Raw genomic sequence first — 70,683 nt, forward strand, 5'->3', positions numbered from 1 at the left:
TGAGCTTAAACGCACTGAGCATGGGTAAGTGGCAGGAGGAATCCCATTCAGGGACCTCACTGTGACGTCAGGAAAGGGGCGGGGTCTCCCGAGGGAACGTGTGCCCTGAGTACTACAACTCCCAGCAGGCCACCACTGAACTACAATAACCAGCATGCCCAGGGCGTCCACTTTAACTTCTTCCCTTTGCGTCGTTCTCGTGGGAATTTGCATGATCACTTTTGCTTGCAAAATGTGTCTGCTGGCAGAGGATTTGTGAGCGTAGGGGATAGAAGGCTGTTTTAGCCGTCACTCCAGCAACTGGCTCTGAGTACCCGTTTTCTCATCTTTCTTTTTCTCTCTTTTCTGAGACAGGATTTTTTCTGTCGTCCTGGAGGGCTGGCTTGAAACTTCCTATCGGATCCTTATTTTAGAAGATTTTTTTTACTGCTTTTGTTTATGAATATTTGCTGCATGTATGTATATGCACCACATGCATGCCTGATGCCTAAGAGGCCAGAAGAGGGCTCGGAGTTTCTGACAGTTGGGAGCTGCTGTGTGGGTGCTAGTCATGGAACCCTGGTCCTCTGTAAGAGCAGCAAATGCATTTAACAGCTGAACCACCTCTCCAGCCTCGTCTTTAAAATGGGACTATTCTTAAGAGTGCCTGGGATTTGTACGTGACTTAATGCCAGCCTTCCCGGTGTGCCTTCATCCTCTCATCTGCAAGGGCTTCGTCAAAGCATGAGGGATGACTCTAGTCCCCCTTTGAGACAGGGTCTCAACTATGTAGCCCAAGCAGGCCCTACCTCTCTATCCTCCTGCCTCAGCCTCCCTACTGCTGGGACTACAGAGGTGTACCATGTCCAGCTGTCTTTACAAACCTCTTAGCAGAAGCCACCCAAAAAGGTAAACAATGCAGTATTGAAGTGAGTCAACCCTGGGAGCTAAATGCTCACTTTTGGTCCCAACGCTTTTCAGCGACCCAAAGACCAGAACAAATACTGCCTGTGCTTCCACAGATTTGTGTCACGTGATATGTAAAGCAAAGGCGAATTGCATGGCATGTGGCTGGAATACTTGGCATTCTGAGAACCATTATAGCTAAAGTGCTCCGGCTGGAGAAGTCTGGAAAGTCTTCCCAAAGAGATTGACTGGCGGAAGCAACAGGAGGGCTAGACTGAAGAGACAAGAGAGACTCCAGCAGCCTTGAAAAGTGTTTGGGTGGAAGCTTTACTCCAGCCCCTGGCATCCATATACCCAGAGTCTGGAAGGTTCAGGTGAAAGTTCCATCCCAAACCCGCTTCCCTGGAGTGGCCTCAGTCTAGACTCTGCCCCTGAAAAAGCCATTGGTCATTCCACCCCTGGGAGGCATTAAAAAACCCCCACTTCATGGATTTTCCTCATGTTTTTTTTTTTAAGCTTTTCCTGTGACCACCCAAGAATGTTTTGCTCAGAATAAACCTGGATTTACATCAGCGGCAGCAGATTCCCAGTAACCAGGGGTTCAAAGTAACAAAAAGAGCCAATGCCACACTGTGGAGGTGATGCATGTGTTCAGCATATGTAAGGACAAGACTAGAGAGAGGCTAGTATGATATTGTGGATGCAAACCTGGAGCCACATCTCAGTAAGCAAGTACAGCATTGGGACAGAGGGACACAGAAGGACAGCCTCCTCTATAAAAACAATGCCACCGACACCTCATGAGCATAGGCCCAATTCCAGAGCAAAGCTTTGTGCATTGTGTAGTCATCCATCCGAATTTGTCTCGAGACTTGGTTCGCTCTGTGTTCTGGAGAAATGGGAACAAACTCCTTTTCACCTGGTGTGCCTCTGTCTTCTGCATGGATATTAACCCTGAGCAAACTGGTGACTACTGTGAGTTTCCAGCACCTGGAGCCGCTACTTCACCTTTCTCAGTCTTGGTTTCTACATCCACTTAGGTGCTTCCCAGCAAGGGTGGCCTGGGGATGCAGATATGTGTCTCTAAGACCTTTGCATATGTAAGTCTGTTGAAATGGGATCGCCAAAGAGGCCTTTCCTGATTGTTTCCTACTGCTCCTTCTATCCTATTATAGGTAAAATGTTTATTTATATTCATTAACTTGTTCTCTGTCCAACTAGAACGCAAGCAAGCCCCTGAGAACAGAATCTTGGCTCTTTGGGGATGTTGCCATCTCCAACACCTTCCATCATTTTCCTACATAATAGGTGCTTAGTAAGCATCTGAATGAATGAGTTTATTAAGAGTGAAAAAACACAGAACTAGGGATGCGGCTCCCTCAGTAGACAGTTTGCACAAAGCCCCAAGTTCCACCCCTCAACACTTCTAACACCAGGTGTAACACAGGTCTGCAACACGGGCATTTGGAGGTGGAAGCCGTAGAATCAGAAATTCAAGGTCATCCTCCTCTATAAAGTAAGCTCCAGGTCAGCCGGGCTACCTGAGATCCTGTAGCAAGCAAACAAAACCCCCTAAAAAAAGGCTGAGTGCATGCCTCTGGAAGGTTCTCAAGCCCCGAGCAGCGTCCAGTCTCATCAAACCTCAGGTCCCTTGTAGCAGCAGCGACGCCGGAAACAAGATTGTAGCGGCCCACAATTTGACCTATTGAGGGCTCTCGGGTGTTTTTAATTCTTAATTCAGGTACCCCATAACAAAGATCATCTGATTCATATTCTGACTCAGCAGCTGAATTGAACTTCATCTCTGGGCTTCTTAATTTTCACATTAATGACCTGCTCGCTACGTGGTGAGGACGCAGAGAGAGGGGAAGCCATCGAAGAAAGGCGCCGGGCTCCGCAGCCCTTCCCCCTCTTTGCTCTCCCAGCTCAGCGTGGTCACCCCGTGCCCCGGCGCCGAACACCAGCACACCTCCCCGGTGCCCGGCTGGGAGGTACTCGCAGGTTGTCCCGCCCTCGTGCTCGCTCACTGAAGACCGGGGCAAAACCCTTCCCGCCCGGCTGGTGTGAACCCGAGCGGGCGTCAGCGGCATCGTCTGCGCCTGCGCTTGCGCCTGCGCACCAGCGCTCGGCAGAGCTCAAGGGGGGGTGAAGAAGGGGCCGGCCTTCGAGCGACAGCGACGCAAGATGGCAGCCACCACAGGCTCGGGTGAGCGGAGGCGCCGGGCGTGCTAGCGGAAGGGGTGCGGGCTGGCTGGGCCGGGCCCGGGGCTTGCGGAGGCCATGATGAACCGGCCGGGGCTCCGCGCTCTCCCTACGGCTGCTCTTGGCGGCGCGGCCCGGCCTGGGACGAGCAGGCGGCGGCCGGAAGCCCGGGCGGGGGCAGTGGGGCCGTGGGCGGTGCGGCCAAACCGGAGGTTCCTTGGGCGCCTCCGGGGGGGTGGGGGTGGGGGAGGCCGGCCGAGGGGCCGAGCGAGCCCGGGAACGCCCGGACGAGGCCCGGCTGAGCCGGCCCGAGCTACGGGGATCCGCAGATGCTTGGTGGGGGACGCGGGCGCAACCCTAGGGAGCACAGGAGGAGACGGAGCCTCGCGGGCCGCAGGCGAGGCCACCTCAGGGCCCCGCGCCTATTTGGGGTCGGGGCTTCGAGATGGAGAGCTCATGGTGGTCGCTTCCTGGGGAAACCGGGACATCTGCACAGGCAGAGGCAGGGCGTCCGCAGCGGGAGTAGGCCTGGGTGGTGGAGACCAGGGTCTGCCCAGATAGGTTTCAGAGGGCGCGCTGGGAGCCGTGTGCAGTATGGGGTGGGCACGAGCAGGTGCCTCAGGAGCTCTGACGGGAGAGGGGGGGTCTGTTGGGGCGTGTCATCGGTGGGAAGCCTCCTGCAGTGGGGAGCATGGGATGGGTGCAGTCCGGCAGATGTTTCTTTTAAAGAAGAAAAACCTCTTCCTGCACTGGGCGGATGGAGGAAATGCCTGTTTGGTGGAAGCGCTCACTTAGATAATTGGAGAAAAAAAAAACATATGGGTTCAACTCAGAACCTCCCCACAATCTGGATGGGTGGGAGAGGAACACTGAAATGGGAACCTTTGGATGACACGGAAGGACTAGCAGGGCGGGGGGAAGGGTGGTTTTTTAGGGGAGAAGCTCTGCCAATCTCTGGTGGGCTAAGAGAAGCCTGCAGGGTCTGCCTCAGTGCTGAGAACTTACACTTGGATATTGGAGCCTGAGCTCTGTCGGTCTGGGGGTGGGGTAGGCATTTGCAAAGGAGATCCCCTGGGGTCTGGGCAGACAGGAGAGCCTGGCTTTTCCAAGTGAGGGATTCAGGAGAGACTGGGTGCCCCATTTTTGATGAGGAGCTTCACCTTCAGGAGTCTGGCGGTGGAAGTGGGCAAGGGGTAAGGATGGGCCACCATCCTAGACACTGGTTGGCTTCTTGGAGCTGTGGGCAACCCCAGCAGCAACAGAATTAGGGGTGGGTTGGTTAGAGGGAAGTTTGTAAGGGAGCCATCTTTCCAGGGTCCTTGCAATTGTATTCCAAGGAGCCCTCCTTGTGTGTGTGGGGGGGGGGGGGGGGGGGGGCAGGTAAAGGAATGCAAAGCAGACAGCCTCTGCCTGGGGTCTCCTGGAGAAAGCTGTGCCCAGTGCTAAATCAGTTCATTCATCACATGGCAGTGGACACTCCAGGAAGACCAAGGCTGAGGCAGGCTGGACTGGGTTGAGGCAGGAGCAGTGTCCCTGCCAGGCCTGGGAGTGCAGTGCCTGGCAGCCAGTATTGGGGTGGCACTGGCACTCGGCTTGTAGCTACTTGAGACCATCTCACAATCTGATTTGACAGCTACTTCTGACTTCTGAGACCCTGCCAGTGCTTCATAAGCACAGGGGAGGGAAGACACAGACAGCAGCAGCTGCGGTTGACTGGAATCCGAGCGCCTGGGCTGGAATGTGGCTCATGGTAGCGTGTTCATCTAGCATGGTGGCGGCCCTGAATTCCATCCCTAGCATGGCAATGAAACAGAGTGCCTAGCTGCTTAGACACCATAGGGTAGGCTTTGAGGTGCAGCTCTCCTCTCTTCCACAGATAGCTGCTGGGCCCTGTTGTGTCCTGTTGTGGGCAGCAAACGAGATAGAGGCAGTGCTATTCTTGAGTTTCTTTTATTTTTTTAATAAATATTTATCATTTTATGTATGTTGGTGTTTTGCCTACTGGTACGTCTGTGTGAGGGCATCAGATCCCCTGGAACGGGAGTTATAAACAGCTGTGAGCTGCCGTGTGGGTGTTGGGACTTGAATCCAGGACCTCTTAACCACTGAGCCATCTCTCCAGCCTGCTATCCTCGAGTTTCATTCAAACCAGACAGAAGGCCATTCAGGGTGTAAATAAAGTGACTCCAAAAAGCAGGAAGTGCTGTGAAGAAAATTGTGTGCTGTGATAATCGGGCAGGCTTCTGGGGCAACATTTGAATAGACCAGTGGTGGGGAAGGACTGGTGCAGTGGCCGTAGTGAGGACAACTTGTAGAGGTGAAAGATCAAATTAAAAGGCATGGAACCAATAAGATGGTTCGGCAGTAAAGGTCCTTGCTGAGCCTTGGGCCACGAGCTTGATCCCCAGGACCCACATTGTTTGAGGAAAGAACCAGCTTCCACAAGTTGTACTCTGATCTCCATAGGTGCTCCTTCCCCCTGTAAGTAAATGTCAGGGGAGAAGATTTAAATGCCTTAGTGATGAGCTGGAGAGAGATGACATGACTTTGGGTTTTACTAAGTGCAGGGGGAAGCCATGTAATGGAACAAGTGTCTGGTATGAAGCAGGCGCTCAGTGTATGTTGAGTGAATGCTTGCCTCGAAGAGAAGGAATGATGGGGTCTGACCTGTACCCCAAGGCAACAGGAGGCTGAGTATGGAGTGTTAGAGTGGAAGCAGGACCTTAGTTGGTTAAACTGGAGCTTAGCCTGTGCTCCCCTCTACATCCTTCAGGTACGCTCAGGCCTGTCCACCTTTAGACTGAGCGTTTTCATTAGTCTGTGCTCTGGTTGCCAGGAAACCACTGTGTAGCCTTGGAGTTCCTGTAGGGGTTGAGCTCGGGTTTTGTGGTCACTGCTACTGGCACCTTCCCACATGGTTTGCTGCCGTGATCTTGGCCTCGGTCTCAGAGAGAGGCAGAGACAAGCACACTGCAACAAACCATCAAGATGTCTGCAGTGGTAGGTAACTTCTCTCCTGTGGTTCCAGGACTGCAGGATATCGCACAGTGGCCCTTGGCTGCCAGGCTCTTCCTCTCATCCAGCAGCCCACATACTGTGCTGCCCTGCCCTGCCCTGACAGATAACCAGATACCAAATGCCAGAGTGACAAGCCTTGGCAGGGTGCCACTGTAAATATGCATGCAGGGGCGTGGCCTCATGCTCACATCCAGCTTCTAGAAATGCCACCATCTGGGCAGTAGAGATTGTAGTCTTTCCTTCCATTCACGGGTGTCCCCAGGCAGCTGAAGTTGGGAAAGGAGCCCCAGTTCCCTTGTGTCTCACTGTGAGCCATTTCAGGTCCCTCCCAGCCAACACCTTTTTTCCTCCATGGCCTGCCCTCAGGATAGCTGCTTCCTAATATGTTCAGCCTGAGAAGCAGAAGCCTGCCCCAAAGTGGGATCTGCTTGATGAGCCAGTCCAAGGGGGATTTCTTTTCTTTTTTGATGTTATTTTATCCTTTTATTTTAAGACAGGATCTCATGTAGCCCAGGTTGGTCTTCAACCCCTGTGGAGTTGAGGATGACTTTGACACACCCCTGATCCTCCTGCCTCCATCTCCTGAGTGCTGGGGTCACAGATGTGTGCTACCCGCTACTATTGCATCAAGACTTACCACTTGAGGGCTGGCGGGGTTGCTCCGTGATTGGAGCACTTGCTGTTCTTCCAGAGGACCAGAGCTCTGCTATCAGCACCCACTTAGGGCAGCTCACAACTGCCTGACTCCAGCTTCAGGGGATCCACTGCCTCTCTTTTGGCCTGTGGGCACTTTGTACATATGTGTCATATACACAGACATATACATATAAATAAAAAAGGCCAGGATAGAGCTTCAGAAGAGAATTGCCAAGTGAGTTTTCATGGAGCTTTTGTTCTTCGTGTTAACTTACGGGGCTGAGAATTTAGCTCATGTAGCATACCTGCCTAGCACAGCCTTCGGTTTGGTTCCTCACATCAACAGAACGACAAAATCATATTTACCTTCCTCTGCCTCTACCTTCTCCCTCTCTTACTCTGTGTCCCAAGTTGAAACTGCAGAAGTTTGATGACAGTGGAATAAATACAAGCTAGGAGTCCTCAGCGTAATCATGAAAAGGCCACAACACCTAGAGATCCCTCCTCCCCAGAGGGTCTCACTATGTAGCCTCCTGGCTGTCCTGGAACTCACTCTGTAGACCAGGCTACCCTCAAACTCATAGATCCACCCTGCCTCTGCCTCCCCAGTGGTGGGACTTATAGGTGTGCACCTTCTCTGAGTAATCTGCGCCTGCTGAGCTAGGGGCAGCTGTGTGCCCACATAGAGAAGTAGGTCCTTGTCCTCATGTGTGCGCAAGCCTTCAGGCTTCTTGATTTTGTTGGGGTTTGAGTGTAGTATTTTTGTTACTGTTGTTTTGCCTCATGATCTCACTGTGTAGCCTAGACTGCTCTCAAACTCAGGCGTTCCTTCCTGAGCCTGGGATTACAGGTGAAGCACTGCATGCCTCACTCTAAGACTTGAACTTGCGCTTAGAGGGCTTACTGGGTGCCGGGTACTGGCTTGAGCACATCTTTTCATTTTGCCAAACCTGTTGAGGCAGAAACCTCTTGGGATGGTGAGGGAACTGAGGCCTGGGTGACATAGCAGGTATTCAGTAAACACCATGGGCTGTCGTAATGAGTTCTCTGACCAGACGCTTGCAAGGGAAACTGACAGGGTGGTGAGTGAGGAGGTGTGGAACCCCGGTGTGGGACTGTCCCTGAAGAAAGGGACAGAATTCAGTGCTCCTTTTGAACTGGACTTCTGGCTCCTTCTACCCCATCAGAGAAAATCTGATCTTTACTTGGTCACTGAGCTACCAGCAATCTTCTGTCCTGTCACACTAAGCTGTAAAGATTGGTAGACATGGGGACTGAAGAGATGGGCTCAGTGGTGAAGAACCTCTGACTGCTCTTGGAAACCACCCGCGTTGGACTCCCAGCACCCACAACCATTAGTGAATTCAGTTCCAGCAGATGCAATGCCCTCTCACTTCTTAGGGCACCAGGCACACACATGGTTCACTTACATGCAGGCAAAACATAAATAAGTCTTAAAAAAAAAATAACAGGCTGCCATGGAATCTTCCATAGAAGACTCTCTATCTTCGGACAGTCTAGAGGCCTGTCCTAGACATTGCTGGACCACGCTATGAAGCTCTCCTCCTGGATTCCCGGAGGACATCCCAGGCCAGCTCTCAGGAAGACTGGCTATCAGAACAAAAGCCATCATTTGGCCGCTGTCCAGCTTCAGTAATACTGCCTTACAGGGCACCTTCCAGGCCTTGTCACTTCTGAGGCTAGAGCAGCATTCTAGTCCTGGTCCCTGAACAAGCACCTAAACCATAGCCAACAACTGGTCTCTCAGGACCCAGAAGTCCACCCTCATAAACTGGGGCCTGAGCCAGGCAGTGATGGCACACTCGTTTAACTCCAGCACTTGGGAAGCATAGGCAGACAGATCTCTGAATTTGGAGCCAGACTGGTATACAAACTTAGTTCCAGAACAGCCAGAGCTGTTACACAGAGAAATCCTGTCTCAAAAAAAAAAAAAAAAAGAAGAAAGAAAGAAAGAGGGCTGGAGAGATGGCTCAGAGGTTAAGAACACTGACTGTTCTTCCAGAGGTCCTGAGTTCAATTCCCAGCAACTACATGGTGACTCATAACCATCTGTAATGAGATCTGATGCCCTCTTCTGGCCTGTAGGCAGACATGGAAACTAACACTGTATACATAATAAATAAATAAATATTTTTTAAAAAGAAGAAAGAAAAGCTAAAAAAGTTAAATTGAAAAACAAAAAAAAAGGGAGGGGCTTGGGTAGGACACACAGTCTGCCAGAACTAAGAACCATGGCTATATGATCACCAGTTCTCCAAAGACATTTGTATTGTAACTATTTATTTATTAGACAAAGTCTTACTCTTTAGTTCAGGCTGGCCTGGAACTTGTGATAATCCTCCTGCTTCAGCCTCTTTAGTGCTGCAGTTACATATATGAGCCACTGCATGAGGTTCCCAAAAGATATTTTTATTTTTTAGACAGTTTCACTGTACAGTTGTAGCCGACCTCAGACTCAGATACTGCCTCTGCCTCTTGGGTGCTGGGGTTAAATCCATGTGCGTCCTTGTCTGTATAAACCGGGCTGACTTCAACTCACTGCATAGTCCAGGCTGGCCTCCAACTCAGAGATCTGCCTGGCTCACCTGGATTTTTTGTGCATTTGTTTTTGAGGCTGTATTTCATGATATCAGACTGATCTGTGCTTTCACCTCCTAGATGCTGATGTTACAGGCGCACACGCTACGCCTGGCTTTTGTTGGTGCAGACTCGGAACTTGCGTCCTCAGACTTGCATGCTAAGCTCTTCACCAGCTGGGCCTGCTCCCCTCTGCCTTTTTAACCTTCAGTTTGTTTTAGAGACAGGATCGTGCTGTGTAGCCCTGGCTGGTCTCAGTCTCCCTGCCTCAGCTTCCTGAGGGCTGAGATTGTAGATGTGTAGGCACACCCCAGAATCCTTTTCCCAAGATATAAAAATGTTTCTTTTTCCAAAGCCACAGCGAAACCCTGTCTCGAAAAACCAAAAAAAAAAAAAAATGTTTCTTTTTATTTTCCTTTTATTTATTTTTTTAAATAAATCTTTATTTAAATCTATTTATTATGTACAGTCTTCTGTCTGCATGTATGCTTGGATGCCAGAAGAGGGCACCAGATCTCATTACAGATGGTTGTGAGCCACCAACTGATTACTGGGAATTGAACTCAGGACCTCTGGAAGAGCAGCCAATGCTCTTAACCTCTGAGCCGTCTCTCCAGCTCAATTTAATATATTTCTGTGCTTTGAATTACTGTGTTCGGTGTTACCCTAGGATACCGTGCAAAACATTCAGTGCTTTTTCAACCTGCATGTCATATTTTTTTTTTCTTAGGAGATAGTATATGTTGTGGTATACTTTTGGAGGTCAGAGAACAACTTAGTGGTAATTGGTTCTCTTCTTCCACCATATCAGTTTCAGGGATTGAACCTCGAGTCAGGCTTGGTGACAGCTTCTTCACCTTCTGAGCTATATTTCGAGCACCTAGGTTATCACTGCCTTTTGTTTTTAGCTACTTTGATTTGCTTTGTGTGGTTACATGTACCTCATTGCAGGGTTGGAGGTCAGAATCCGCATGGACTAACTCTTCTGCTATGTGGGATCCAGGCTAGAACTCGAGGAGTCAGACTTGGCAGCCGGGCCTTGACCCTTGGTTTCACTTCTTGATGTAGCTGCACATCTCATTTTGACTCAGTCAGTGCTTGATTGTGCCCTGGGGTCCCAGGACTGAGGTGCCCTCAGGCCATATGGTTCTCAGCACTTTGTAGACTGCTGCAGCATTAGCTGCATTCGCTTCCTGTGCCTTTCTAAGGTGTGGGACACCAGTGACACACTCATGGTTTTGCCCCGAGGAACCCTTTCTAGGTACCGTGCTTTGGAGAGGCTCAGGCCCAGCACAGAAAAGAGCTCTTTTCTTGTGAGGTTTGGTGAGGAACCAAAGCAAGACCTAGTGACACAGACTGGTAAACCAGTCCGGCTGCCGGAAACGCAAAGGCAGGAAGATCAGAAGTTGAAAGCTCACTTCAACTGTAGAGGCAGTTCAAGATCAGCCTGCAAACCAGTGGGATGCTGCCTCAAAAGAGGTGATATGATAATATAGTTCCACCGTAGAATACTTGACTGGTCAATCTCCAGCACTTCCGCTCCATCCCCCCCAAAATAAGTTTCACTCGGATTGCTAATTTTTTTTTTTTAATGGAGAAGGCTTTTGGAACCATCTATAGTGTCGCACACCTTTAATTCTAGCACTGCTGCTGCAGAGGCAGGTGGATCTCTTGAGTTTGAGGCCAGCCTGTTCTACAGAGGAAGTTTGAGACAACCAGAGCTATATAGAGACCCTCTCTCAAAAAAACTAAATATAAATTTTAAAAAGCTGGGCAAGTTGTGACATATGCCTTTAATCCCAGTGCCAGGGAGGCAGGAGTAGGTAAATCTCTTAAGTTCAAAGCCAGCCTAGTCTACATAGCAAGTTTCAGGCCAACCAGGACTATAAGCTAGGCTGGGGACTGGGAATGAATTGCAGAGGAAGGGCTCTTGCGGCCAAGACTGACCACCTGAATTCGTTCCCAGGACCACATGGTAGAACTGACTCCTGGGTGCTACCACATGGCCAGCTGTGGCACCAGCACATCCAAACACAATATGCATACAAAATAAAATGTAGTCATTTAAAAAGCTACCAGATTTTATGATAAAACCCTCTGAGATGACTCCGTGGATAGAGGTTCCTGCCACAAAGTCTGGTGACCTGAATTTACTCCTTGGAATCTACATGGTGGAAGAAGAGAGAGCTGGCTCCTGAAAGTTGTCCTCTGACCGCCTCAAGTGCATCATGGTACACACAAAATAAGTAAAATGTAACTGAGGACAAAACCCTGAGATGGAGCCAGCGAGATGGCTCTGTGGATAAAAGCATTTGCTGGCTAAACCTGGAGACTTGAGTTTGATCTCCGAAACCATGTAAAAGGAAGGAGAGAATTCTGTTGACAAAGTTGTTCTCTGACCACACACACACAGTAAATTGAAGACACTCAGATACCTCAGTTGTATGATGTCGTCATCTAGTGTTATGGTCTCGTATGTCCATCCCGGATGCATTTATTGAGCATCATCGCTTGCCAGGGGAGGGGCAGGTTGAATGAGTCACCAGGCGCAAAGATGGTGTGAGACAGATAAAGAGCAAAGTGGGGGAAACAGAAAGAGAAAGTGCTGTGTTGTAAGGAGCCACTCAGTCCCAAAATAATCACACAGAAACTGGTTCATAAATCACTGCTTGGCCCATTTGCTCTAACTTATTATTGGCTAGCTTTTATATCTTAATTTAACCCATTTCCATTAATCTGTGTATTGCCACGTGGTTGTGGCTTACAGGCAAGGTTCTACACATGGCTACCTGGCTTCTCTCTGACTCTGCCCTCTTTCTCCCAGCATTCCGTTTAGTTTTCCCCACCTAGCTCTGTTCCCCTATAGCTCTACTATAGGCCCAAAGCAGTTCCTTTATTAATCAATAATATTCACAGCATACAGCGGGGGATCCCACATCAGTACTGGTGTGTGGGACAGAGCTGGTAGGGCAAGGTGCATGGCTACAAGCTCCTGTTGGCCTCTGCAGTCAGAAGATTGACAGCTACAATGCATGTTCTGTATGCATGTGGTATGGAATTTTGCTTAACTTAAAATCCATACTTAACCCTTTGATAAGATTCTTAAGGCAAGCACGATGGATGCACATGTAATGCTAGTAGGACTTGGGAGCGGAGGCAGGTGGGTCAGGGCAGCCTGGGCTGTGTAAAACCCTGTCTTCTCCCCTCAAATTAAGAATTAGGCTCCTCTTTAATGGTTCTATAAATATTTCCTGTATGTGTTTTCCAGAATCTGTTAGAATTTTGTGAGTCTGAGGGCTTGTCAGCATACGTCACATACCTGTTGGAGAAGACAGCAAACAGACTGACCTGAGCTCTCATGAGCAAGTGTGCTCAGATGGGAGGCGAGACGGATGTGTTCAGAGTGTCCGATTGGCTTACGTTTGCTGAACAAGAGACGAGGGAATGCACGTTGAGGATGAACTAGTAACTAGCAGTCCTCTGGCCTGGGAGCAACCACAGTGAGCACAAAGGCTGGAAGAAGACAAGCCTTCTGCAAAAGCCTGAGGAGCTGCTGCTGTAGCGGCAGTGGGGCAGAGCCCAGCTGTACGGGGCAGTCGGTGGTGGCTTCATATAAGGAAATGACAGTGTCCTGTCCATGGAGAACAGGCAGGACCCCCGCAGTCATGAATGAGGTGATGAGCATGACAAGAAGACCAGCCTGAGATGGAAGGAGCCTGGGGATGACAGAGACTGGGGTGGGAAGTGTCTAGTGCCTGAGGCCTGTTGGCAGGTGTCTAGGAAGGCCGTTGGCATCAGTTTATTGGGGGCCATGGCTCCTCTGGAAGCACTTGAGCAGTGGGGCCTATCAAGAGCTCAAGGAATGGATTCACGGGCCAGATTGAGTTTGGAGGCAGGAGTTGAAGGGGCAGGGGCATGGAACTGACTATCTCATCTGATGGTCAGGGACTTAGGTACAGCCTGTCCTGATGTGGATGACCCGGTGGAAGGTACAAATAGAGCTCCTGCATGAATGACCTTTTAGGATTGTAACTGCTGAGCGGGAGAGGGTATGGTCAGGAGGGGCTTGTTTTGGTATTTGGAAGATGCTACATTGTACTGAGGGACGGGGTACCATAGCAAGGTGGCCGTGTACCAGGCATCATCTCCACAGAACTCTCAGGGCTCACTCCTTCTGTAGAGTATTGTGCCCCCTGCCATCCTGGACTGAGGGAAAGTGCTCAGCTCACAGCAAAACTGTTGTGGAATGAACAGACTGCACACACATGCGCACTCACACACTGACCTCTTGGTTCTCATTGGTGACAGCATGGGTGCACTCTGATCTGTGCCTGGTGGCTGCAGTGGAGCTCAGTAGAGAAGTGTTTTCCTGGCACGTGCAGCTGTCATACATGCTCTGCACGCTTTACTTTTCAGTCTTGGGTGTGTGGCAGGGGGCAAGTCTCCCTTTGTAGCCCATGCAAGTGCCACCAAGCCTGTCTTCTCCTTTTTGGTGCTGAGTGGAACCCGGAGTTTCACACAGGCTGTATGACACTGTGTTCTGAACTCTTTGTGCCCTCACTCCACTTTGCACTTTCTAAATATTTTGAGATGGGCTAAGTTGCCCAGCCAACCCTTGAACTTGCCAAGCCTTCAGCCTCAGCCTCCCGAGCACATGGGTTGCAGCCCTGTATTGTCACACCAGCTTCGGTTTTATCAAGTGCGTATCTGAAGCCTGTCAAGTCCAGAATGAGGGCGTGGAAGTATTGCCCCTTTGGTAACCTGGGAGTGACGCCTTGCACAGCGCTGTGCACAGCACATGCCTCCCACCACCTCCCCACCATGATGTACACAACCTGCTGACTCAGTTTAGATTCCTCCTTAATACCTGCCAGGCCTGCAGGGAGTCAGTGGCAGGTGATTGTCACTTCCTCTTCTGGCAGACACCATCCTGAGCCATGGTAGAAGCAGTCCAAAGCTGGGCCATGCCTGCTGGCTCATCCTGACACTGGCCAGAGACTTGGTTTCCCTTTTCTCTGCTTCTGCTCAGAGCCACGTGCAGCTCCCCACATATCCTTAAGGGGTGGCCCAGTCATTGGAGCTTCCATACCTGTCACTTCAGAGCCTGCCAGCATCCATGGTTAGGAAGGCTGCTCAGTGGTAGATCCTGTTTCTCACTGTTTCCTCCCATTGGCTGCAGTTGAATGTTGGTTTTTGTACTGAGATTCTATGTTCTTTCCTGCTTCCCATGTTGTCTGGCATGGTGCTAGACACAGGGCTGCCACACTGAATGAGAGTGGATACCCATTGTGTTGTTGATTGTTTTTGAGACCAAGTCTTATTAATTAGCCATGGCTGACTGGAACTTGCTATATAGACCAGACTGACCTTACACTCACAGTGATCCTCCTGCCTCTGCCTCCAGAGTGCTTGACTAAAGGTGTGTGCCACTACATCCATCCAACATGTTGATAATTTACGTAAAAGGGTCCTGTTGTTTATAGACAGGGTCTTGAGTAGTCTAGGGTAGCTTCAACTCCCTTATATGCTAAGGATGACTTGGTCTTCTGGTCCTACTACACCAGCCTCCAGAGTACTCGGATACAGGCATTAACTACTTCTCGGCTGTTCAGAGGTGAAGAGCCTAGACAGCTTTCCCCTGCAGCCCATGAGGGGTTGGCACAGGAGTTCAGTGCATCCTCAGGCTAAATGGCTGTCCTGTGACCCTCACTCCTGATTTCAGCCAGCTGTCACTATTCTCCCAAAACTTTTAATCAAAATTTTAATGAGAATTAAAACTTGTTTAAAAAACAAATAAGTTGTAGCAAGGCATGATGACACACACTGTTAATCCCAACAGAGGCAGACAGATCTTTGTGAGTTCCAAGTCCAGCTTGGTCTACATAGTTCCTGGACAGCCAGGACTATGTAGGGAGACCCTGCTGCACAAAAGAAGTGGGGGAGGGGAATGAATTGGAAAGTAACATACTAGCCAGAGACAATGGTGCAGACCTGTCATCCCAGCTGCTCCAACTGCTGAGGCTGGAGGATCAAAATCATCGGTGAGTTTGAGATCAGCCTGAGTTACAGGAGACTGTCTCAACAGATACTTTGGACCCGGTGGGGGGGGGGGGGGGTGTGTCAAGGTCTGGTGGAGTACTTGGAGTATATGTGTATGGGCATGTGTGCCATGGCATGAGTGCAGAGGTCAGAGGACAACTTGTGGGAGTCGGTTCCCTCCTTCCACCATGTGGCTTCCAGGGGTAGGTCAGATGGTCAGGCTTGGTGGCAGCCACCTTTACATGCTGAGCCAGCTCACTGGTCCCCAGCCCGACAGAAGAAAACAGATTACTAAGATCAAGTGTTCTAGATCTGAGTCCCCGGAGAAGGTGAAGGAGTCTGTCTTAGGGCTGTCAGAAGGACGTCGTCTATAGGGACTAAGAAGTGCAAAGGCTGGGTGGTGGGACCTTGCTAGGAGTGCCGTGGATGCACACGCTTGCACGTGAGCTCACACACACCATATTTTCAGCTAAGGAGGCTGAGACAAGAAGGTAATGTAGATCTGGGCCAAGGCGCCGAAGGAAGGAGGGAATCACTGCAGCCATTGTGTCCACAGATGCCTCTGCTAACATTATCCCAGTCTGTATCCTTTCCGGCTTTCTTGAGTTATCGCCTACCATCTGAACTGCTGTAACCAGATACCCAAACACACATACACACACACACACACTCTCTCTCTCTCTCTCTCTCTCTCTCTCTCTCTCTCTCTCTCTAAGAAGTCCAGAGTCAAGCCCTCTGATGTCTTCTGAGACCCCTCCCTTTTGCTTGCAGGTTGATTCCTGTGTCCCTATGACCTTTCTGTATCCTAATGTCCTCTTAAGGAGTCTGTAATTTGGTTTAGGGTCCCAAGCTGCCTCCTTTTTAGTTCAGGAGGAACAAGAGTTAGTCCATGGATCCATGACTGTCTTACCTTTACCTTGGTAGGGTTGAAACCCAGGGCCTCATGCCCACTAGGCAGGAACTGTTGCTGAGTTGGGCCTGGCCCATAGACTGTCCACTAGTAAAGCCCTTCAGATAGGGTGATCATGGCGGTCTAGCAGTGTAACTGGTGCTCTTTGGTCCTTCGTTTCTGCTCTTGTGGACTATAGTGACAGCCAGGAGTGATATGCAGTCATTTGTACAGCCACGTTTGTATTATTATTAAACATTTAAGTTTAGGGCTGATTTAAATTTAATTTTGGAGGCTCACGACCAGCTATAACTCCAGCTCCAGGGGATCTCTCTTCTGGCTTCTGTGGGTACTGTTCATCCTGGGTCGGAGCTTGATCGCGTGTGCCTCAGAGAGCAGAGCTATGTGTCTGCCCTGGAGAGGGGAGCATGGCGTCTCTGAGCTCACTTCCTCTTCCTCCCAGCATTCTGTTCTATTTACTCCTCCCACCTATGTTTTAAACTATCAGGGCCAAGCAGTTTCTTTATTGCTTAACCAATGAAATCAGCAGATTGATATATGACACTCCCACATCAGGGTACCACACTCAGCATGCACAAATACACTTTATCTATGTGGTTTTGTTTTATTTTTTTGTTTGTTTTTTGTTTTTAATTTGGCTTGGTTTTGTCTTTGTTTTTTGGTTTGGTTTGGTTTTTCAAGACAGGGTATCTCTGTATATCCTTGACTGTCCTGGAACGTGATCTGTATGTCAGGCTGGCCTCGCAAACTCAGAGATCTGCCTGCTTCTGCCTCCCCAGTGCTGGAATTAAAGGTGTGCACCACCACCACCCGGCTATATGTGATTATTAAAAAAGAAATTAAGACCGGGCGATGGTGGCACATGTCTTTAATTCTAGCACGGGGAGGCAGGTGGTTCTCTGTGAGTTCAAGGCCAGCCTGGTGTACAGAGTGAGTTCCAGGGCTGGCTCCATAGATACTGAGAAACCCTGGAGAGAGAGAGAGAGAGAGAGAGAGAGAGAGAGAGAGAGAGAGAAATGTGGTACATGCCTTTAATCCTAGCACTTGGGAAACAGAGGCAGAAGGATCTCTTTTGAGTTTGAGGCCAGCCTAGGCTACATATGAAGACCCTGTTTCTAATAGCAGTAGTAGTTAGATTTAACTCTGAGGCGTGCAAGCACATGAGAATGCAGGCACGCACACCTGTCCACACAGTACAGGACACAGTTTCACAGTCAGAAGCTCACCTGACACCATCCAAGTGATGGGGTCACAGGCACATAGGCTTGTTCACCCATGCCCCAATGTCTACATGGATGTTGGGATTTGAACTCAGGTCCTCGTGCTTGCAGTGCAAGTGCTCTTGCCATTGAGCTGTCTCCCAATCCTCCCCTCTAAACAGAATAATTGTGTTGTTTTTGTTTTGCCTCTGATATCCAAATCTCTTTTAGCTTCATGTGTGCTGTAGAATGTCACCAGCCAGACCATGCAGTTGGCTCTCCTGAGTGTGGCAAATGCGGGTGGTTCCCAAGCCCGTGAGTCAAGTATGCTTTTACATTTTTGCTCTGCCGTTTGTCGTCACCTGGCCCCAGGACCACGTGTGCTGTTGTGTAGTGTTCTCAGTCAGATGGCTCTTTTGCTTGCACACTTGTCCTGAGGATGGCTCAGGTAATACTGCCTTGTAAGACTGCTGACTTGGTTTTGAGCCTCAACACTCAAATAGAAAGCCAGGCAGACAGGCATGGTCTATGATCTCAGTGTTTGGAGGTGGGGGCAGGATCCCTGGGGTTCAGTGGCCAGCCTTTGTAGTCTGTCGTGAATGTCAGGCCACTGAGAGACCCTTCAAAATAAAAAATAAAAGCGAGGTGGCCAGCTCCTGTGGAATGACACTGAGATACATGCATGTGCACAGTTCTTTGAGACAGGGTGTCTCTGTACAACCCTGGCTGCCCTGGAACTCACTCTGTAGTCCAGACTGGCCTCTGTCTCCCGAGTGCTGGGATTAAAGACATGCACCAGCATTCCCAGGTTCAAGCATGATTTTTTAAAAAAGGACCTTTACTGTTCCTGTAAATGAGAGGTAAGATAATGTTATTTGCCTTAAATAAATTCTGTAGTGCTGGAGATAGAAGCGGGAGCTGCATGCTGGGCCATGCTCTGCCTCTGAGCTACTGCATCCCAGCAGTAAGAAGTCACTCTCGCCAGGAGGTGGTGGCGCACTCCTTTAATCCCAGCACTCAGGAGGCAGAGGCAGGTGGATCTCTGTGAGTTCGAGGCCAACCAAGGCTACACAGAGAAACTCTGCAAAAAAAAAATAAAGTCACTCTGATTTTAGTGAGAATGGAATCCAGGTCCTTTCAACTGGTAGGCCCTGTACTGCTCCTAGCCCAGTAAGTCACAATAATTGTGGCTCTGGAGGATGAAGCACTCCATCACTGCCAAAATCGTCTCATGGTCCATGAGCAAGTTTGTTCCAGATACTCACACCAAACCTTTGGATGCTAGAGTTGACCTCTCTTAAACACCACAGGCCACTTGACAGAAATCCTGTCTGCTTGAACCATGCACTCCTTGCTACATGACCACTGGTCCTTTTTGGCACCCCCACCCCCACCCCCAATAGCACTTGGGGTCTGTCTGAATTGGGAGAAAACCTCAGGTCACTCTGAGAGCTCCAGTGGCCTCTCCTGTTCCCCAGGTGCTGCACTGTCAGAGCCGTTTCCTCTGCTGGGTTGGCATCTGCACTCCGCTCCTTGGCACTTAGAAATATCAGAACTTATTATGTCTGTCCCATGCCTCCCCGGGGTGGTGGGCTCCATGAAAACAGGCACCGCTCTCTGCCTGTCTCCCAGAGCGTGGGACATGGCTGCCACAGTGGGGCAAGTGAACTGGTGCTGGCCTGTGTTTGCACGTGAGGAAGCTCAGGGCGCACCAGGAGCTCTCTCTTCTGGTCTCCTCGGCCTTTCCTTGCTGTGCTACAGAGTGAGTGCTGGAGTCGGGTAGGTGAGGGGCTCAGTGTTCAAAGAGAGCCTGTGGCTTGTGTAGATCTTATGGGTCCCCCCCCCCTCAGGGAAAGTCCGGGGGAGTCCAGGAGTGAGCTGTCAACTGCCACCGCTGGCATTTGTGCCCCCAGTTTGAGCTCTGTACAAGACATCTTGCTTGACCTTGACATGGTTCAGGGCTCAGGCTCAGTTCAGGGGCTAATATGACCTGGCAGTGTTTCTGTGTTGCCTTTATAGACAGCTTGCTGGGCTTTGGGACTAAAAAGTTAGTCAGAACCAGCTGTTCTTGTGGCATTTTTTTTTTTTTTTTTTTTTTTTTTTTTTTTTTGGTTTTTCGAGACAGGGTTTCTCTGTGGCTTTGGAGCCTGTCCTGGAACTAGCTCTCTAGACCAGGCTGGTCTCGAACTCCCAGAGATCCGCCTACCTCTGCCTCCCGAGTGCTGGGATTAAAGGCGTGCGCCACCATCGCCCGGCTTCTTGTGGCATTTTTTACAAATGAGGAGAGGAGCCCTGGCTTCCCAACTGGGAAAGCCTTGAGAGCCTGCCCTTGGCACCTCTGCTGACAGCCACTTGTCAGGACAGCATTTCTTGGGGTACAATGCTTGTTCCTCTAAGGCCATGTGAGTCATCCCAGCTAGGAGCATCTCCAAGTCTCTGCAGCCTCCAAAATGTGCCGTGCTGGGACCAGGTGAAAGAACGCACTATGTTCCAGGCCACAGTTTGCATTTGGTGTGGCCTTTCCTCTCAGCCAGCTCTTGGACCCGAAGGAAGCAGCATCTAGATTGGGAGTTGGGATGGGGTGTGTGGAAGGGCTGGGGTGACTGAGCACCCCTCCGGCTTCCCAGGGTTCAGTGAGCGCTGCCAGTGAGACCTGGGAGTTGCCTGCATGCTGCCCTCCTGTTGAGACAGGTGATGAGCAGCCTGCTCTAGGCTTTCAACTTCCCCTGGACTTGCTAGCATCTTGAATTTCTTTCCATTTGTTTTAGGAGTAAAAGTCCCTCGAAATTTCCGACTGTTGGAAGAGCTGGAAGAAGGCCAGAAAGGAGTAGGCGACGGCACAGTTAGCTGGGGTCTAGAGGACGACGAAGACATGACACTTACAAGATGGACAGGGATGATAATTGGGCCTCCAAGAGTAAGCACCAAGCCATGACTACAACTGTCTTTGTCTTAAGTGCACTGTGCCTCCTTTTAAAGCAATGGTAGCCTTGTGGGCAAATGCTCACCAGCAGTGTTTTCTGAAATGTGGCTGTTCTCTCTCTGGCCAGTTTCAGTTTATACATTTGAGCCCCTCTGGTGAGGTCTAACCTTGGGTGAGTCGATCCTGTACAGTCTGTAGTATGAGTTTATATGACAGTGTAGACTTTTGAACTGGCACGTCTCAGGCTGAACAAGCTCTGAGCACCTGGGCAGCCAGCACACTCCTGAGGCAGCAGCCACCACTGCCCAGCTGTGCCCTGCTCATCAGCTGAGCATAGGTTCTGTTTCTGCCTGTCAGCGCTGCTGGGTCCAAAGGTATTTTTAAAAGCCAGGACCTGTGAGAGCTCTGGTTTGTGAGGTCCTGGCCAGTTGTGTCTGAGTGCATAGTTAGCCCTCCAGAAGTGTATTTAGTGCTGTAAGGTTGTTGTCAGGTCCTCTTACAAAGTCACATTCCAGGTCACAGGTGGGGAAGCTGACCCAGGAGTGAAGTCACCTGCCCTGGGTCTGGTTGCCAAGCCTGTGCTCTCTGCCTACTAGGCTACACTGACACACTCCACTGGAGAAGTTGAGTTTTCATTGGTCAGCCCTGGCGGGGGTGGGGGGGTGGGGGGTAGATGTACGTCTACTTCCTGGTGCAGGAGAGAATCTGGCAGAAGGAAAGACCCTAGAATGGGACACTCCTGCAGATGAGCACTGGGAGGTGTGGCCTGAATGTGGCTAGACCTGTCTAGTGTGTTTGTGCCTAAGGGTGACAGCTTCCTTCCTTTTTAGCTTGAGCAAGGTGCTGCCTGTGCACTTTGGAGATAGGAGGAGTCCAGATGTAGGCAGCAGGAGCTGACACCTGCCTCAGGCTCGTTTGCATTCAGAGACTTGAAGTTCCTTTTAGAGGATCATTGATACTGTTGGGGAATGGCCAGCCTTGCACCTTACTGTGGCTTCCTAAGTCACATTCATGATTCTGTTGCCGGGTACAGAGAGTCTGATTGTGCCCATTTCCCTTCTCCCTGTGACAACAGCATACTGACTCCCTAGGGCACCAGGGGTGCTCATATAGATGGCTCTGCAGCCTCTAGAGAGTCCTTCTCTCCAGAGTATCTGCACAACTGGGGGTCAAGCAGTTGCAACGGCTGTGAACCAGCAGACAGTTTCCCAGGCTCAGCAGGCTGGCCACCGCTACACTGGGTGCTGATTCCTGTTGAACTTGCCGTGCCTACAGTTGCCTGAATCCGCATGTGGCAGTGGAGGCAGGAGGGTCCAGTCGTGGTAATCTTTATCACGTGGGGAATATCAAGCCAGTCTGTATCCTTGATGCTATCTCAAGAGACAGGTGGACTGAAGATGGCTCAGAGGTCAGGAGCGCTCGTTACTTTTGCAGAGGACTCAGGTTCCATCCCGGCACTCATGTGATGGCTCACAAATATCCATAACTCCAGCTCCAGGACCCACATAAATGTGAGCAAAACGAAAGGAACAGGCAGACAGAAATCTAGAACAGTCCATAAATGGTATTGAAAATACTCTGCTCTGTTTAAATGCGGGCTGGGTGTGGTACAGCGCACACCTGTAAACTAGAAGGGGAGGCACAAATGCTACAAGTTCAAGGCAGCTTGGGCTACACGCCAAGGCCCTGTCTCTAACGAGCAGAAACTGGTGGATTACCCTTTTCTGAGAGGGGCATAGAGCCTAGAGAGCTGCTATAGCACCGAGTGCTCTCCCTGTGCTACTGTGTACGCCTGCCCTGCAGCCCTGGTATGACAAGGCCACATTAGACCTCACAAATGCTTGCTTGGCAAATCATGCATCGTGCCACTGAACCACACCCCAAACATGCCTTTTATTAAGACAGGGTCTTGAGCCAGGCGATGGTGGCTCGGACCTGTAATCCCAGCTCGTGGAAGGTCGGGGCAGGACAATCACTATTGGTTAGAGGCCAGCCTGGGCTACATAGCCAGATCCCATCTCAAAAATAGAGCAAGATTTTGCTTTGCAGACTACATTGGCCTTGAACTTGGCATCTTCTTGCCCCAGCCTCCCAAATGCTGGGGTCTAGAGCTTTGCACAAGGCAGGCAGGTGCTCTGCCATGGGGCTTTTCTTAGTTTAACTGTGTGTTTGGTATAAGGAATGTGTCTGCAGATGCCCAAGGAAGCCAGAGGTATTGGATTCCCTGGAGCTGGATTTAACAGGAAGTTATGATCTGCCAACAGAGGGGCTGGGAACCGAGTGGGTCCTCTGCAAGAACAGAATAAGCTCTTAATAGCTAAGCCGTCTGTGGCCTGCAGTCCTTGATTTCTGAGATACAGGTGGACAGTGTAGTGCAGGCTTCAAATCAATACTCTCTTCCTCTGCTTCTGATGTACTGAGATTACATGTATGTCACCGTGCTTGGTTTAGAGTGTGCTCCTAATATGTATAATCTTCAAGTTTTTCTTGGTGCCCTGACAAAAGGAGGAGAGGGTTGAGAGCTGGTGCTCAGTAAGCACCCTCCATGTGGTCTGGGGCCCCAGTCAGTGATGGTGTTACAATGTACAGAGTAGCTCAGTGAGCAAGGAACTTGCTACCATGCCTGGCAGCCAGAGTTCAATGTGTACACACGTGTGCACACACAAATTAGTGAACAAATGGCATTCAGCTAACAAGACCACCACAGTATCCGTCACTTAACATGCTGGCGGTGACTTCTTCCCCCTCCCATCCTGAGCTGCACCTGCAGTACTTTGTACCTTTGCACCGCCCAGAGGAACTTCATCCTGGGTGTGCCTGCTTAGTTTACCCGCTCATTGTGGTAGCATTGGGACTGATACCTATGGCACGTGATGGAATTTTTTGTGTTTTCATTTTTTTGGGTTACATACCTAGGACTGGCATTGCCAGATTAGTGACAGCTGTTCAGCGTCTGAGGAGCTGCCTGTCCCACTGTTACTAACACTCTCTTTCCTGGTCCTTTCTTCTTTTAATGTTTTATTCGAGACAGGGCATCTCTGTGTAGCCTGGTTGTTCTGGAACTCTCTCTGTAGACTGAGCTCCAACTGCCTCGAACTCCAGAGTTTCATGTGCCTCTACCGCCTAAGTGTTGGGAGTGCACTGGGCATGCGCCATCCCTGCCCAGCTGGGATGTTTTGCTTTGTTCGTTTTCAAGACCGGGTTTCTCTTGTATAAATGGCCTTGAACTCAGGGATCTGCCTGCTTCCACAGCCCTAGTGCTGGGGCTAAAGGTGTGCTTCCCGTCTACCCAGTCAGTCTGTTCTCCTTTTTTATTCATTTATTTTTTGAATTTTATTTATTTGTTTGTTTGCAGAGTTTTTTGTTTTGTTTTGTTTTTTGAGACAGGGTTTCTCTGTGTAGCTTGGAGCCTGTCGTGGAACTCTCTCTCGGTAGACCAGGCTGGCCTGGAACTCACAGAGATCCGCCGCCTGCCTCTGTCTCCTGAGTGCTGGGATATAAGGCTTGCGCCACCACCAGCCGGGTTTTTTTTTTTTTTTTAATGTGTGGGTACTCTACATGTACAGCTGCAGGCCAGAAGAAGGCATCAGATCCCATTATAGATGGTTGCGAGCCACATGTGGTTGCTGGAAATTGAACTTGGGAACCTCTTGAAGAGCAGCCAGTGCTCTTAACCACTGAGCCATCTCTCCAGCCCCTGTTCTCCTTTTAAAAACCTATGCCTTCAGCCGGGCGATGGTGGCGCACGCCTTTAATCCCAGCACTCGGGAGGCAGAGGTAGGCGGATCTCTGTGAGTTCGAGACCAGCCTGGTCTACAGAGCTAGTTCCAGGACAGGCTCCAAAGCCACAGAGAAACCCTGTCTCGAAAAACCAAAAAAAAAAAAAAAAACACCTATGCCTTCATTGTTTTGCTTTAGGAGACATTTTAGAGTCTATAGCCCAGATTGGCCTGGAATTTAGAGCAATCCTTCTGCCTCAACTTCCCAAAAGCTGAGTCATTGTCGTGAACCGCCACACCTGACATCCCAATAGTTTTGATTAAACTTGGTTCTCTGATGTTAAAAACAGAGTCATACAAGCAGCTATTTCTAGGTTCCTGGTGTGGGTGTTCTGCTCTATGATTGGCTCATAAGGCGTGTGCTCTGGAACTAAGAACCAACTTGGTGTTTTGAGTTGGGATCTTATGTAGTATAGGCTGATCTTGAACTCCTGAACTTCCTTGTTCTACCTCCCAAGTTATGGGTATGTACCGTAACCCCCACATGATCTCTGACATAATCAGATTTTTTTTAAGATAGGCAGAGGCAGGTGGGTCTCTGAGTTTGAGGCCAACCTGGTCTACAGAGTGTGAGTTCCAAGACAGCCAGGGTTACACAGAGAGACCCTATCTCATAGCATCTAAGATAGGGTCTCAGGTCTCAGTCGCTGCTAGCCTGGAACTCACTATGTCAGTTTAAACTGGCAGAGATGTGCCTGCCTCAACCTCCTAAGTGCTGAGATCCAAAGTGTGTGCAAGCAACTTTATTTATTTTTAGCATCTAGTTGTTTATGGGGCTGGAAAGAATGGCTCCGTAGCTAGAGAGCTTGCTACTCCAGAGGATCACGATTCCATCCCGGCTTCCATGCTGTGGTGGTCTTGTTAACTGAATGCCATTCATTCACTAATTGGTGTGTGTGTGCGTGTGCGTATATACACTGAACTCTGGCTGCCAGGTATGGCAGCAAGTTCCACCTCAGGCCTTTCTGGCTTCCGTGGGCGTTGCACACACATACACAAACAAATTTATATATATTCATAATAAATTCTTTACACATATTTACCTACATATGCATTACATGTATGTGCATTACAGTGTGCATGGGGTCAGAGGCCACTCTGACATTCTCTTACCTTGTGGATCCCAGGGAAGTGAGCTCAGGTGTCAAACGTCTTTACCTGCTGGATCAGCTCACTGGCCCTTGGCAGAGCATCTCAGTAGAACCCCTAGGGGACTCAGCTCTTTGCTTATTCATTTTAGTGTTGGGGACTGATGTTAGGGCCCCTGCATGCCAGGCAGGTGCTGTTTTTGAGACAGTTCCTCACCACAGTGCCCAGGCTGCCCTTGAAAACTCTGTATCCCTGGCAGGGCTGGAACGTAAATCATTTGGCCTCAGCCCCCTGTACCTCAGTCACAGGCCTGGACTTCCTGGCCCAGGTGGTTGCTTGTTTATTTTTACTAGTTTGGTTGGGTTTTTTTTTGTGTGTGTGTGTGTGTATGTATTCATTTATTTGTCCTGTGTTAGATGAGACCCCCTTTGCACAGAGCTGTAGGTGTACATGCAGATGTACATCACTGCCTTAATGAAGCTGTAGTTGTGTTGGTTGGGGTTTTCTGCTGTGGTGGGGACGGAGCACAACACTGTGTACACTAAGCAAACGATACCCCAGCTGCTGGGTTTTTAAGAGGGCTAGTCTTTTATGTAATGTATTAGCCTGCATGTGTGTCTGTATACTATATGCATGTCTGGTGTCCACTGAGGGCATCAGATCCCCTGGAACTGGAGTTACAGTCAGTTTTGGACTGCCATATGGGTGCTGGAGCTGAACCACGGTCTTATGCAAGAGCAAGAGCTCCCTCGTTTGTTTGTTTGCTTGTTTGTTTGTTTTTGAGGCAAGGCCTTACTCTACAGCTCTTACCTGGAATTTTGCACTTTGGCAATTTTGCCTTGGCTTCTCCTGGATGTCTCTGGGGGTTACGGCTCTTCATGGAGTCTGTGCTGGGAGCTGAGAGGCTAACATGCAGGCTTAGGGAGACCTCAGCGATGTGAACCCACAAGCTGTGAGGGCGCTCTTCCACCCAGACCCCCAGCCCTGCAGCTAGGTTTTGGTTGACCATGCTGGATAGCTGGGTGGCAGCACTCCCTAGAGAGGGAAGGAAGGAGGGAGAGAGGGGAGAGGTTGAGAGTGGCAAGATCATGTTTGAGCACTGGCTTAGTCACTTGGCGTGAGAATGGTTTGCATAGGTAGGTGAGTGAGCTGTGATGAGTGACCTGAAGAACTGGCTTCTTAGACATGTCCAGTGGTTTTTTAAAAGACCCTGAGCCCAGTAGATGCCACTGTTTGCATAGGAGCAACTGTTGTGCATGCAAGACTCCTAAGGAGGGGACACTGCCATGTGCGAAGGGCTCATGAAAGAAGGGTGGCCCCTGATTCAGGGCCAGGCTACCATCGGGGCGGTCGTGGCAGTGTTATCTGAGGGCGCAGAGTCAGTGGTGCTAGTGTAGGGGTTGGGCCTGCCTGTGTTCTCATGAAGGCATGATTGCCTTTTTAGAGACCAGCAGACATTGTTCGTACTCTTTTCCTCCTTTCGCCTTGGCAGACTTGCATAGCAAGCCCCTCTACCCACCAAGCCATCTCCACAGCTCTCAACAGTTGACATTTTTGTTTATTTGATACATAGCCCGGGTTGGCCTCAAAGTCACTGTAGTTAGAGATAGTCTTGCTCTTGGGGCTACAGGTCTGCACCACGATGCCCAGCCATAGCTGCCATTTCAGAGTTGATGCGGCCGCTGGTGATCCAGTGCATCAGCTGCATGGCGTTCTCACACTAGATGCTGGTGGCTTCTCATGTCAAGCGTTACTACGACATAGAAGGTTCTGTGGCCAGGTGGCACATGCTGTAGGAGATGTGGCCTCGGGCTGGACTTGTTGACCCTCTCACCTGGGCGACGCTAGCGTAGTAAATCTGTTCTTTGCTTGTTTCTTCAAGGTCAAGCTGTGGTCCAAGGACAGCAATGTCTCAGAAGTTGTCACAAGTTGTGCGTCTCTTAGCTCTTTGTAACTGATATCTCTGTACCCTTTTTTTTTCCAGACAATTTATGAAAACCGAATATACAGCCTTAAAATAGAATGTGGGCCTAAATACCCAGAAGCACCCCCATCTGTAAGATTTGTAACAAAAGTCAATATGAGCGGCGTGAGTAGTTCAAATGGCGTGGTAAGTCCCTCCTGCCCACGGTGCTCTGCGGGCTTATCCTCTGTAGGTTATCACAGTGTGTCTTCAGCACTGGGGCAGGGCTACTTCCATTGTGTCTTGTCACTCCTCTGAGCTCACCACTGGAGTCCTGTACTGTCGCTGATAAGAGTGTTGACCGGATGCAGAAACTGAGGCTTAGCCTTTCCTACATCTTTACATGGCCCTTGACCACTGCCACGCGACGGCTTTAATTTTATTTATTTATTTACTTACTTTCTTACTTTGTGGCATTGGTGTTTTGTCCATTTATCCTTGTTACACTGTCGGGTCCCTGGAAACTGAGGCTACAGACAACTGTGAGCTGCCATGTGGGTGTTGGGAGTTAAACTCAAGTCCTCTGGAAGAGCAGCCAGTGCTCTTAACCACTGAGCCACCTTTTCAGCCCGTTTGCTTTTTCTTTCTTTTTCTCTCTCTTCTTTCTTTCTTTCTGTCTTTCTGTCTTTCTGTCTTTCTGTCTTTCTTTCTCTTTTGTTTTTTGAGAGGATCCTGTTCTGTAGCCATGTCTAGCTTTGGAACTCAACTATGTAGCCCAGGCAGTCAGTCCTCCTGCCCCCTCCCAAGTGTCTAACTGGGACCTTACTTTCTAAGTGCATTTTTTTTTGAAATATTTATTTATTTATTATGTATACAATATTCTTTCTACATGTATGCCTGCAGGCCAGAAGAGGGCACCAGACCTCATTACAGATGGTTGTGAGCCACCATGTGGTTGCTGGGAATTGAACTCAGGACCTTTGGAAGTTGGAAGAGCAGGCAATGCTCTTAACCACTGAGCCATCTCTCCAGCCCCTCTAAGTGCATTTTTTAAAAAGATTTATTTATTTATTATGTATACAATGATCTGCCTGCATGTGTTCCTGCAGACAGAAGATCTTATTACCGGTGGTTGTGAGCCACCATATGATTGCTGGGAATTGAACTCAGGACCTCTGGAAGAGCAGTCAATGCTCTTAACCACTGAGCCATCTCTCCATCCCCCTTAAGTACATTTTGACAACAGAATCTCAAATCCAGGCCTTGCCCTGGACTTCGATGCATTAGAGCCCAGGGCCTTACTCAGGCTAGGGATCTGCCATGGAACCACACCCCAGCCACAACTCCTGAGTCTATGTTGCTTGCCAGAGGCTTGGGGGCACCATGCCTCTGTCCTTGAAGTCTTGAGAAGATGGGCCAGAGAACTAGAAATGAACTGTCCTGTGTGTTGCTGTATTGGAGCCACCAACCCCTTGGTAACCTGAGAGACCCGGCTGCTCTTGCTGCCACTCCCATCTTTATCAGCCCCACCCTGGGTGGATAGTGGAGAAAGCCAGGGTGTGGACGCCCAGGTGCTAATCCATCAGGATGGCCTGAGTTTGACCAGGTTAAGACTTGTTCCACAGAGCTCTGTTCGTTCTTCCGTGGTGGGTGGGACCCAGAAAAGGGAGGCAGGCTGGCTACAGGGCAGGGAGGGCGGCTTGGCATGGCCTCTGTGTTGATGGAGTCATGTGGGCAACCTCGTGTTGATGGAGTCATAGCAACCTCGGGGAAAGCTTTGCTCTGGAGTCCAGGGTAATGTAGGTGTTTCCCCTCTTTGCAGGTGGACCCAAGGGCCACAGCAGTGCTGGCAAAGTGGCAGAATTCCCACAGCATCAAAGTCATCCTGCAGGAGCTTCGACGCTTGATGATGTCAAAAGAGAACATGAAGCTGCCACAGCCGCCAGAAGGACAGTGTTACAGCAATTAGTCACCAGGGCCCAGGCCTCCCCTCCCCAATCCAACCTAAGTCTTCATTTTCCACAGTAGTGAATTTTCTAGATTCATCTTGTAGACCTCAAAGTCCTGGAGAGGAAGCTCCACTGAGACTTCATCCTGAGACACTGTTCTGATACTAATTTCTGTCCATTTGAAATACCTGAGTTGTGCTGTGTAACATCTGTCAAGTGTAACCGCTGGCTGCCTAGTTGAACTTCTGGGATCAAGAAGGTGTGTTGAAATCAATTTCCTTTGGGAGCGGTGGGCACAGCTAACGCAACTGTGAACAGACACGTCACACAATCACCTGCTGCTGACACACGGCCTGGGTCTGCCTTTGCCCGCCCCGCCCTCCTGCCACAGCTGTGTGGTGGCCCTTAGACTAGATGGGAAGGCTTCAGGTAGCAGCCGTGGGACTACTGCTGGGCTTGGGGTGCTTTGGCTGTACCCCTGCTTCCTTAAGTCTTAAGTGATGCCCCGTCCAAGCCATCGTCTCCCCCATTCCTCCACTCCCGCCCTTGGCCAAATCTTAGATTGTAACCCTCCCCTCCCTCTGAAATTGGCCGTGGGTGAGGAATTCAGGGCTTCCCGTATCCCCACCTTTATCAAGGGGTGCTGCTTTTCCCCTCCTCAATTCCCTTGTTGCCCATCACCACCCAACACTTGCTGTGGCCAGAAGCCATCAGATGAGGTTGGAAGAGCCTGGCCTCCCTCACTTAGCTCTGGACCACACATTCACTTGCCACCAGCCTGAGAAGGGGTGCTGGGTCCTCAGCCCTGCTGCCACCATCAGCCGATGCACTTTGAGCTCAGGTCTTGAGGTGAACAGAGCAGTCACGAGGCAACAAACCTGCCAGTGTTCAGGGTCCTTGGTGATTCCGCCTAGAGAAAGGCCATGCGGAGAGTCCTAAGCGCACGGGGTTCTGTGTCGGTTCCTTTTCTCATAATCGCTTTGCTTTTACAAACTGAAGAGGTTTGGACAGGGCTCCCTGGCCACCCATCCGGTCTGATGTGGAGCCTGACAGCTGGAACAGAGGCCCTGACCCTGTGGACTCAGGTTTCAGTGTTGCTGCTCCTCAGACCCTCGGCAGGGACCTGGAGGAGCTCCGTGTCACGAGTTTTCAGTGGGCCTAGCCTCCTGGCTCGTTGCCATGTTCCTCACTCTGTTCAGGACCACTAAATGTTGAAATATGGATGCATACCGAAATAAAGGCAATTTGTTGTGTTGCAAGGGTTTTTTTGGGTTTGGGTTTTTTGTGGGGGGGTGGGGTGAGCATATATGTGAACCCACCTGTTGAAGCAGCAACTATCAAGTCTGAAGTGTGGCTCCTGTGGCCATTGGTCTTTCTGGGACAAACTGTAGCTGTCCGGGCTAGGCATCCTGTAAGTCAAGTTTACCAGTGTTCCATAAGCAGTGTGCTGTCGGTCATTGCCTGGTTTTACTGTAATAAACAAGTGTGCATTGATACAGAGTAGGCTGTGCCCTTTTTCCGCCAGGCTTATTCAGCCAGAGGGTCAGAGGCTTTCGATGCTCTGAGAAGAGCGTGTCTGAAAGCATCAGGTAGAACACTCCGGGTGTTCCAGCCAAGACTGGGCTCTTGATCGCTGTGCTTGAAGTAAAGGGACCCTGCCAGGGACATCTGTGGGTGAGGGTTGGCCTGTGCACCAGTTTGTTGTTCTGTCTCAGAAGAACTGAGGGGTTTTGTTTGTTTTTGAGACATAGTCTCTGTTGTGTAGCCCTGGCTGTCCTGGAACTCACTTTGTTGATCAGACTGGCCTTGAACTCTCAGATTCTGTCTCTGCCTCTCAAGTGCTGGGATTAAGGGTGTATTCTCTACTGCCAGCCAGAAGATGAGTTGTTAAAGGTTTTTATTTGGGAGGTGGCTGCAGCAAGGTTAGGACTTTGACGAGGCCCTGCGGGAGACAAACAGCTAGTCATGGTTGTGCATACGTGTAGCTCTCATATTTGGGGGTGGAGGCACCGGTGAGCCCACCATGCCTCAGTGCATGACCCTGGCTAAATCAAATGACCCTTACCAAACACTGAGTATGAAAGGGGCACTTCTTGGTAAAGGCTAAAAATGCCAAGGTGAGTTTGGGGTCCTCTACCTACTCGGTTCATTGGGAAGAACCCTCAGTGGCTGAACTTTCAAAGCCAAAAGTAAGAGTACTAATGCATTGTCATAGCTGTGATATTGCAAACAAGAATTTTGATTCTTGTTTTGGCAACTGGTCCACAGCCGTCCACTATGCAAGGAGTGAGGACATGTCTTAGCTGCCTTGACCCAGGAGCTGAACTTCATCCCGTGGATCTGCTGTCACTGGAAACAGGCCAACCTGCAGGAGGAGCTGGCCATGGGGAGAGGCTGGACCAGACCACGGGTGGATAACCACTTTGCCCTCTCTGGTGCCTGCCAACAGGTCCCCTGCCCTCAGGGGACCCCCAGGGAGCAAGAGGATGCTGACACGTTTCTTCTTGCCTGGGTCTCTTTGGCTTCCTCATCAGTGCCAGGTGACTGGAGATTCAGTCTTGGGCTTCTCAACACTCGCATCATGTTCTCTTTTGGGAGGTGACACCACCATGAGCCAACAGGACCAGCTCTGGGCGATGGCATCCACATGGATCCCTTGATGTCCACCAGTTGCAATGGCTTGGGGGACAGATCCTCAAGCTGGAGCCAGCCTTGCAGCTGCTGCTATCAGCTGTCATTGAGGGGGCACTGCCACACAGCTGTGAACATCAGACCTCTGTAGAAGCGGATGTCATGTGATGTCTCCCCGCAGCCTCTGCACAGGGCACCTACCAACCCCAGGTCCTCCTGTGATGCCTGACATGCCTTTGGCTTCTTGGGAACCATGGGCCTAGGAGCTCTTTGAGGAGCATGCTATGGCCCCAGGAGCCTGAGTGTTGGCACCTGTGTTCACAGGCTGGGCCCTAAATCGCTCCGCAGACTCCAGAAGCTGACCAAGGTACCATTCATTAACAGCTACAAGATGCCAGTCATTGTGAGAAAAACTAGACATGCAGTAAGAAGATGGGGCCCCAGTGTCATTTTTAATTTCTTTTAAAATAACATGAACAGTAAATGGGTTTCATTATGACATTTTCACACATACTGATATCTTAATTATAGGGACCCCAATGACTGTCGTGATTGCAAGATAAGGTTTCGTAGCCCAGGCCTTTTGAGCATCCCCAGCATATCCTGGGCAGATACAGAGCTAGACCATCCCCACTGGGGACTAGCTTTATCTTGGAGGTCTCAGGGGTACCCCTTCTGGCTGTCGAGGACATTGGGTTCTGAGCACAGTGATAGGACCCCATCTCAGATGTTTCGGGTTAGACATGTGACTGAAACTGGGACAGACTGAGGCTCTATCACACCCGATAGGGGCATATTTACTCCTATTGTTTGCCCGTACCATCCCACTGAACGTCAGCCATGAGCAGCAGGGCAGGGCCTATTGTGTTGGTACTGTCTGAGCTCACTCTGGCATTCCCTAGGAACTCCATAATACTAGTGATTGGGAGTGGGTGGGTGGGGACAGGCATTGTTGAGGACTCCAGGCTAGGCTCTGCTGTGTGACTCCAGGCAGGTTCACTAGCCCCTCTGTGTCTTTCTACCTACACAAGTTATTCTAATGCTTAGACAAGATTTTAGGTAGAGAGCGCTCACACACAGCTGGTGTCAAAGCTCTCCCTCCTGGTTCAAGTCTGCAGTTCTGACCTCCAGGTTCAACTCAGGCCGTCGTACCCATTGGGGCCAGCAGAGGGTGCGCTTGTGCTGTAGAACTGCCGCCTTGCAACAGTTTCCCCGGCAGCTGTACTAAAACAGGGACAGGTGGGGACAGATATGGCCACTAAGCAGGAGATGAACTGGTGGCTCCCAGGTGTCCTAAAAGTCAATACCCCCAGGACCCTGAAATTCCAGTGAAGGTGGAGGCGGGGATGGGGGTGTCCTCCAATGGCCACTGACTGCAGTCAAAAGCAAAACCCAGAGGGCCCAAGAGAAGGCAGAAAGTGAGTGAAACAGAAGCCCCATGGGCCAGCCTTTCCCCTCGCAGAGAAGCCAGGCTGCAGGTGAGGGCTCTTGCTCCGTGGGAACGGTGGACTGAGGGTTTTTATTTCTGTTGCCACCACTTGGGCTTTCGCCCCTGAACTACCTCGTCCTCCCCTGAGGCCTGCTTCCCCCCCTCCCTTCAGCCCTTCCCCAGGCCACTGGCCTGACAGTCCCTTAAACATCCGGTCAAGCCCCAGCCCTGAACTGCCCCCAGGACCCTTGCCTCCCTCAACACTCACCCAGCAAGCATTTTTTGTGTGCTTACTGTATGTCAAGGCCTGTGCAGTGAGCAAGAGCCATGAGCTGGAACAGGAGGCAAGATGGGAGTCAAGGAAACAGGTGCACACAGTGTGACTTCAGAGGTATCTAGCAAGTGTCCTGTGGGACCGGGGACCCAGAGTGGAAGAGAGCACAGGCTGAGTTCTAGGTGGGGGACGGCTGAGAACAGGCCAGAGTTGAAGGCTGCAGGTCACACTAAAGTCCCCAGCATGCAGCACTGAGCAGACATCCGAGGAACAGATAAATGAGGGTGTGACAAGCTGGGGGTCCCTGCAGCCCCCACAGCAGGAGCTGGAGCTGCCACACACCCCCACTCACAGTTTGGGGGAAACCTCGCCTCTGGCCCAGTGAACTCCCAGCATTCCTGACCCTGTAACTTGAACCCATGCCCTTCAGGTGGGTGGAGTCATCATCTTCCTCGCCAGCCTCCCACCACACCCTGTGGCTCTGGCATTCGCTTAGAGCACAGCTTCATGGGAACATAGTTATTCCTTCTCCCAGATAGTTCAGGCTGGGAGACTCCTGGGCCCCTCCAGCCACAGTGCCCTTGCGTGACTCCTGACACCTACCTCCCTGACTCCTCTGGCACCGTGCCTGCTTCAGGTTAGCGACTTGATGCCCTGAAGGCCTCTCCTGGGCCCAGCCCCAAGAATCTGGCTGTGTCCACCCGAAACCTCCAGAAAGCATGGCACTCTACAGTTTAGACAGTGACCCACATTACAGTGCCTTTGCTTAGCCAGGAACATACTTCTGGGTTCACCTGCTCCACCAGGGTTCAGTGAGCAGCTACTCTGTGGGGGGGGGTGCTTCCAGAGGCCCAAAAGGTATAGGAGCAAGCGGCCCAGCAGACCGCCCCCCCCGTGCTGGCACAGGTGACCTGGGACATCAGTGGGCACTGCAGGGACAGGAAAATGATAGTGGCAGATGCTAGCGGGGCATAAGGCAGGGAAAAGGCTCGAGTGACAGAGACGAGACAGGACTGAGGTGTCACTGGAGCTAGAGGAAGCCAGGGAAGGTGGCATTTGAACAAAGATGTAAGAAGAGCAAGGGAGTCTGCCAGCATCTAAGGGAGGAGGCTTCCGAGAGATGAAATCAGTGCAAAGGCCCTAGGCAGGAGCAGGCAGGAGTAGCTGGGAGACCAGCATAGCTGGGAGGGAGGAAGGAGGCAGGGGACAAGGAAGTGACCATGTCCCTCCCTGCAGCAAGGCTGGAGTCTACTGATGACCTGGGAACCAGGTGTTCCCTATAGCCTGGTAGAGCAGAGGCCCCTGGGGACTCAGTCCCACAGGTCAGCCAGAGCCTCGCAGATGCAGGGTTAGCATGGCAACCACTGAGTCCCACCCCATCACTACTTGAAGTCTGCAAACCCTTAGCCAGCTGTTTGCCACTGAGGGCGAGCAGGTACTCAGATACCCAGAGAGGGGCGCCCTTTGCTCAAAGACAGCATGCTTGAGTGTGAGCGTGAAAGCGGGGAACAGATCTCCTGCTGGCTGATGTACCCTGTCCTCTGGAGTACCCTGGAGCAGCGCACTTCCCTCCATATGCCATGACACGACATGGCTGAGCATGGGCTTTGAGTTCAAATCCCAGACTCAGACCTACTGCCGTGTCCTATGAGTGACAGCGGCCGAAGTGTGACAGGGTCTCCAGAATTCCTCACTCGCAAGAGCTATGTCCTGTGGCTGCTACAGGGGACTGACCTTCTCCCCTGCCACCTTCCCTTCTTTCTTGACACCCCTTGACACGGAAATCAGGACTTTCTACAGGCACTGGGTCAGAGGTCATCCAGATGAGTACTGGAAGGAGACACCTGGTACACAGCCCAGGGCGTGACACTCACTCCCCATACAAGTCACCTGTGTTCCACAGGACTCAAGGTTGTCTCCCCAGTAGCACTAGCCAGAGACTTCCTGCTGCGAGAAAGGGGGTCTTTACGGGGCTATGAGTCCTGTCACATCAGAGCAGCTTCTCCAGGGACACTCGGCTGTCCCAGCTGGGGCGTTCAGTGGGCAGAGCCAAGGAAGCTGTCAGTCCCAGGCGCCCAGGCAATGTCCTCCACACACAGAGGATCTGGACCCAGTGTGGTCTACACCAACACAGCTAGCAGGCAAGGTTCTCTTCCACCGAGCTCTACACACAACCTGGAGGACCAAGTATGTGTAGGGCAGGGTTTGTCCCAACGTCGGCTGTCACTGCAACTCAGACCCAGCATCACCTGGGAAGAGGGACCCTCAACGGGAGAATTGCCCAGAGCAGATTAACCTGTGGCCACATGTGTTAGGCAGATGTAGGAAGACCCATCCCACTATGGGCGGTGCCACCCCTAGGCAGGTGAGCCAGAGCTGTGTACGAAAGGTTGCTGAAACCAGGCATGGTGACACACACCTTCAATTCCATCACTCTGGATGCAGAGGCAGGCAGAGCTCTGTGTGTTTGAGGCCAGCTTTAGCTGTAGGACAAGTTTTAGGATACCCAGCCCTACATATAGGGACCATGTGTCAAAAAAAAAAAAGTAAATAAATAAATAAAATGAGTGTGGTGGCTGGGAGTGGTGGCCCATGCCTCTCTAATCCCAGCACACAGGAGGCAGGGGCATGCGAATCTCTCTGTAAATTTGAGGACAGCCAGGACCACACAGAGAAACCCTGTCTCCAAAACAAACAAACAAATAAGAGTATAGTGGTTTATGCCTTTAACAACCCCAGCAGTCGGGATCTCTGAGTTTGAGGCCAGCTTGGCCTGCATAGAGAGTTCCAAGAGAAACCAAAACCAAATAAATAAATAAATAAATAAATAAGCAAGCAAGCAATTAGGGCCAGAGAGATGGCTCTCAGCTGGTAAAGGCATTTACTGCCAAAGTTAATGAGCTGAGTGGGTACCACATGATGGGAGGAGAGAACCAAGTCCTGCACGTTGCTCTCTGACGCCACACATGCGTGTCCTCCTGTGCACATGCACACACACAGAATGAGTAAGTGTGACAAAAACATTTCTAAAGCACAGGACGGTAGCTGAGCACGTGGCAGGGGTGGTGGTAAGCAGACACTCCAGGCCCACTTGGTTTCTGCTTCCGCTGCAGGAGGATGGACTGTCTCCTAAATACAGCCCGCCCTCCCCCAAGTTGCTTTGGTCACCATGTTTATCCCAACAACAGAAGGAAAAGTAGAACAGGGTTTGAATCTTAGCCATGCCTTCTATCTGCTGTGTGCCCCAGACAGGTGTCCTGCAGTCTCTCATCATCATCGGTTTCCATGACGACAGGCAGGGCCTGTGCCGGGGGGCCCACCTCAGGTGTGGGAGATTAGTAAGACGGGCTCCATGGAGTTAGTGAAGGTAGAACAACCAACAAGGGCAGACCACACCAGCACGCCCCATGATGTCATTCGTCACCTTCATCCCAAGCCTGAGGCCAGGGGCACCCTTTCCCTCCGTTTGTTGAACGAGGAAGCTGACACACCGAGAAGTTAGCAGCCCATCCAGCACTATACAAGTCCTGACGTACAGTGTGGACAGAGCCGGGCCTGATGTCTGCATGCCAACCAGCCCCTCCCTGCTTGTTACCACAAAGGTGCATCTGTGCCACTTCTTGTCCAAAACTTGGGGATTCTGTCTCCCAAATCTGACAGAACTCAGTTGCTCCTAAGTTAGCAGCTGGCCCTTTCAGCTCCACCCTTCTGCTGCAAGCAGGTCCTCCGGAGGGACAGACACCAAAATTTCACACCCCCTTCCCCACCCCAGCCCCTTCAGAACCCTCCTGGCCTGAGCCAGCTTTAATTCTAGGCCTTTCCACAGCAGGAAGCAGACTGTCCCTCCGAGGGCAGGGCGCCTGTGCCTGTAGCCCTGTGAGGCCGCTGGACAGGCCTCAGGACAGGCCTCAGGGCAGAAACCAGATCCGACCTTGGCAAGTCCATCCCTGCAGCTGGGGAAACTGAGGTTCAGTAGGGAGTAGTCAGAACCGAGCCTGGCTTTGGGCCCTTTTTTGAACTGTCTCCTGCTGACTTCCAGAACCACAGCAAGAAGGACTAAGGGCAGACAGGTGGGGAACTTCCCTCCACCTGCCTAACTCTGGGCTGTGCCTGAAGGGACCAAGTACTAGCTGCAGCTTCTCTAGAGGCGTCCGTCAGGAGAGTATGGCCCTGAAGTTTTCAGTGGGTATGGCTTCACTTCTGTGGTTGAGGGGTGGTGTCTGTGTCACCAGGTGGCCCCTATCCAGCTCCCCTAGGTCATCAAGTAGGGGAGCAGCCCTGTTCCATCTCCCCTGGCCCCCGGTGAGGGTCTCAGCCTTGCCTGCCCGGTTCTTCCTACTGAAGCTCTTGGTTTCAGCCTCTATCCACTCCCTCATGGAGACGCCCCCCCCCACTAGGGTAGCCACAAAAAACTCCCAGGATCCACGGCTTAAACCTAAAGAAACGCTTCCTGAAGCACATGCTGTAATCGTGTGGAGGCAGGAGGATCCTCAGCTACGTAGGGAGTCTGAGGCTAGCCTGGGCTACACATGACCTTATCTAAATAAACATAGAGACCCACAGAGACAGAGAAACATTTCTTCTCATGTTTCTAGGGCCAAACTTTGAAGCCCAGCTGGGGTACAGTGCTGCTCCCCTGAGATTCCATCTCCTGGTCCAATGGCTCTCAACCTTTCTAACACTGCGACCCTTTAATACAGTTCCTCATGTTGTGGTGACCCCACAAATTATTTTTGTTGCAACCCCATAACTGTAGTTTTGCTACCGAGTTGTGTCTCAGTTCCTAAGACCATGGGGAATATGTGTTTTCAAGGGTGACAACCGGGTTGTGATGGGCTGCCCCAGCGGCACCTGGCTCTCCCTGGCTTCCCACAGTGCCACACTAGACTCCTGCTGCCCAGGCTCCGAGCCAGGTCTCTGTCTCTGTCCTCACTCTCTCAGTGGCATCACCGTCTGCCATTATGTAACTGTGTCTTGAGACCCTCGGTTAGTGGGTCTACGAGAGTCTGTTAACTAAGTCCCACATACAGCCCCTCCTGGGGTTCCAGTGCACACGGATCAGGAGGAAACACAGCCCAATCAGCTAAAGCACCCTCTGTGTTTTCTCGGATGGACTGGTAACTGGGCAGGCTAGCTGGGGTCCACCTTGGAGATCCAGTTCTGGGAAGGGGCCAACAGGGGCAGAACCAACAATTACAGAACTGAATGTGGCTTTAATTATAGCCTCTGAGACCCCACAGGAGACAAGGCTGGCCTAGTCAGGCCACCAGGCAAGAGTTGACCTTGGAGTGGCTGGGGGCTGGGCCCTCCGCGGGAGTCAGCTCCTGTCCCCTCTGCCCTGGGCTTCCCTAGCTCCCCTGCCTCCCTCCATTTTCTCCCAGCGTCCACCGGGATGGTACATTTTCACTTTGGGCTTGGGTTCTGGAGATGGAACCCAGAGGCCCATACAAGTTAGGCGCGGGTTTTTAAGCCCCCCAGCGCCACTTGGAAATGTTTACTTGCAACAACAACAACAAGTGGTTTCCGGGTTGCAGAGCCAGCCCAGCGGTTGAGAGGATCGGCTGCTTGGACTCAAGTTCAGCTCTCGGCTCCCACGTCACGCAGCGTGTAATCGCCTGTAACTCCAGTGGATCTGACGCCCCCTCCTGCCCCTGTGGGCAGCTGTGTTCACATGCACAACAGCCATGCCAGGAATGATAAACTAATAATAAATCAACCGGGCAGTGGTGGTGCAAACCTTTAAATTAATCCTAGCACTCGGGAGGCAGAGGCAGGCAGATTTCTGAGTTTGAGGCCAGTCTGCTCTACAGAATGAGTTCCAGGGTACACAGTGAAATCCTGTCTCAAAAATAATATATATATATATATATATATTTTTATTTATTTATTTTTTTTTTTGTTTTTTGAGACAGGGTTTCTCTGTGGCTTTGGAGCCTGTCCTGGAACTCGCTCTGTAGACCAGGCTGGTCTTGAACTCACAGAGATCCGCCTGCCTCTGCCTCCCAAGTGCTGGGATTAAAGGTGTGCGCCACCATCGCCCGGCTATTTTTTTAAAGTTTTTATGACTGAGTGTGGTAGCTCATGCTGTTAATTGAAGCACTCAGGAGGCAAAAGCAGGGAGATCTCTTTGAGTTCGAGACCAGTCTGATCTACATAGTGAGTTCCAGGCCAGCCAAAGTTACACAATGAGACCCTGTCTCAAATAAACAAACAAAAATAAGAAAGGTTCTATGGTGTGGCTTTTAGCAGGAGGGCATCTTCATCCCACTCCCAGGTTCTATCCGGCACGGCGGCTTTGGTGACAAGAGATCTCAGGTTTTAGCACGGGTAAGTCTGGAACTGCTTTCAAAGGAGGAAGGACATCGCTTGCAGGGCTGCTAAGACTGGACCCCCAAAGCCCAGAAAATACTTCGCCAGCCCTGGAACAGAAAGAAACACAGTGTGACCACTGTGGGCAGTTACATAAACGCTCATCACCACAGGCCTAGGAATCAAGGAAATTCATACTGTGGAACACTACACAACTGTGAAAATTGCTTAGCTTTAGAGCCTTGGATGGGTAGACTCGCAACAGGGGTATGAACGTGCAGCCCGGCTCTCTCCATTGGCAGAGCAAGGTCCCTGCCGCCCTGCCACACTCCCAGCCTCGAACAGTTTGTATTTTATACAAAAAAAAAAAAAAAAAAAAAAAAAGCTAGGAAGAGGCTGGTGTGCTCGGACTAGCTGTCGAGAGCGGCTCATGGCAGCAAGCAAGGCTGAGGCTGCAGCCTAGGCAGGAGTCCTGGTCTCTATTTGTTTACTTTTTGGCTATAAGTTTTAGTATTACCAGGAGCCAGAAAAGAATGAGCACCCTCGCCAGCCCCATCCAACCAGAGAGTGGAGGGGACCTCCTGCCCCAGAAGCTGGCGCCCACCCCACAGCCCTGCTCTCTCCCCATCTTCTCCCCCCCCCCCAAGGCAAGTGGGAGCCCTGTCGGTGCGGAGGGGAGCTGCTGGTTGGGCCCTGGCTGCAGCAGCCGGGTGGGGCGCAGAGCCAGCAGGCTGGAGCCAGGCAGCCTCCCGGGCCTCCTCGCAGCCGCTTTTGATAAAGCCCCTCTGTGCGTGGGGTGGGGGCCCGGCCGGCTGGAGCCAGCGCACATCTGGAGGCCAGCATAGGCCCAGGCAGCCGGCGGCCGACAGCGGCGCCATCCCGAGCCACACGCCCGGCCCTGGGTAAACACGCCTGCGCCCACCCAGCGGCTCACCTTTCGCCCACAAGGCTGCCTTTCTTCTCGGACCCGGGCCCATGCCACCGCGAACATTCCTCCCGGGCACAGGGCAGAACAGGCCGCTCACCCCAAGGCTGGCTGAAATCCGAACCGGAGCAGGCGCAGGTTGAGGTAGAGGGGGGACTCATGGAAGTCTCCTGCTTGCCAGGCCCTGACTGTGGTTCAGACCACCCCCTCCCCACGTCCCCCGGAGTGGGGACGTGTGGGTGAAGGTGATCCACGAATTCCTACGGAAGCCAGAGTTGAGATCAGGCTGGGGCACACAGCTGTCCTACACGCAGAGGACCTGATGGGCTTCAAGAAGTCACCATGGGTGAAGTGCTGGGAGAGAAACTGGCTGAGCCTCAGGCTTCCCAGGTGGTTAGTCCCATCACACTCTCCAAGGTCACTCCGTGCCAGACACAAAAACGAGGTGGTGGAAACTGAGGCACAGGCCTTGGAGCCTTGTCATTTCTCAGAGGAGCAGCCCCCCACAGTATCTGGCTGCTGGCTACCCCAGGACTAGACTACTCCCCACTGCGGCCCACTTGGGAAACTGGCAAGCTTCTCCATCCCTTCCCCTGGTGGATTATTACTACACAGTTCCAGCCTGGAACATCACCATCTGCTCCAAGAGGAAATGGGGTCTCCTGGCTTCAGCCTCAGCAGGTTCTGCCGCCTCCACGACTCCTTCTTCAGAGAGACTCCTAGAGAGTGGGCCCTGCTGGGGTGGTGGAGGCCACAAAGGGCTAGAGGTGTGGGAACTAAAGGTCAGGGCACTTCCTGGAAGAGGGGGCCTTGGGGCTTTCAGGTTGGAGGTTGGCAACCCTGTACCTAGCATGGCTTGAACACTTACTTCGTGGAGTTTCAGCCTTCCCAGCTGACCTAAGAGGAAACTGAGGCACAGAGGGGCAGGTGCTTCATTCACTGGGGAGGGTAAGGAGCCATGGGCATCTTCCCTCCTGCCCATTAGTACACAAGTTTACTGTGTGCCTGGTCCCCCGTGCTGAAGTATGCTTCCCTGTCTCTGCCCCTGTCTCTTCTGGCCTCTGTTTCCCTCCTCTGAGCAAGGGCTTTGCCCTCCAAGGTGCCTTTCTGGCCAGGGTCCCTGAGGGCTAGGGCACGTGGAAATAGAAGCTGGTTGGTGGGGAGGGTCCTCCACCTGCTGCCCCCCCCTGGTCCCATGAACCTGCTCGCCAGGCTGGAGCCAGCCGCCATCTGGAATGCCGGGCGGTTTATGGAGCCAGGCGGCTGCGGCCCTGGCCCTGACCCGGGCAATCTGGAAGCGATTAGCAGCTGGGCCAAGGGGTATTAGGAGTTCTCATGAATGGTGGGGTCCACCGCCCACCTCCCACCCCCACACCAGTGGATCCCAGGCTGCGCTGGGGGTCTCTGGGAAGTCTCCCCCAGCTCCTGCTCCACGCCAGCAGTTCAGAATCCCGTGATCCACAGTGGCAGGAGCTGGGCCATATGCAGGCCAGGGGTCTGGGTGGAGCTGCGGTCCAGAATCTGGGGCTTTCCCCGGGGAAGAATGCCTTTTTCCGAATATAATGTACTCAGGAAGAAATACTAACCCCATCAGCAAAGCCCAGAGGCAGACAGAGAGAGCCACTGTGACCAGGGTCCAGGGTCTCTTGCTGTCGTGGGAACACTCACCCATGAAGACCAGCAAGTCTTTCTTCCTTGTTTCTGGGAGGAAGGGGAGGTGGAGATAGGGCCTCATATACCCCAGGCTGGCCTCAAACTCCTTATGTATCTGCGGATGACTTTGAACTTCTGATCCTTCTGCCTCCACCTCCTGAAAGCTGGGATTACATGTTTGAGCCACCATGACAGGTTTATAACGGGCAGGCTGGGATCCAGGGCTTTGCGCATGCTCAGTAAGCACTATACCAACTGTGCTACTCCTACAGCCTTCTCCCTTTTCTTTCAGTGCTGGGAATGGGTCCCAGGGACCTGCTCCTGCTGATGTCGAGCAAGCTCTCTACTTCTGAGGCCTACCTGCTGGTCCCTAAGCTCTCCCTGAGGAGCTGAGGCTGGAACTGTCTTCCTGCCTCTTCTCCTGAACTCTGGGATTCGAGGCCTGTGTCACCACACCTGACTTCTCTCTTTTTTCATTCAATGACAGTTCTCTGTCCTGCCCCTGCCTTGGCCCCAAGATGAATCCACACTTCTGTTCCTGCAGCTCTTGAGAGTGAAGCTAGAGACTGCGGCGTGGAGGGGGGGTGTCTTGCTGTGTACCCCCTATGTCTGAATGTTTCCCGTGCATTAGTCACATGGTCGGGAGGGTGTCCACATCATCGCTGTCCCCCATGAGAGGAAATAGAAGTGCAAAGGTGAGGTACCTGCCTGGTGTCACACAAGGTGACAGGCAGACCTGAGGTGCAGGATCTGGCTGCCAGCCTCCAGGACCGAGTTCCAAGCATCTTTACCATGTTGCCTCTTCCTGGGCTATAGAGAGTTCTGGGGAGATCTGGTATCTGGACAGGCCTCCAGTGGTGCACAGCTGGCTTGTGTCCATCGTGGGCTGGCCAGACTACATCTGTGGCAGTGGTGGGGGTGTGGGGGTGTTTCCATTCCCAGAAGGGGCTGTTTGTCACCATGGTGACCATTTCCTGGGCTGAGGGCCATCCGCCCAATGTCCTCCGTGGGGAGGTGTTGCTGATGCTGACCTGGACCCCTGCCCTCAATCCCATGTCCTAGGCTTGCTTCCAGAGACCTCAGGGCACGAAGCCATGCAGCTCCTTCCCACCACTCTGTCGTGACTCCTCCAGCTTCCCTTCCTCATGCAGCCTTCTCCCATCCGCGGCTCCCACCCCAGCCGGAGAGGAGATAGCAGAGGAGGGAGGAGGGGCTGGAGAGCCAGCTCAGCATTAAGAGCACTTGCTGCTCTTGCAAAGGACCGGGGTTCAATTCCCAGCACACATGCCAGTGGCTCACAGCCACCTGTAACTCTCACTTCAGGAAATCTGACACCCCATTCTGGTCTCCCTGGGTCTACACACGCGCACACACACACACACACACACACATACACACACACCCACGCACGCACCAACACAAATGAATTAAAATAAAATAAAGCTAAATAGAAAAAATGGAATCATCTCCCACCTGAGCCCCAGCTCAAGCCCAAGTCCTCCTCTGGCCAGCCCCCCAACCCTTTCCCATCCCCCCTCCAGGACACAGATAACCATGACCAGAGTGAATCCGTGGCAATGCCTTGCAAGGACTCACCTGTTCCTCATTCAGGTGTCTAAGGGCCTAGCGCCTAGCACATGCGCTAGCGGTACCTGATGATGTACTCCGTCATGCCACCACTCAAGAAGCCGAGACAGGGTTGCAACAAGGCCTGGGGGGTTGCATACAGAGTAACTGTAAGGCTAACATCTTAGGTCAAAATAAAAGATAAACGCAGGGTTGGGCCTAGCGGTGCACATGCCTTTAATCTCAGTCAGCACTCAGGAGGCAGAGGCAGGTGGATCTCCGAGTTCGAGGCCAGCCTGGTATACAAAGCGAGTTCCAGGACAGTCAGCACTGTTACACAGAGAAACCCTGTCTTGAAAAAAAAAAAGGAAAAGAAAAGGCTAAAGGCAAACCTGCAATCTTTGTCTGTCAGTTGTGAGTGTCCCTGATAGTGTATGCCCTGCTCACTGGATTCTCGGCTTACTCCTCCAAAGGAATGACTATTCCCAGCCCATCTTACAGATAGGCAAGCCAGGGCTCAGAAGGGTACAAGTGGTTCAGGTACAGAAAGAGACCCAGGAAGACATACACACTGGTTATGGAGGGAAGAAAGGAGGGACCACAGAGGCAAGAGAAATCTCAGAATTCCCATGGCCTTGGCAGGCCTGCAGCTTTCTGTCCTCTGGAAAGTGGGGGTGTGGGAGCTCAAACTCCATATTCCTGAACTTTGTTGCAAGTCAAAAGAGCCCGTCACAGAAAATGACCACGTAGCCCCACCACAAAATGACTAACAGTGGACACGGGGCAAGCCTTTGGTTAATTCTGTGGCTGAAGCTAGCCTGGGTGTGGGCCCTGCCTAGTCCCCCTCAGCCATGGGTCCTCCTGGCCCTTGGTGACGCAGCTGTGGCGGTATTTGGCAACTCCAGCTGCCCACAGTTATGACAGCTGGGGGTGGGGTAGCTGGGCAGTCAGTCCTAGCCTCTGCCAGTGACCCCTCCTGACAGACTAGCAAGAACTGGACATCCCTCCCTTCCCTCTTCTGAGACTCTGCCTCATATGCCTTCCCAACAGGATTGTTAGCAAGGACTAGGAAGTCAAAGCCTTGCTGGCAGGGCGCTGTCTGTCACCCTTCACCATTCTCCCCAGAACCAGATGGCACCTGGCCTCTTGTTTCTTTCTCCTAAGACAGAGTGTTACTTTGTAGCTCACGCTATCTTTACTATGTAGCCTAGGTTGGCCTCAAAGTTCTGGCAATTCTTCTGCTTCAGCCTTTTCAGTGCTGGGACTATAGGCAAGAGTTACCAAACCCAGCACAGCTGGTACTTAGTACCAAATAAGGAAAGGAAAAACTGAACAGTCGCTGGGTGTGGTTTAGTACACCTGTAATCCCAGTGCGGCAGGTTCCGGAGCTCAAGGCCAGCCTGGGCTACTTGAGATCCTCTTTAATCAAGTAAGTAGGAAAGAAAAACCGAACAAAGGAATGTAGTAATTTACCCCCCGCCTCAGCCCCCCAAATAGCTCTTAAGCACCGACTGTGTGTGGGGCACCCGTCTTAGCCCCGGGGTGTGACAGTGTCTGGAACATTCCTCTGCTCAGAGCAGAGCGTGTTGAGGAGCAGCAAAGGCACAGATGTCCGCTGTGCAGGTCACTCCCACAGGGCAGGTGAGCACCGGCTCAGGCACAGCTCTGAGACTAAGGGACAGGGACCTTCGGTTGAGCAGGACATTCCTTATGAAAACGGAAACCCTCAAGGCTCTGAGCAAGTGCCTGATCAGGAAGGTCCCTGAGGAAGTGACGTGTGTGCTGAACTGGGACGGGGCAGATCTGCAGGCCACTGGAGGAAGAACTTTCCCAGCAGGGGCAAAGCTGGGGCAGAGGCAGGAAGACAGTCGTCACCCAGGGGAGCTGGTGGTCAGCGGGAACGCCCCTTGGCCTGGCCTTGGGTTTCTCCTCTGTGGAGAGGGAGCAAGGGCCTTTCGGGCAGGCAGAAGGAAACATCTCTGCAAGCTGCTGGGATCCCCCAGGGCCAGGCACCTTTCCCCCAGCGGTCCGGTCCCCAGCTGCCTCAGTCTGACCCCACGGCAGGTGCGTGGGGTCACTGTGCCTGTGGTTCACTGCCTTCCAAAGAGCCTCAGTTTCCCCATGTGCAGAGAGTGCGGGGAGCTAAAGCTGATGTCCCTGTCTCCCGCCGGTAGTCAGCCCCTCTGAAGCCCCATTTGGACTGAGGTGAAAGAGGATGGTGTGGGTGGAGTAGACCCCGCTCTCTCAAGAGGAAATGCTGCTTAGTCTCCTGTACAAAAGGAGGAAACTGAGACCACAGAAGCAGCAGCGAGGCAGGTTCTGGCCCTTGCTGGGCACTCACACTGAACTGGACATTGGGCTGAGCCCTTTGACCCCAGCTGCCTCCCCTGCTTCTCTCAGCAGGCAAGGTAGGAAGCAGCCGCTGGGACCCAAGCTCTGCAAGGGAGGAAGTAAGTGGAGTCTGAGAGGAAAGCCAAGGCCATGGGCAGGTCACCGGGAAGCCGGAAGAGCCGCCTGGACTTCAGACCCAGGGTCTCAACCTGAAGCTGCTGGCTGTGCAGGCAGGATGACGAACACACACACACACACACACACTTGTACACATACACACACCTTCACACAAATGCACACACACATATAGATATACATACTTACACAAATTCCCATACACATGCACACACTCACATACATACACAAATGCACACCAACACACTCACACATACACATTCACACTCATACACACGCACGCACACATACACACACTTATGTACACACATATTAAATGCACATTCAAATACACACATGTACACACACACACACACTGGTGGGTGTGGTCAACAGGGCTTTATCTAACTCAAGGCCTGTGAAATAAGCAATTGCAGGAGTGAGGGGCTAGAAGGGGCTGGTTCCACGTTTTCTTTTCTTTTCTTTTTTTTTTTTTTTTTTTTTTTGGTTTTTCGAGACAGGGTTTCTCTGTGGCTTTGGAGCCTGTCCTGGAACTAGCTCTGTAGACCAGGCTGGTCTCGAACTCACAGAGATCCGCCTGCCTCTGCCTCCCGAGTGCTGGGATTAAAGGCGTGCGCCACCATCGCCCGGCCACGTTTTCTTTTCTTGTGAGACAGGGTCCCATGTAACCCAAAATGGCTTAAAATTCACTATGTAGCCAAGTACGATTTTGAATTTCCAATCCTCCTGCCTCTACTTCCTGAATGCTGAGATCCCAGGTGTGCATTCCCCACGCCTGGGTTACCAGGTCGATTTTGGTTGTTGTTGTTTTTGAGACAGGACCTAAGCCCAAGCTGGCCTTGAACTCATAGCTTTCCTCCTGCTTCAGCCTCCAGAATGCTGCGATGCCAAGATGTGAGCCAACATTCATAGCTCAATTTCATGGTTTTCACAGCTGGGGAAAGCCCCAGTCTCTACTCACCCAGCAGCCCAGCGCTCAATCAACAGAACTGCCATGTAAGATTGATGATAAAAGTGAAAAGATTAACTCAAAAAGGAAGGAAGGAGCCAGGTGTGCTGGCCACACCTTAATCCCAGCACTTGTGAGGGCGAGGCAGGTGGATCTCTGTGAGTTCAAGACCAGCCTGGTCTATAAGGCTAGGAGTGTGGCTCACTATGGAACTCTTCGTAGCATGCATGCTCAAGGCTTTGCCTTGACCTCCGCTCTGCAAGAGCAAACACGGTAAAAAATATCCTCAGTTGTTGGGCAAATATTTATAGAGAGCTTAATCTGCTAGAAACGCTGTCTCAGACTCTAATGAGAGTGGATAAAATAAGATCTAGTGAGGACAGAACACGGGGCGGGGGGGGGGGGGGACAGGGAGAGAGACCTGCAGGTGCTGATGTGGAAGGTGATGGAGTCTGGAGAGGCAAGAGCCAGGAGAGGCCACCACGATTGAGTAACTGCCTGGTGGGGGAAGGGCGGGAAGGGTTTGTCAGGCAGGCCACCCTGGAGCATAAACAGGACAGTCACCCTGTCGATGCGCTGGCTCTCCAGCAAAGCCAGCTGGGGTGGGCTGGAGATCGGGGCTTCCTCCAGCTGCTTGGGCCACCCAGGGCACAGACGAAGCTCCCCTCTGGGAAGGCGGCCGCTGCGTAGCGTGAGTCAGCCGCTGCTCTGCTAGATCTTTAAGTCATGTTGTTAGGTCAGTTTTCCTCCCGTTTCACAGAAGTGAAAACTGAGGCTCAGTAGGCAGCCTGGGGCCACACAGCCAGCCAATGGGTTTGGAGCTCTTGTATTGGATACTATCATGTGCCTGCTTGCTATCACATGGCCTCTTAGGGGCTGGAGATGGACAGGCCTCCATCAGCCGCGTGTCCTTATGCAGGTTTCCTCCCTATCTCGGGCCTTAGTTTGCTGCCTGGGAAACAGCACACGAGGTCAGAGTCAAAACCCTCTGTTTGGGTAACAGCTTCCCAAATGCTGTGTGGACAATTCCTCAACTCATCCCCACAATGACACTGTTTAACAGAGTAGGAAACTAAGGCACGGAGAGGGGGTGCTTGTGGCCTTGGGGTCAGCTCCTTGGATGGTTGGTCGGTAAATTTCCAGAATGGAGATCTGGGAGGAGACTAGGGCAGTGGTGGGGACCAGGACACCCAGATGAACTGGGCTTGAGTGAGTCGGACCCAGGATGGGGGACCCAGTCCCTGCCTCCTTGATGCAGGCCTAGTTCCTGAGTGACAAGACTGTGTAAATCCCTATGTTTCCCCTCAGGCTTTGCCTGGGCCCTGCCCAAACAAACAGGAAATGCCAGGTGTTCCCACCCCCACCAAGGCCGTGGGAAGACTCTGGAAGGGGCTGTGATGTGAGGCAGGACACCAGCTCTGGCCCGCAGAGCCTGGGCCCAGGAGGGCTGCCTGACCTTGGGCGGAGCCTGCCCCCACTCTGGGCCCTGTCTCCCCATTGCTGCAGTTCTGGCAAACAGTCTCTGCTATCTCTGTGACCTGGGCCGTGGCTGTGGTTCTCTGAAGCCCAGCTTTCTCTTTCATGCTTCATCCACTGAATCACTTGTGACCTTAGTGAAGACACGGCAGGGAAAGGCTGGGCTCTGAAAGGACAGTGGCCACTGGGGACAGCTGTTAGAACACTTGCCTAGCATGTAAAAGGCTCTGGGCTCCATCACAGCTTTGTCCCCTAACCCGCCCCCTCACTCCCCACACACACAAATTACAGGGCCTCCACAAATGGTTTCCAAATCTTCCCTGGGCCACTCTGCTCCTCCCGTGCCTCAGTTTCCCCTTAGTAAGGAAGGTCAACCTGTGACTGATTTATTGCTGGAAATCACGGGCAGTTCAGGGAATGGTACTCACCGAGTGGCGGTGGCAAGGCACACTTCGGGGGTCTGGGTCCATAGAGGACCAAAGACTCCATAGAGGCAGGAGGATGGAACGTTTACCTCCCATATATGATGAATTTGAGGCCAACCTGGGCAGCTTGAAACCCTGTCTCAAAACAAACAAAAGCCTCCTCCCCTTAGTCAGGGAACTCACACAGAGGTTCTGGGGGCCTGTCCCCAGACACTAGGAATGCTGACAAGGGAACTATGTAATGAATGGGACAGGCTGTGGCTTGGGAAATGAAATACCAAGCTCATACATACCCAGAGGACAGAGGCACAGACAGCCAGGGCCATCCTGCCGCCACAGGAGATCTGTTGTCTTCTTCTGGGGGTTTGGGTTCCTCCCACAAGTGGCACCTGCACAACCCCCCCCCCACACACACACAGGCTGAGTCTGTCCACGGCACGGCACTCAGATTCCTGCCTTTGTCACCTAGAGTGGGGTCAGGAACACAGTAGGTGCTCATTGTATATCAGCCATTGCCCTTACTCAGGGTCCTGCTCCTGAGACCCAGGGACTTTCTTCCCAGCTCTGCTCACACACACACACACACACACACACACACACACACACACACACACCCAGAGCACTTGGAGGGGAGCACCCACCACCCTCAGCTCCAGGTCCCCCCCCCAAACACTTGGAGGGGAGCACACACCACCCTGAGCTCCAGGTCCCCCCCAGAAGACTTGGAGGGGAGCACCCACCACCCTGAGCTCCAGGTCCCCCCAGAGCACTTGGAGGGGAGCACCCACAACCCTGAGCTCCAGGTCCCACCCCCACGAGCACTTGGAGGGGAGCACCCACCACCCTGAGCTCCTGCCTCTTGCACAGACCCATGTGTAAGGAACGGGGGACAGCCGAGGGCTTGTTGGTTGCACTGGGCATGGGGTTTTGGGAATTCTGGCTTTGTGGATGGGGTAGGAGACAAGGGGACTCTGAGCAGAGGAGAGATGTGATCTGACTCAGTTTCTCCACCCCGTATGCACTGGAGGGAACAGAGGTATGGCCAGGAGGAGGTGACAGCTGCTATCCCAGCTGGCAATTGTTGTCTGAGATAGAATCTATATAGCCCAGCCAGGAACTCGCTGTGTCGACCAGGCAGGCTTGGAACTCACAGAGATCTGCCTGCCTCTGCCTCCCGAGTGCTGAGATAAAGCATGCGCCACCACTGCCTGGCTCCTTTTTCTTTTTTTGTTTTTTGTCTTTTTGTTTGTTTTTATTTATTTATTTTTGAGACAGGGTCTTGTTTCTCAGCCTTGACTGATCTAAAACTCACTGTGTAGTCCATGCTGGACTCAAACTTTGGCAATCTTCATGTCTCTGCCTCTAGAGTACTGGGAATATAGGTAGGTGCTACCATGCCTGGCTTTGAAGAAGACTTCCAAAAAAAGCTACCCAGGATGGTCTGGAACTTCCCATTCAGCTGCCTCAGCCTCCCCAGTAGCTGGGATTACAGGTCTGTGCCTTCAACACAGCCCTTAGCTGTCTGCATCCTACCTAACAGAACAGAAGGGAGGTTCCAAGTTCCTGCAAGGCCTTCGGGGTTCCTGGAGTCCCCAGGCTGAAGTACAGATCCACCAGAGCACACCTGGAGAGCTCCCACCTCCAGGCCCCTCTGAGTGGCATGAGAAGAGGGACATTCACTTCTGTCCCTGCCTGCTGTGGGCAACACACCCCTAAACTAACTGTGGGAACACAGCCTCTCCTCTTGACCAGGACTTGGCCAGTGCTGTCACCAACCAACCAATAATGAACTATAACCATAAATCATAATGAGAAATTTCTACAGCCTGAGGCTGCTAAAGAGGGACCATGGCCGCCCTCCCCCATCTTCCAGCTAAGGGCAGGGGTATTGGGGAGGGGTGTTGGGGAGAGGTGTTGGGGAGGGGTGTTGGGGAGGGTGTCGCTGCCTGAGGTCACAAGGTAACAGGGCTGTGTTTGAAGACCCCTCCCCACCTCTGTTCCAGAAAACAGGCTGTTCAGGGGCTGCAGGTAGCCAACCTCCTGAGACAAGCCAGGAAACTGAGGCCTCATAGGTTCAGGGGGAGTCCCCTGGCCGAGAAAGGCTTTCCTGGGTCCCCTTTACATCCCCCACAAGCTGGAGGCACTGGGCCCCTGCAGGAAGTAGCCTGGACTGGGACAGGCCTGCTGCTTTGATCAACTTTATGAGCCTTGGCTGTTTATGGAGTGCCCGGCCCCCACCCTGCCACCCAGGGCTGTGTCCTGTCAGTGGCACTTGGAGATGTTAGCTGTCCCTGGAGAGTCTGCTGCCGGGCCTTGGCCCCATTTCCTCCAGGCTGGCCCTTGGCCTTGGCTCCTGGGAACAGAGCAGCCCCTCAGACACATGTGGGGGTGGGGTGGAGTGGGGGTCCTGGAGCTGAGAGCTCATGCCCACCTCTGTCTTTGCCCTTGTTGCCCCAGCTGGCCCTGACCCTTGCCCACTCCCAGTGTTCCCCATTCTCCTCCCTTAATGGAGTGGCCCTCCCCTGCCCATGTGACTGCAATCCATCAATTTCACTCTCCATCTTTGCCCCCAGGTTGGAAGGCTCTCATTTATTTTGGTTTCTTTCTCCCTTCCTGTGGCCCTTCTGCCTTCCACCTCAGTGCAGAGACCTCACTCATCCCCCAGTACTGGCCCATCGTGTAGCTGACACACAGTAGGTACATCCCCCAGTACTGGCCCAGCATGTAGCTGACACACAGTAGGTACATCCCCCAGTACTGGCCCAGCATGTAGCTGACACACAGTAGGTACATCCCCCAGTACTGGTCCAACGTGTAACTGACACACAGTAGGTACCCAACAGACACTTCTGAAGAGAAGATACAATCTTAGGCTGGGTGTGATCAAGAAGGCCAGAAATTCAAGGTGTTCTCAGCTATACCAGGAGTTCAAGGCCAGCCTGGGCTACGTGAGACCCTGTTTCATCCCCCTCCAGAGAAAGAGATGGGGAGAGGGCTCCAGCCTTCCTTGGAGACAGACCTGTAAGAAGCCTAAGCCACCATCATAGGAAGTCCCCATCCATGCATGTGCCTGGAAAAGCCACTTGGATGTAGATTCCCAGCTTCTCACAAGAGCCCGCAGCTCCTTTATGGAGGAGGGGACAGAGTAGGAGGCAACTGATTGTCCAGGGCCCCCGACCTCTTGGCCTCTTCCCTAGGCCCTGCCTCCAGTCCAACTCTCCACCTCCAGCCCCACCCCACCCCCAGCTCACACCTGTGTTGGCTCTGGACAAGAAGCTACGGGGGACAGGTGTCCGACCAGCTGGGCCGGTTCCGGGGCACACATCTGAGGGCACTTCCCTAGGGGCAATGCTGGGGGATGCTTGTGGACACCTGCCCCCACACCTGTCCTGCATCTGCCCCACCTCCCCTTCCCCCAGCCATTCATGCCCTGTGGTCCCCTCTCAAGGTCTTCCCCCACAAGTCCTCCACACCCACAGGGCACAATGGCAAGCTATTCTCAGAGACACTCACCCCCTCATCCTCCTGAAGTGTGCTCTGTGACCTGGGGCAGGTGCAGGAATGGCTTGGGGAGGAGACAGCAGGTGGGTTCTCTGTCCCACCCAGACTCCCCCAGCAGCGGCTCCCCATTGCCCAGCCAGCTGTGACCCTTCACTTCTGGGGGACCACGAGAATGCTTTTACAGAGACACCTGCCAGGACAGGCTGCCTCTCTGCCTGCCAGCAGCCCGATGGTCTCCGATTCTACTAGCTGAGGCAAATGGAAGTCTTGAAACAAAGGATAGGGCACCTGCCCAAGTTCGCACAACAAGCAGAATTTGAACTCAAAATCACATATCTTTCTGTAGGGAGCTGAGGTCATGTTAGTGGTTTTGCTGAAGCCCATTCGGTAGACAGGGGCTGCATGACAGAGGCTCACCTGATGTTCCAGCTGGGGACAGAGAATCTGCCAGCACAGTAACGGTCATGTCATCTCAGATGTAAAAAGAGAAGCTAGGCTGTGGTCGGGGGCACAGGGGTAGGTGGGCTACTCTGAGGAGTGAGATCCAAGCTGAGGTGGATGAGTGTGGCAGGAGAGGGGGAAGGGAGGCTGCGGAGCCACTTCCACAGGAAGGTAACCCACTGGAGTCCCGATCTCTCAGGACAGCTGACACTCAGCAAGTGTGGGCTCCCCAGACCATGGAAGACAGCTGTTACTTGTGATAGCACAGGCTGAGGCAGGAAAGTCATAAGTTCAAGACATTCCTGGGTAATTTTGTGGGACCCTGTCTCAAAATAAAAAGTAAAAATCAGGCCGGGGGCCTAGCTCGATGGTAGACTGCTTAGGCTTTGGGCTCGGTGCCCAGCTCCACAAAAAAATAAGCAAAGGGCCCAGCACTTGGGAGGCACAGGCAGGTGGATCTCTGAGTTCAAGGCCAGCCTGGTCTACAGAGGAGTTCCAGGACAGCCAGGGCTATACTGAGAAACCCTGTCTTGAAACAAACAAACAAAAATTAATGAATTAAGCAAGGGCTAAGGAGATGGCTCAGTGGCTCACGTGTCTGCTTAACAAGTGTGAGGACCAGAGTCCAGACCCCCAGCTCCCACGGAAGAGGGAGGTTGTGACTGGCTGGACAGGCGAACTCCAGTTCAGCTGGAGAGGCCTCAGTATGTAAGTGGAAAGCGATGGGGGAAGATCCTCCTTGTCGACCTTTGGCCTTCGCACACGTGCACACACACCACACATGCAAACACTAAAAGGGCAGAGTTTTGCAAACTAGCTTTTGTGTTCAGACCCTCGTTACCTCTTGCTAGCTGTGTGGCCTTGGGCAAGTTCCTCAGCCTCTCTGTGTGAAGTTTCCTCATACATAAAATGACTTTCCCTCACAGGGATAGCCCAGGGTCCGAGCAGTTGGCATCTTATGCTCTTTTATTTTATAATTATTGGTTTTTGAGATGACAAAGGGTCTTACTCGGCTGTCCAGGCTTACCTAGAGCTCAGAGCTATCCTCCTGCCTCAGCTTCCTGAGTCCAGGAGTCACACACTGACCCATCACACCTGGCTTATTTTACAAATCTGTTTTATTTATTTATTTGGGGTTTGGAGACAGAGTCTCTCTATGTAGCCCTGGATATCCTGAAGCTGGAGCAGGCTTTGTATGCCAGTGCTGGGATTAAAGGTGTGCCCCACTATGCCTGGCTATTTTACAGATTCTTATGGAGCATCTACAGTGTGCCTTGGGAACTAGACAGAAGTGACCAAGGGGACATCATCCCTGCCCTCTGAGGCCAAGCCAGCTTCTTCTGGAACCTTGCCTCCCGGGCACATTCTGACACCTCCTACAACAGGGTACCCACAGCCGCTGGCCTGGCGCAGACGCCAGCCAAGCGGGCAGGAGGCTGGCCCAGGACACCGTTTTATTCATCAAGGTCCTGGACTGTGGCACTGACTGTCCCAGGCAGTTGGCCCCTCCCTGCTCTCTTGCCTGGCTCTCCCATGACCAGTCCCAGCTCTCCGTGTGTAAGTCCCCAAGCCAGGACTGGAGGACACTGGACTCAGAGGCCACTGGGGACTTGTCTAAGGTACGCGGCAAGCCCACAGCTCTGACCTCAGCCCACAGGCAGGGGCTGTACCCTGGGAGTCCTCAGACCAAGCCAGAGCCCCTAAAGGGACAGGGGTGAGGAATGGACCCCTTTGACCTCAATGGGGCTTGAACTAAGTATCCTAGCCCACAAGCTTTCCAGCCATACCCAGACTGTCTGGTTTCCATGGCAACAGCCACCTCCCTGCTGCCCCACCTTTCCTGCTCTGGAGCACCTGCAGGCTCTGAAGTACCTACCTGACCCTACTGAATGCAGGGAAGGGACAGCAGGTGTGGGCCTCACAGGAAGAGGCATCCCGAGGAGCTGAGTCTAGCTAGGTAAGGGAGAGCCCCTGGGACCTTCAGGGCTCTGCTGAGCTGCCAGATCCACCTGGGAGTGCTCACGCGGCCTAACCCAGCGTGTACACTTTGCACACAGGTGTGTGGGGATAGGGACTTTGGGAGGCTGGAGCGTTGGTTAGCCACTTCCTGGTGGACGGTTCCTTTCAGGGTCCTGGATCTCAGAGGTAAAAATGAAGCCAGAGCTGATGCCAAATGTCCTGGCGTGACAGGATCCAGGTGTGAGACTTTTGTCAGCCCACATTCCTCACACAGGTGTAAGAGACAGGACCACCAACCTGGCCAGCAGGACCAACCGGAACTCAGGCTTCTTGGCTTTAGGGCCCACAGGAACCCACATGGGGTGGGGGATGGGGGGAAAGGCAACGTTCGCTGGCAGCTCTGTAACAACTGTTGCTGCTTTCAAGATTTAATTTGATTTTCTGTGTTTTGTCTGCATTTATCTCTGTGTGAAGTCAGATCCCCTGGAACTAGCGTTACAGTGGATTGCCGTGTGGGTACTGGGAATTGAACCTGGGTCCTCTAAAAGAGCAGACAATGCTCTTAACCCCTGAGTCATCTCTTTAGCCCTGTAACAACTGTTTTTGCTCTTTCAAGACAGGGTTGAAGCCAGGCGTGGTGGCGCACAATTTTGATCCCAGAACTCAGGAGGAGGAGGAGGCAGAAGGATCTCTGTGAATTTGAGGCTAGTTTGATCTACAGATCGAGTTCCAGGAAAGCAAGAGTGGTTATACAAAGAAACCTGTCTCTAACCCCCCCCCCCCCAAAAAAAAGACAAGGTGACCTGGAACTCACTATAGTCCTCCTGCCTCAGCCTCCCAACCTCAGGAATTACAGAAGTGCATCACCAACTACATGGGTTTTTTTTTTTTTTTGTTATTGTTTTTTTGTGACAGCATTTATAATCCAGGCGACCTTGAACCTTGAACTTCTGATCCCCCACTTCCAGCTCCCTAGTACCCGGCTTATTGGGTGTGCGCCACCAGCACCCGCGGCTCCTTTAGTACTCGGACTCCAGGGCTTTGTGCACTAGGCAAGCGCTCCACCACCTGAGTCATAGCCCTGGCCCTCCCTGAAGCCTTTCTCCTTTCGCAGCTGAAGAGCACTTGGGGAAGAATGGATGAGCAGCACGGAAGACGGAAGGACCGAACAGCGTCAGTCCTGGACAGCTGACTAGGTCAGGAAGGAAGCCGGAAGCCAGACCAACCGGGTGTCCAGGTCCAGCTCTGGCCTCGACCTGCCCACACATCCTCAGTGGTGAGCTGGCTCCTGGAGCTGACTGAAAAGGCAAAACGATCCTTGCAGACCTTTAAGGTGTGGGGAATGTGCAGACCATGCATCCCCACCGGCCCCTTGTCTGTCTGCTTCTGCAGATGCTCTCTGAACACACCAAGCACATTCCAGCCCCAGGGCCTTTGCACTTGCTGCTCTCGTTGGCTGGAAGCTTTTCCTGTCCCTCAGGTGTCTACAGGCCTCCCTCCTCCTCCCCACTCCCTTCAGGATTCTGCTCAATGGTCGTCTTGAGGCCATCCTGAGCCCTCTTCACTCAGGATGGGAAGCCTGGCCTTCTCCTTTGGCTCTCTCCACTTCTCAGGATGAGAACATTCTGTTTGGCTTCCAGGCTCCCCACCAGCTCCCAGGGACAGGGTCTCTGCCCCTCTAGAGCCGTACTCTAGTGTTAGGAGTGTCACCTGCAACCAGGTGTGGTGATGTACGCAACCAGGTGTGATGATATACACCTTTAGTCCCAGTACTTGAGAAGCAAAGGCAGGAGGACCTGTGTGAGTTTGAGGCTTTTCTGGGTTACAGTATCAAGTTCCAGGACAGCTAAGGCTACATGGAGAGACTCTGTCTCAAAACAAAACAACACACACACACACACACACACAAAACAAAAAAAAAAACAAAAAAGAGTTTGAGACCATCTGGACTATATAGACAGACACTTTATTAAAAAAATTAAAAAAAAGAATAAACAATTAAAAAAAATACTCACTGAGGCCAGATGTGGCACACACCTTTAGTCCCAGCACTTTGGAGGCAGAAGCAGGTAGATTTTTGTGAGTTTCAGGTCAGCCAGGGCTACATGGTAAGATCATACCTTATAAGCAAACAAACAAATAAGTTTTAAAAACCCTAATCTCTGGAACATAATAGATGCTCAATAAATATTTGCCAACTAAGTAGACAACAGAATAGAAAGGAATGGAAGGTGCTAGAACTGACCAGAGCCCACAGTGAAAAGGAAGGTGAAAGAAGGGCAGAGTCCAGTGTTTGGATGAGACACACTGTAAGGACCCACATCCCACCAGGGCTGCGCTTGAGGCCCCAGTAGAGTAGCTGGGGTCTTCCCAATGCTGCCTCACGAAGACATCACAGGGCAGATGGCGAACCTGGGGGTCTTCCCTGTGCCTATCCTTGCAGGCTTCCTGGCCTGAGCCTAGAGCTCTTTGCCATTTTTGTCCAGCTCCTGTTCCCCAGATGGTCAGTGGTGGTTTCCAGTCTGGACACGGAGAGGCAGTGAGTGTCCCAGATGAGGGCAAAGCTTAGTGAGTCACTGGCTGAGCTCTGACCAGGATCCCACATCCCACAGGCCTATCGTGGGGGGGGGGGGGGGGATGTCTATCACAGGAGACAACCATATGTGTGTATGTGTTTGTGTCTGTCTGTCTGTCTATGTGTATCTGTGTGTGTGCCTGTGTATATCTGTCTATGTGTGTCTGTGTATATATCTGTGTGTGTGTGTGTGTATGCCTATGTCTGTGTCTGTCTGTGTATATATCTGTCTAGGTGTGTCTGTGTGTATATCTGTCTACGTGTGTGTGTCTGTGTGTGTATGTCCCTGTGAGACAGAGCCCCTGGGCTTGAGTCCTGACCACCCTTGGAGGCTGAGCAAGGTGGAAGCCCCATGTGCCAGCAAGGCTGGGACACTGTGGATCCTGTAACCTAGCCTTCACAGCCCTTCACCCCAACCTTTCAAGGACACAGGTGCATCCTCCCTCAACTCTACTCAAGATCTAATTAGGTCTCAATACCTCTGAGGCTCCTCTATTAAGGACCATCCAAGGCTCCCATCCGTTAGATCAAGATTTCAATCCTGGTCACTCTGCCTGCTCGACTGCTGACCTTGAGCCAGCCCCATTGCCTTCCTCTCCCAGCTTCAGCCACACTGGCCTCAGCTGCCTCCCTATTGTGCCAGCCGCATCATCCCTGCCCCAGCCTTTGCCCTGGCCTCCTCACTGATGGCCCTGTCATGGCACAGCCTGCTCTAAACAAGCAGTTCTGGGGGAGCAGGTGAACAGCCCACTCCGTTCCCTTCCATCCTGGGTATCCGGGGCAGGGTCTGAGCACTGAGTTTTCTCAGTAAAAAGAATGTGAGGAAAGATGAGCTGGAGGAGGTGGACTGGGGATAGGGAGGTCACACTTTAAAGGACATGGGTGGAGGACGATTTCCTGAGATAGTGTTAATCCAGCCCTTTGGAGTGGTCCAGAAGACACCACATCACAGAGGGCCTGAGCTGGAACTCATCTATAAACTCCGGAAACAGAAAGCTATGAAGCAGAATTGTGGCATGGCTGGCTGAGAGGGAGGTGCTGGGAAGGACTGAGGGGGCTGCCTGTAAACTGGGAGTACCAGCACCCCACTCTGGTACAGCTGAGTGATTTGTATCTGTTCTGTCCTACAAAGGCACGGACAGAGGTCTCAACTCTCCACAGCCTCCCCTCCCTGTCTCCACCCTGGCTCCCCATTTCCCGCCTGGTTTGGCAAACAACTGGAAAGGGTGACTCAGGAGTCTGGCCTGGGGTTCTGTAGCTATGTCCCGGCGGCTGGGCTGGTGCCAGCCTTGGCCTGATGTGTGGCCTCCAGCCCAGCGTCCACTCAACGTGGCCAGGGGCTCTCCCTTCCCACGGCAGATGTTTCACAGACTGAGCCATGGCCCCGCCTACCCACGACCCTTTCCCAGGGATGTGCCAGGCTGACCTCATCTTCCAGAGCTGGATGCAGAGGCTTCAGGCATAGAGATGCTCGTCACAGCGCAGAACTGGTGTTGTCAAGCGGAGCGCCACAGGGAGAATCAGGGATTGTGTCTCCTTGGGAACCCTAGGCAGATGGGACCCTGGGTTGCAACCCTGAGCTTCCTTCCAGCCTGGCCCTGAGTTCCCAGGCACTCACAGGAGTCTGTCTCGACAGCTGAGACAAAGGGCATTTCCGGGGGCCACATGCCTCTCGCTATCCCATCAGCAGGGCCCACAGCGGCGCAGGCTGCAGAGACGGCTCAGCAAGATGGGTCTCCCCGCGTAAGCCTGACTTCTATCACCGAATCACACATTAGAAGGAGAGAACTGACCGTGAAGGTTGCCCTCTGACCTCCAACACACGCAGACACACTAGCAACACAACCACACCTGATGCTGTGACAAGGCTTTCTTGCTAAGCTGCATTCAGCGGCTTCTTAGCTGCACATACCTCAGCAAGTATCGCTACCTCTCTGGGCACCCCTTCCCAGGTTGCTTTGTACTTTCCTGGCACATAACAAAAGCTCAAAAACATCCCTGCGGTCCTCCCTAAGCCCCAAATGTGCCAGGTTTGGAGATTCCACCTGGTACCCACTCTGCAGCCTCACCTGGGGTGTCGCCAGTCATACTGCTCGCCCCTGCCATAGTTACGATGCAGGCACGGTTCCATTGTGGGGGTCCACGTGTGGCTTGGCCACAGCTGCTATTTCTGGCTGAGTGCATGGTAGTTCTGGGGATCTTATGGGCACAGCCATCTTGGCTTTCTATGACCAGGAGTCCAGGCAGTTTGAGAAAATTGTGACACTCTTCAGATTTAGAACCTTGTGCTGTAGCTAAGACGAGAGTTTCCAAATGGGGGCGTCACTTCCTCATACAGGGCAGCCCATTCTTCTCCACCCCTAAGACTCCTCTGGAGAAGAGACTCCGGGGGACCCCAGATGCCATGTGTCCCCAGCTCACCAAGAGCGTAAGGCTGGGGGCATCCTTCCTCCTGTATCATGAAGGAGTCCGCTAGGCTGGGCACGATGGCACACCCCTACAGTCCCAGCACTCAGGAGGATTAGAAGTGCAAGGCTGGACTGGGCAGCATGAGACCCTGTCTCAGAAATAAAATGTTGCCAAGAGGTAGTAGCACACACATTTAATCCCAGCACCTGGGAGGCAGAGGCAGGTGGATCCTGTGAGTTCAAGGCCAGCCTGGTCTACGGAGTAAGTTCCAGGACTGACTCCATAGTTACTGGGAAACCCTGTCTCAAAAAACCAAAAATAAATAAATAAAATAAATACATAAAATCATAAATAAATAAATAAATAAATGTTAAGCACATGGCTCCACTGTTTGATGTGGAAAGGGGCCGGAAGGGCGAACCAGCTTTCCCTATGTCACTCAGCCAGGAGGGACAGATGAAGCTGGCATCCAGGTGAAGGCCTGTGACACTTTGACTTCTGACCCCAGCTTCCTCTGCAGGTGGCACCTGGGGAGGCAGAGCCTGGCCTGGAGACAAACTTCCTTCTCCCTCGCACTTTCCTCTTCCTCTTCCTCTCCCTCTCTTCCTCTCTCTCTCTCTCTCTCTCCCTCTTCCTCCTCTCTCCACCCTTTTCTGCCTTCTAGTTAGTTTGGAATCCAGCAGCCTGAGGCTCTCACATCACCAGTACAGCAGGCAAGTTCCACCTCTGAGGCCTCAGTTTCCTCCTCTGATGAATGGGCCAACACAGGCCTCCTTACTACTCAGTCCTGAGAGCCTCAACGCCGTGGCTACTTTGTATTTTTTGCTTGCTTCTTTGTTTGTTTGTTCTGAAATAGGGTTTCTCTACGTGGCCCCGGGCTGTCCTGGAACTCCCTATGTAGACCAGGCTGGCCTTGAACTCATAGAGATCAGCCTGCGTCTGCCTCCCCTGCCTCCCGAGTGCTGAGATTAAAGGGGTGCACCACCACCACCCGGCTGCCATGGCTGCTTTTAACAGCGTTAGTTGACAGTTCCTGAGTTCAATGCAAGACTGACAGGACCCTGCTCCTAGACACCAAGATGAGGGGGGGTGGCGTGGCAACCAAACCCTGATGTGCTGGGCCTGATGGTATACACCTGGGATCCCAGCACTCGGGAGGTGTAAGAATCAGGAGCTCGAGGATACCCTGTCTCAGAAACAGAAGGACAGACAGACTTGCCCACAACGTTCCTAATGGTGCAATCTCCATTCTCAATGGTCAAACCATGGACATAACTCAATGCCATTGACTGACCAGTGGGTAGACAAAATACAGTTTATTGGTAAGGTGACACTTTCTTCATCAATTAAAAACACAACTAAAAACAACTGAACAAACGGCACTTGTTTTGTTATTGTTTTTTTTCTTCCTTTCATTTTTTTTCAAGACAAGGTTTCTCTGTAGCTTTGGGGTTTGTCCTGGAACTAGATTTTATAGATTAGGCTGGCCTGGAACTCACAGAGATCGGCCTGCCTCTGCCTCCCGAGAGCTGGGATTAAAGGCGTGCGCCACCACCGCCCGGCTGCAAAAGGCACTTGTTAGGTGGAGGCAAGATCAGCACAAACTCACTGCATGACTGACGGTGGACAAGGTGACAGCAGCAGAGGTCTCTACACAGGAGCCCATTCCACACAACGACTGGAGAGGCAAACCCACAGCAAGGGGGAGCAAGGAGCCGGGATAGTGGAGTGAGTGGACAGAGCATCTTGGGTGAGGGCTTCCTTCTGGGGCGATGGGAATGTTCTGGAACTGGAGAGAAGTGGTAGCCGCATGACTCTGTGAAGGTGACCACTCAGCACTTGCTACCTCACCTGGAAACCCCGCCCCTCGCCCCGCCACCCTGGTGCTTGGCATAGCACGCAGGTTGGGAAGCTAGGCTGGCTGCAGGGCGAGCGTGTGAGGCATGTTCGCAGGCGACACTCTTTCCAGTCACCCTCCGTGGCTCTGTGCTGGCTCAGCAGCTGTGTACCTTGGTGCCACAGGTGAGTCAATGGTTCCTTGTCATTTTGGTAAAAAAAGACGTTCCCATCACTGCCATTGCCAGGGCACAGAGACCCTGATGTGTGACTGTGAGTATCAAGAGAAAAAGCACAGCGAGCTCAGCCAGGGTCAGCAGGGAGGTGACAAAGCTCGGGACGAGCCTGGTGGCTCTACCTGGCACTTGTACGCCCTGTGATGTCTATCACGCCTTCCCACCTCTCTCCACCATTTGTCCACTGTTCCCCAGCCCGGACCACACCTGGAACACGTGGCTGGCTTTGCCCAGGACCTTTGCTCTTGCTGTTCTTGTGCGAGATGTGTGTCCTCTGGACTGGTTCTGTCTATTCAAACAGCTCCTCCTGGCCGCCCTGTCCCAGGGGACCTTTATGTCCCTGCTATTAATCCCCACTGCCACCTCAGTACTTTTCCACCCAAAATTATCTTTGATCTGTGTCTATTTTCTGTCCCCTCCCCCCCATGAGACCATCTACTCCCTTAGAGTCGGGCTGCCAGGCTGACTGCTTGCCGCTGCCTTGTGAGGACCCTGCACATAGTAGGTGCGCAAGAAACATCGGTGGATGCCAGGCACAAATTAGTGAATGCATGCATGAGTACATGAAGAAGACGGCTTCTTCGTAGAGAGGAGGGGCCCCGGGCCTAGAGAGGGCTAAGGGTTCTTTGAGAACATACAGAAAAGGGGTGACCCCGGGGCTCCCTCTCATCCCAGGCACCACCCCAGACACCCTTGTCAACTGTAGGCCACAATCAGGCAGAAGACCAACGAAGCCTCGAGGACCCCTGTGTGCCTGTGACTTCCTCCCTGTGAGGTCCACTCACTCAGCTCTCCAGCCACATCCTGGCTGGGCAGGTCTAGCTCAGGTGACCCATGGGGACTGTCACTAACTGGGTGGAACAGTGCCAGGCAGCACCAAGACAACCGAGCTTCTGGAACCCTTGCGGGAAGTGAGCAGTAGAGCAAAGGGCATTTACCCGAGGCCCCAAGGACACATGCCTGAGGGGTCCCTGAGCTTCTGACCCCTCCAGATCATTCTTGCCTTACATGGCCATCCCAGGTTCCTCCTGGATACACTGACTCCAGGAGTATGTGTGACACAGGCATGCAAGGTAGCATACACCTGTGAATGCAGGACTCAGGAGGCTGAGGCAGGAGGATCACTTTGGGTTTGAGGCCAGCCTGGGCTACAAAGTAAGACCCTGTCTCCACAAAACAAAACAAAGCAATAAACAAGACATCATGTCCACCAAAGGAATTAGTGTGGGAAGGAAGGGCAAAGCTGATTAAGGCGGTGGGCAGGATAGCCAGCCCAGGCCGGCATTGTCTCTCCTTTGGCTGACAATCCCTGCTTCCCAGCACATTCCACCTTGGCCTTCGACACCCTCTAGGGGGACGAGGAGGCCTGCGGGAAATGACTCAGCCAAGGCCTGCAGGCTGTCTCCAGCTGGGGCCGAGCCTGCCCATGCTTCCGGGCACTCCTCTCCTTCGTACACTGACGAAACCAACCCAGATTTCTACACATGATTTCTTTCAAACTCAGAACGATTTCCAATGGAGAAACTGAGGCAGGCAGTTGAGGAGATGTGTGAGCAGTTGAAGCCATTCCTGGATGTGTCGCTGGCCCAGAGGCTCAAGAATTTGACTGACACTTCTGGCCAGGCCAGAGGGAATAACTCAGCCTGACTCTACTCTATGAAGGAAGTTCGTGTCCTGGCAGCCTCCGCCTGTCCCTGGCTCCGAAGACGGGAACTACCTCCCCCAGGGCCTGTCACTCCTGGCAGCAGCGGCAGATGTGGAAATCCAGAGGCTGAGCTGGCAGACAGCGGGTGGCGGGTGGGACTTGTGCCAAAAACACTGGGCTGACGGAGTGTGTGAAACGCAGCCAGTGCTGTATTTCATTCAGTCATTCAACAAACATTCATGGAGGGTCTGCTAGGCCAGGCTCCTGGCTCCCATCCCTGGTACTGGTTGTCAGGGGAAGAGGGTTAGGTAGTGAGTGTTTAAAGCGGTCCAGGACACAGGCTCATCTCATGCATCTGTCCATCCTGTCCCCTCTTCACTGACTGTGTGCTATGAGAGAGACAGACCACACAGGTAACCAGAGGAAGAGAAGGCTAACCCTCTCTGCTTACAGGCCATCGGAAGACATGCCAGGGCTGGGGTCTGCAAGGTGTCATCTTGTTCATACAGTCTGTGACAATCCCAAGTGGGAGAGATGCCAGGACTCTCTTTCTCTCTCTCTCTCCCTCTCTCAAGCTCAGCAGGCACCAGGAGAAGGAGGGAGCTCCACTGAGGTCCCTCTCAAAGGTAAGCTCTCCTCATTCATGCATTCGTTCAACAGATCCTTATAAAACCTGCCACAGGGATCAACGTAAGGGCACAGTGAGTAAAGGTGCTTGCTGTGCCAGCCTGGTGACCCGATTTGATCTCTGGAACCCATGTAAAGGCAAAAGGAGAGAACCAGCTCCACAGAGTTGTCCTCTGACTTCTACACATGTGCTATGGTGGGTGTGTGCGTGCACACACACGCATGTGTACATACACATACACACACACTAATAAACTGTGTTTTTATTTTTTAAGATTTTTAGCTGGGCATAGTGATGCACACCTTTAATCCCAGCAGTCAGGAGGCAGAAGCAGGCAGATCTCTGTGAGTTCAAGGACAGCCAGAGCTACATAGTGAGACCCTGTCTTGAAAATTTTCAAGACACCTCCACAAAAATTTTTAAAAAAATGTGTATGTGTGAGTCTGCATGGGAATATGTGTTCCAAGTGTTCAGTACCCACGGAGACCAGAATAGAGCATTAGATCCCCCTGGAAATGGAGTAACAGGTGGTTGTGACCCACTATGTGGGTGCTGGGAACCAAACCCAGGTCTTCTGGAAGAGCAGTAAGTGCTCTTAACTGCTGAGCCATCTCTCTAGTCCCCAGGTGGAATTCTGAAAACATGTTTTGAGACAGGTGTAGTGGCTCGGGCCTGTAATCCCAGCACTTGGGACTCAGAGAGAGCAGGAGCTAGTTAGAGGTCTCTGGGCTGCATGGTGAGACCCTGTCACCAAACCAGGCAAGCAAGAGAAGAGGCAAGTGGAGTGTGGACTTGGCACAGCCTCCTTGGCCACCCACTCAGTAGACGGATAGGTTCTCGTCAACTGTCTCAGTCAGCTTTCTATTGCTATGTTAAAGACCACAGCCAAAGCAAACTGGGGAGGAAAGGGTTGGTTCCAGCTTACAACTCGCAGACCACACTCCATCCCTGAGAGAACTCAGGGCAGGAACTCGGAGGCAGGAGCTGAAGCAGAGGTCCTGAGGGGAGCTGCTTACTGGCCTGCTCAACCTGCTTTCTTATAGAACCCAGGACCACCTACTCAGGAGCGCACCACCCACAGTGGGCTGGGCCTCTCACATCAATTACTAATTAAGAAAATATCCCACAGGCCAATCTGGTGAGGGTATTTTACCATTGCAATCCCTTCTCAAATGTAACCTGCTGTAGGATAATCCTTCTTTTTTTTTTTTTTTTTTTTTTGATTTTTTCGAGACAGGGTTTCTCCGTAGCTTTTTTGGTTCCTGTCCTGGAACTAGCTCTTGTAGACCAGGCTGGCCTCGAACTCCCAGAGATCCGCCTGCCTCTGCCTCCCGAGTGCTGGGATTAAAGGCGTGCGCCACCACCGCCCGGCAGGATAATCCTTCTTTATGCTGTGAATATGTGTTGCTCTCATTGGCTAATAAAGAAGCTGCTTTAGCCTATAGCAAGGCAGAATAAAGCCAGGTGGGAAAGCCAAACAGAGATACAGGGGGAAAGAAGGGCAGAGTCAGGGAAAGACAAGCCAGCTGCTGGGGGAGCAAAATACTAGAGAACGGGTAAAGCCATGACGCCACGTGGCAAAATGTAGATTAATAGAAATGGGTTCATTTAAGTTGTGAGAGCTAGTTAGTAATAGGCCTGAGCTATAGGTCAAACATTCTGTGATTCTGTAATTAATATAAGCCAGCAAGATATGGGCTCTACCTTGAATACAGTCCTCAAGCCTTGAACCTCAATCCCAGCAGCACTTGGGAGGTAGAGGCAGGTGGATCTCTGTAAGACTGAAGCTAGCCTAGCCTATGCAGTGAGTTCCAGGATAACCAGAACTACACAGAGCGACTCTGTCTCAAAAACCAAACCAAACCAAATCAAACCACTTGGCCCTCCAGCCTCTGGGTCCAGGACATAAGCGGGCTTCCGTCCATCAAAAGGTGAGGGTCACAACAGGACAGGGCTTGAGGAAGTACTAACTGGATATAGTGGTGCACATCTGGCACTGAAAAGGCTGAGGCAGGAGGATTGCCTTGAGTTCAGCCTGTTTGGTCTATATAATGAGTTCCTGGTCAGCCCTAGCGGTGTATCCTGACTGTCTCAAAATAAAACAATAGAAAGAAATAAGACACTTTTGATGTCTTTGGGAAGGGTCCCAGGGCCACTAGTACCCCAGCCTTCCGAGCATTCTCCTTCACTGGTCCCAGCCACTGCACCAACACACAGAGGAGCGTAGAGATCCTCAGGGGGGTCCTATCAGGTCACCATATCCCTGCTCACTGTGTGGAGGACCTAGCACAAGCCAAGGTTGCCTAGATTGGGGGTGGTAAGCAGGTTGTCCTGGCAGAAGCCACCAGAAGGACCCTGGGGCTGAGGGAAACTGGATATGACCTGTAGGAATGGGAGCAAAGGAGTCGGGGGGGGGGGAGGAAGAAAGAGGGAAGAACAGACAGAAGATTGGGGTCTGGTGCTGAAGCCAATGATCTCTGCTAGAGGCTGAGGCAGAATCACAAGCTCAAGGCCTTCTGAGCAATTTAGTGAGATCCTGTCTCGCAATAAAAGGTGGAACACTTGCCTTGTATGTAGGAGGACCTAGGTTCAATGCCCAGAACAGCAGGAAAAAAGAAAGGCTGCCGAATCCTAGCACTGTGGAGGCTGAAGCAGGGGGATCGCCATGAGTTCAGGGCCATCTTGAGCTACAGAGTGAAGCCCTGTCTCAAAAAGTAAAAACACAAAATAAGAGGGAGAGAGAGAAAAGGGACGGCAGAGAAGGAGAAGGGAGCAGACTAAGAAAAGAATTCTCCTCTGTCCCAGGCTGGGGCTGCATTGGAGCCAGACCACAGGGCTCTCATTTTCTGCAGATTTTTCCGCGAGAGGCAGGAAACGTTGTCCCCTGGGAAACTCCGAAATAGCTGAGCTCTAGTGCAGCGAGGCTGGGGGCGGAGGCCTCGGCCAGCAGGGATTTACACCCCGCTCTGAAGCGCCTGGAGCTGAAGAGAGCTGCGGCTGGCGCCAGTCAGCCTGGGTGTGAGCCCCTCGGCTGCCTCTGCGCCCCTCACTCAGCAAGGATAGGTTACGGCAGGGGCATGGCGGCATGGAGGTGGTCTCAGCTCCCTCCAGAACTCAATCTCCGCCATGCCAGGCCCTTCGCTTCCCCCTCATCCAGGCAGTGTGAATCCCACATCCAAGAAAGGAGAACCCCACATTAGGTAAGGTGAACCCCACACCCAGGCTTCTACTCTCAAGGGGTTAGTAACCCCAGTAAAAAAAAATTAAGTAGCCCTCACAGGGTCAGCTAAAAACATCCCAGACTCGGCTGTTATTGGCTGAGAGGATGTAGTTCTCTGATTGGTCAGTCCTACCCATCCCTCAGGCTGGAGCTACCCCCACCCCAAACCTTTGGACTGAGACCTAGAGAAAGGAGAAATGGGGGATGGGCTTGGTAGAAATCAATATCAGATACCCACTAAGGGGGTTCAAAAGGGAAAAGACCAGAGTGAAGGCAATTTGGTGTTTAGTGAGCATCTAGCGTGCTCCGGACATTTTACTGAAGGTTTAAGCCACCGAATGGGGTTCCTCCCAAACAGTTAGACTCTAAGGAGGTGGCCAACCAGGCCAAGGCAACCAGAACCACTCTGGTCCCTGCTCCCTGCTCCCTGGGCCCTGCCCCCTGCCCCTATGCACTCACTGGCCCTGCACACTGGCCTTGTGCACTGGGGCTGCATGCACCTTGGCCTCTGCCCCCTGTGCACTGTCCCTGCACCCTGGGTCCCGCCCCCTGGGCCCCGCACCCAGCCCTCTTTTGATCTTAGCTTCTGTAGATGAAAAGATGACAGAGGTGGATTGGACAGACTTGCTTGAATGTTTGAAAGTAGGCCCCTTTCCTCACCACTGACCCTGTCCCCTAACACTGCCTGAGGGCAGGGATCCCCTAAGGTACTTGCTAGGGTCCCAGAGCAGGAAGAGAGCCTGCCTCTGGAGCTGCCTGCTCTCACCAGTGGGACCAAGGAAGGAGTCAGGGGGACTCAGACTCCAGACCAGACTATCCTCCAACAACCTTGAAGGCCCCAGGCCACATCAGCTGCCCCAGCTGTGCTGACCTCATCTGCTGCGATGACGTCATCTGCTGTGATGATGTCATCCACTGTAACGATGACATCGTCCTTGTGGCACAGGCCTCTCTAGTCACTGCTCCTTCCTGGGCTTCTGGAAGCTTCCACCCAATGTGAATAAGACGTGTCCAGATGCTAAGTCCACCACCGCCCAGAGACAGGAAGGTGCCAGGATTATCAGTCTACTCTCCAGAGGGTAAACTGAGGCACAGAAGAAGGTAGCATAGTAGGTTTCCCAACCCAGGCCTGGAGTTGTTGCCCTCTGTGCCAACAGTTGGTGACAAAGCAGGGCTAGATAACCCAGGCCACTCCTGCTGGGACAGAGCTCTGTCACTGAGCCACGACCCCAGTCCTAGAACCACGGCCCCAGTCCACGGCCTGGGCCCTGCTGACAACCAAGGTCAACTGCCTTTATTACCACTGACCTTGTGGCTGGAGACATCTGTGCCAGTGTGGGCCAAAGTCTCCAATATTCGATTCTAAACAGCCCACCCTGTGAGTACCCTATGGGGAAACTGAGGGGCAGAGTGAGGGTGTGAGGGACACAACCCTCGGATCGGTTGTAGTTTCTCAGGTCAATATCATCTTACCCAGCCCAAACATCCCCACTCCACTCCACCCCTGTGCCCCAGCACACACACACACACACACACACACACACACACACACACACACACACACGAGTCCCCTGTGAGGCTGAGGCCGCCTCCCTTGGCTCCACGCTGGCTACAGGACATTTGTTATAGTGTCAGCTTCAGGTCCCACCCCGATGGGGGGCCGCAGGCAGGGGGCTTCCTGGTTCTGGGAGGGAGGAATGCACCCCCACCCCCAGCCCCATATGGCCTGCATCCTGGCCCCATCTGCTTTCCATTGTCCAGCACCCGCCAAGGGGCTGCCGCAGCCCGCCTGCAGGGGTGTGAAGTTTATGTGGCCGGGTTTGGAGCCGGCGGTGACAGGGCCACACACACACATGCAGACATACACTGGACATCCCCTACCTTGCTATATGTGACTACGTCAGTCTACCCTCACGTGCCCTGAAGGGCTCCCCTGTTCTCACAGTCACACCAACCAACACCTCCAACCCGAGATTCCCCCCCCAGCGCAGACACAAATGCCAGCCACAGCCACAGCAACTCACACATGTGCACGCGCGCGCACGCACACACACACAGAGCAGTTCACTCCCAGAATACGTCTCTGTATGCACAGATGTGCCCACTGACATACCTACACCCACCGACACATTCACACTTGCCACACACATCTCTACACTAACATACACACACTTAGCCAAGCCAATTCAGCTACTCACACGCACGTAGACCAACCTAGAGAAGCCACCAGCTCCTGAGCCTATGAGGCCCCCTCTTCTCGCTGTTTTCCGTTCTGTCTCTCCTGTGCCCCAACCTGTACAGCTGTGAGAGTCGAGAGCCCCACACCTGCCTGACACATGTCACACCCCCTCAGGCCTCCGGCAGTCCTTTCCAGGGCTCTGGGGCTTCTCCTCCTTCAGGAGATACCCAAGGCTGCACAGTGCCCCCAGGGAGTGTGTGCAGAGCCAGGCTCGAACTCAGGCCCACTGAAGTCTGCACCAAGCACTTTCTAACTACCCTCAGGAGATCCCCACTAACTCCCCCTCACAAGACACGACTCTAATTCCAAGTCTTTCTCTCTCTCCTCCCTCCCCCGCTTCTGGAACTGACTATGTAGACCAGGTTGGCCTTAACCTCACCGCAATCCTCCTGTCTCAACTTCCCCAGTGCTAGAATTACAGGTATGCAAGAATTACAGGTATTAGAAGGAAATCCAGATGGAAGGTTTGAAGGAAATCCTCAGCCCTGGGGTTTTTTGTTTTGTTTTTTTTTTTTTTGAGACAGGGTTTCTTTGTAGCTTTGGAGTCTGTCCTGAAACTTGCTCCTGTAGATCAGACTGGCCTTGAACTCACAGAGACATGCCTGCCTCTGCCTCCCGAGTGCTGGAATTAAAGGCATGCGCCACCACCTCCTGGCATCAGCCCTACATTTCTTCCCCTCCTACCCGACACAGAGACATGCTTCACAGAAGGCAGACCACGGTCTGTCACTCCAGACCCCACTTCTGCATCTCTGCCTGTC

The 70,683-nt window shown here is 52.4% G+C and overlaps 1 protein-coding gene across 2 annotated transcripts; it reads left to right on the forward strand.

The window, feature by feature from the left end:
* The first annotated feature begins 2,985 nt into the window (after positions 1-2,985).
* Positions 2,986-30,389, forward strand: Ube2v1 (ubiquitin conjugating enzyme E2 V1). 2 transcript variants are annotated; one of them, XM_041670293.1, is made up of 4 exons: positions 2,986-3,091; positions 20,256-20,404; positions 27,263-27,388; positions 29,004-30,389. In XM_041670293.1, exons 1-4 carry the CDS (start codon positions 3,070-3,072, stop codon positions 29,148-29,150), a joined length of 444 nt encoding a protein of 147 aa, XP_041526227.1. In that variant the 5' UTR covers positions 2,986-3,069; the 3' UTR covers positions 29,151-30,389. The 2 variants fall into 2 exon arrangements, with proteins under 2 accessions (XP_041526227.1, XP_041526228.1); XM_041670294.1 differs by lacking the exon at positions 2,986-3,091 and adding an exon at positions 12,880-13,013.
* Positions 30,390-70,683: the final 40,294 nt, after the last annotated feature.

Source organism: Microtus oregoni, unplaced genomic scaffold, assembly GCF_018167655.1.
Source record: "Microtus oregoni isolate MIOR12 unplaced genomic scaffold, Mior012 000020F_ref0000438, whole genome shotgun sequence".
Taxonomy (NCBI): domain Eukaryota; kingdom Metazoa; phylum Chordata; class Mammalia; order Rodentia; family Cricetidae; genus Microtus; species Microtus oregoni.

Bases quoted from the DNA above. Each gene is read 5' to 3' on its own strand.
- Ube2v1 (XM_041670293.1), top strand. From the start codon at position 3,070: ATGGCAGCCACCACAGGCTCGG. The intron at 20,405-27,262 runs GTAAGCACCAAG...TTTTTTTTCCAG, and splicing joins TGATAATTGGGCCTCCAAGA to ACAATTTATGAAAACCGAAT. The intron at 27,389-29,003 runs GTAAGTCCCTCC...CCCTCTTTGCAG, and splicing joins TGAGTAGTTCAAATGGCGTG to GTGGACCCAAGGGCCACAGC.